This window comes from Eptesicus fuscus, chromosome 15 (assembly GCF_027574615.1).
Source record: "Eptesicus fuscus isolate TK198812 chromosome 15, DD_ASM_mEF_20220401, whole genome shotgun sequence".
NCBI lineage: Eukaryota > Metazoa > Chordata > Mammalia > Chiroptera > Vespertilionidae > Eptesicus > Eptesicus fuscus.
In genome coordinates this window covers 38,383,476-38,455,564 of record NC_072487.1, presented here as the reverse complement: position 1 = coordinate 38,455,564, position 72,089 = coordinate 38,383,476, and positions in this window count along the sequence as shown.

The window sequence follows — 72,089 nt, the reverse complement described above, 5'->3', positions numbered from 1 at the left end:
ATTGTCTTGCAACTTTTTCTTTGTAAAATTTGTGAATATGTAATGCATTTGCATACTTCAAAATTCATCATGATACAAATTTCAACAACTCTCAACCTGCCTAAGAATACAGCATCTTCAGCCCATTGAAAACAACCTTACCCCACTACAGGCAATTTTAAAGTCAGAAAATCATAAGGAATCACAAACTGGCCAGATTCATAGGATATTGCTGTTATAAGCTTGACTACCTGACTGTATGCTCTAAGCAGACAGGCGCTGTTTAGTATTCTATCCTGTACATTCTTTCTTTTAAAACTAAACAGTATCCTGAATGTCACAATGCTAACACCATTTCTTTAATTCTGAATTAAATACATTAGTATCAAACCATAGGTGGATCATTGAACTAAGAAAAGCATGCTTTTCAGAATGCATATCACTTGGTTGCTTGACAAGAGGAAAACTACAGAAAAGTTTATTCATCAAATATTTGCATTCTAATTTTAGCTCTCAAGCAATCCAATGCATAAATGTGGAACAAAGAATTTTCTTTATGTGTAGCTTTGTTTACTTGCATTTAAGTAAGAGAAATCTGCCAGATTTACAGCACCGACAGTGAAGTTGTGCACATAATACATTTTATTAAAGGAAATATAAATATATTTTTAAAATGTAGAATAATTTCAGGGTGGCTAAAATGCATAACAAGTAGGAAAATATGCAATATATTATACATATGTATAAAGGTTATATATACATGCATATGAACTGGTTTCAATAAAAAGTATCCGCATGTGTGTGAATGTATATATAGAAGAATAAATTCCTAGGAGGAGAGCAAATTGGTTCTAAATAAAACAGTTACAAAGTTCAATGAAAGACTCTTCAAAGTAATAAAAATAAAAAATAAAACACAACAATTTATATGGCTAGGCATATAAGATTACCACCAAAGGTAGGGAGGCTGTTCGTACATTACTGTGTCATAAATAAAAATGAAGTTTCAGAACTGAAGTGCAGCTTATTCCAATATTGAAAGCAATGGGCATACTAAAATTCTATTAGCACATGGAAACAATTGCACTACTTTTTATCTGAATATAAGCTCCACTGATTTTTACTTTTTGTTTTTAAAATTATTATTTAAAATGAGGTTTTTAGAATATAAGTTCAGGCATGGGGAATTTTAGTATTAGCTTTTCCTTTACAGTAAAGCATAAGGTCACATATATTAATAATCTGTTTTTGAACAGATTCCTTTTCTTAAGAGTTTTGAGAAGGTACCACTTTTTTTTTTGCAATTTTTTTCTTTTTAAAATTTCTGAATATATAATACATTTGCATGCTTCAAAACTCATCGTGCTATAAAAAGGTATGCACACAACAGCAAGTTCACAACTTTTATTAAACCCATTTGAGTACTTAGGCTGCAAGGCAGCCAATTGATCCAAACATCTAAGAAAAGGCTAGAGCCTGCAGGGAAACACGAGATTTGAGCAGTGGCTTACCTGGGCAGGATGGCGCTGGGTAAGAAGGCTTCAGCCGGAGTTATTAGCAAATGGGTGGAGGTTGAATGTGCACTGGCAAAAAGTGTGAAGGCCCTGAAACTGCAAATACTGGAGAGCCTGCCAACTGAGGACTCGGACAGTTTGGATTTATTTCTGAGAAAGTCTCCCTTGTGTTGCAGGACCAGAATGGGGAAACAGCAGCTGCCGTGGAGGGTCACAGAGTGTATCTGTCTTCCCTACAAAACCGAGAAACCATCACCCTTGGGGGTAGGGTTGGGGGAGCTCAGCACACGGGCGCTTTTAGAGCAATGGTGAGAACCCATTGCCGCCAGGGAAAGGAAGCAAGAAAAAAGAAACTTCAACCCTGAGGGAGGGGCATAACGATGTACTGGACTCAGAACTACAAAACAAGCTGTGGGACTGAGAATGAGGGACATAGTGCCTAAGACAAAGACTTAATCTGAACAATAGGAAACAACCAAACCTGCGACCCCCCTACCCCCACCACTTCCGGAAAGGTAGCATCCAGCAACAAGGAATTTGCAAAAGATAGATCTTCACCGAGGCTCAGTATAAAGGGACAATTAAAAGGTTAGTTGTGGAGTAGGAATTGAAATAGAAAGCCCTTTTACAGCCTCCACCTTAAACACAAGATAGACAACCAGACGACTGAAACCAGTGGTACACTGAGAGTAACCATAGCAACAACAAACCTGAAAACCAGGTTTAATAGGTTAAATAAATTGCTCTCCACAAAGTCCTATAAGAAGAAAAGCATGCCCATTTCCAAGCATAAAAATTATTTACCTTAATTTATTTTGTCTCACACAATATGTTCATCTTTCAAGAATAAATTAGGAAGAAAGCATACAAAAAAAGGCAAGGAAGAAAAAGTGCATTCTTAAGAAACAGGCAATCATTAGAACCAAACTAAAATATAATACCGATGTTGGATGGATCTGAGAGGAAAGTTAAAATAACTATAATATGTTAAAAGCTCTAAAGGAAAAAGTAGACAACATATAAGATAGGTGATTAAATTTAGCAGAAATATAGAAGTTATAAGAAAGATTCCAATGGAAACACCAAAATGCATTGATAGAGATGAAGAGTATCTCCAATGAACTGGGCACAGCCAAGGAAAGAATCCATATATGCAAAGAAAGGTCTAAAGAAATCATCTAAGATAGAATGCAGACTGTGACAAGGAACCAGCAAATGAATGAAAGAAACACACTGAAGTGAGTGAGGAAGAAAAAGCCAACCCAAGAACTGTGGAAAACAAGGTTTTGACTGGATAATATAAGGATTGAGACAAAAATAACTGTAGAAAAACACTAGTCTAGTTGGTAAACTTGTTTTATACATTTGAATAGGACATATTATCATGTTGTTTATTGTGAATACTAGGCTTGAACAGTAAACCAAATTGTAGATAATGTGAGTCAGATTTCATACTTTTGGACAAAGAAGGGGAATCTTTCAAAAGGATAGAGAAGTCAAACCTAAAAAGAGCTCTAAGTAACCAAACTCTCCATAACCAAAATACTTTGTATAACAAAATAAATAATAATAGAATTTGGATTACAACCCAAAAATAAAATAAATATCTATGAATCTCATTACTTTAGGTATTACCAACATGTAAAGTGGTTAGAAACCACTACTTCTATCCTTACAATAAGAAAAAAGCCAAATCAGCTGAAAATCAATGACTTTCTTAAACCCATCAGAAAACTGAGGTCACAGGACAAACTGCATTCCCCAAATGCACAGAATCAGGTACACCCAGAGAGAGAGCGCATCTGATATTTGATTACTTGGAGCAGAAACTGCCAGTGAGGATCACTTATCTAGTGAGGATTGGGAATTGCCAGAGGTCGTGTATAGACTGGGGAAGGTGAGAAGCTCCTAGAGGCAGCTATAAGAGGTCTCCCTCACGGTTTCTGAGGCTTTTCCTTTAGCCACACCACCAGGCTTTCATTGGAAGATCTGAGAAAGCTCCCCAAGTGGCCCTGACAGGGAGAAGGGAAAGGGATTCATTGAGAAACCCTCCTAGACCCTTCTCTCTAATAAAGTCTTAATCTCCAGGGTGAAAGACATCACCCAAGGGCAATTCTGAAACTTTATCTCAGTTTAGGGAAAGGAAATGCTCTCCACTTTAGCCCGATTCTGCCTTCCCATTTCACTTAAGAAGGGAAGAGATAGTCAACAGGGAAGAGAGCTTTAAGAAAATATACTGTAGCCCTGCCCAGTCAGTGGCTGAGCGTCAACCTATGAACCAGGAGGTCACAGTTCAATTCGGGTTCCATCCCCAGTAGGAGGGGTGCAGGAGGCAGCCGATCAATGATTCTCTCATCATTAATATTTCTCTCTCCATGTCCCTTCTCTGAAATCAATAAAAATACTTTAAAGATATATATATATATATATATATATATATATATATATATATATATATATATATCCTAGAAAACTTTTCATTGAGGTCTTCCTGATTCATTCTCATGATTGCATGGAATTCTACTGTTTGGATACATCACAGTTTATTTCAACAGACCTCTATTTTTGGACTCTTAGGTGTCTCTAATCTTTGGTAAATAAAAATAATATGCTGCGAATAGCTTTGTACATTACATATATTATCTCATGTATGGGCAAGTGTTAATTTGGGATAGATTTCTGGAATTAGGACTGTTGGATCAAAGAGCAAATATAGCTTTAATTGTGATAGTTTCACATTCTCTTGCAGAATGGTAGGATCATTTTTCATTCCCACCATCAATATAATAGAGCATCTATGTATCCACAGCCTCACTGTGGGAATCCTAAAGTTTTCAAAATGTTATTATTTTTCTAATAGCATCATGATGTTATCATTCTCTCTACACCTAAGTAAACTGAGTCCTAAAGAGACTGTCTTTCTCATATAAATAACTAGTTATCATTTAGAGATGAGTCCATTAGGAGGTAGTCTTGCTCCTATGGAATAAAGTGAACCAGGAAAGCACATTACATACACAAACTGAGCAAATACTTATGTCAGACTAGAGGCCCAGTGCATGATTGAATCATGCACGTGTAGGGTCCCCTACACGCTTTCGCTTTCGATCACGGGGGAGCTGGGTGCCTGTCCAATGGTGCACCAGGCGCCGGAGGCTTCTGAAAGGCCTGGTGCCTGAGTGGACAGGCACCCAGCTCCCACGCTTTTGCTTTTGATCGCGGGGAGCTGGTTGCCTGTCCGCTGGTGCACCAGGCCATTCAGAAGCCTCCGGCGTGGCGGAGGCTTCTGAAAGGCCTGGGGCCTGTGTGGACAGGCACCCAGCTCCCATGCTTTCCTTTCGATCACTGGTGCCTGAGTGGACAGGCACCCACGGAGGCTTCTGAAAGGCCTGGTGCACCAGCGGACAGGCACCCAGCTCCCACGCTTTCGCTTTCGATCGCTGGTGCACCAGGCCTTTCAGAAGCCTCCGGCATGGCGGAGGCTTCTGAAAGGCCTGCTGCCTGAGTTGACAGGCACCCAGCTCCCACACTTTTGCTTTCGATTGCGGGGGAGCTGGGTGCCTGTCCGCTGGTGCACCAGGCCTTTCAGAAGACTCCGGTGTGGCGGAGGCTTCTGAAAGGCCTGCTGCCTGAGTGGACAGGCACCCAGCTCCCCCGCTTTTGATGGTCCACAGGGTGGGACGTGAGCTCGCTGCCCCAGAGACCCCTTCTGTACCGCAGCACAGCCATGGCGCAGACGCTGAGCTTGCGCCGCTGCTGGCGACGCAGCTCAGTGTCCCGCCGGCCCAATCAGCTACCCCGGCCACCCCAAGTCCTGCCCCCCCGCGCCTCCTGGCCAATCGTGGGCATAGCGAAGGTACGGTCAATTTGCATATTTGTCTTTTATTAGGTAGGATTGCTTGATAGACAGAAACTGTCCCGTTTGATATCAAATAATCATTCTAAATTATTTACTTTCTTGTTCTTTTTATTTATTTCTGTTATTAACAGATCCATTTTTATATTTATGTAGACACTTCAGCTTGAATGTATACTTAGATACATATCATCACAATTTTAGAGTCCATAACTCAAAAGTGGCAAAATTAAATTCCAGTTGAAGTCTAGATAGTGGTTACCCGTGGTGGAGTTGTAATTGGCAGAGTGAACCTGAGAGCTTCTGGGATGCTGGTAATGTCCTTGTTACGTGTTGGTTACGGGTTATATCTATGCATTGTGCACTTCTTCTATGCATATCATATAATTCAACAAAATGTGTAAAAAATATTTTATGCCTTAAGCCTCTACCAGGTAGTTTAATTGAACACCAGTCTGTGTCCATGTTCTTCCTTCTATCTTAGTGAGGAATAAGAGCATGTTCTCATTCTTTTTTCTCTATAGCCAAATCTTGGGACAAGGATAAAACTTATTCTGCATATTATGATGTGAAGTAATGTCATTTTAAAAATGTTTATATTGATTTTAGAGAGAGGAAGGGAGAAAGAAAGAGAGAAACTTTGATGTGAGAGAGAAACATTAATTGGTTCCCTCCCATATGCACCCCAACAGGGGATTGAACCCACAATCTAGGTATGTGCCCTCACCAGGAATCAAATAAGTGACATTTTGCTGCACGAGTTGATGCTCAACCAACTGAGCCACACCAGCGTGTACAGAAATGTCTCTCTCTCTTTTGTTGTTGTCATTTTTAATATCAAGTCAAGTAGAGAAAATTCATCATTGTTGATTTCAGGATGGCATTAGGATACCAATTTGATGCAGGAAAGTGGTGTAAAGGTCTGTGGGCTTTCATCCATCTGGGTAACTGCAGACATGCTCATGGCTCTTTGAAAGTAGGTTCCCAACTGAGCTTGTGCAAAAACTTTTTGTCCAGACTTAGAACTTCAGTTCCAACCTCCCTAAGTGCATCATCTAGCCAATCCTCTCTGAGTTTGGATATTTTCTCAGTGTGTTGCCCAGTGTATTAGTTAGGATTCTCCAGAGAAACAGAACTAATAGGATAGATAGAGACAGAGATAAAGACATGTTTATTGTAAGAATTTGCTGACACAGTTATGGAGGCTGAGAAGTCTCCTGACTTGCTCTTTGCAAGTTGGAGAACCAGGAAAGCCAGTGGTATAGTTCAGCTCAAGTCCAAAGTCCTGAGAACCAGTAGGTACAGAACCAGGAGTACTTATGTCCAAGGGCAGAGAAAATGGATGTTCCAGGTCAAACAGAGAACAAATTTGCCTTCCTTCTACCTTTTTATTTTATTCAGGCCCTGGGAGATTAGATGAGGCCCACCTACATTGGTGAGGGCAATCTCTTCTACTCAGTCCACCAATTAAGTGTGAATCTTCCAGAAACACCTTCACAGACACACCCAGAAACAATGTTTTACCCTCTGTCTGTGCACCCCTTAGCCCAGTCAAGTTGACACATAAAACTAACCATCACACCCAGGTAGTGGTCTGGGCCCTTTATTTTTTTCAGGACTAGGGGACCTTTTTCTCCTTTGCAGTCTTGGAAAATACCACCAGCTCTCTTGCTGAGTTTGTCCCACCCTCACTCCAAAGCCTCATAATTCTCTCCTCATGCTTCCTACCAGCAAGACTACAATGAACTTAAAAAATGAAGAGCTAAATACCAGGAAGGGAACATGTCTTAAAGGGACACTACAAAGCCATCCAACTCCCCATACAAAGACATTTAAAAAAGTGTTTTAGAGAAAGTGAAAAGGAAAAAATACAATTAGAGAATTTGAAAAAAACAACAACAAATATTTCAATAAAATACCCTGCCATATTTTTTCCAAATAATCTAACTCTTATTTCAAGTACTATGTAAGATTCCCCAAAAGGCATGAACTTTAACCATTCTTGAGGTCCTTAAATTATCAAGATGGGGGATATTTTATTTATCAGGAAACCTCTGAAAGGTTGTTTTAGTGATTGGGAAGAACACTTTGATAAGCTTCCTTTGGGGAGAAGGTAGAGAGCAATGATCAAAACCTCAAATGCCATCATATAATAGCAAGAAGCTAACTTCAAGGAAAATCAAATTCAGTTACCTGTAGGGAATGTGTTTTATTAGGAGCCAAAGTAGTGGTTGCCCTTAACTTGATTAAATAATAATCAATGATGCTTCAGGTCACAAGGTAAAAAGCAGTCATATTCATATGTAAAAAAATTGTTTACATATCCTTTTCTGGCAACTAATGATAAAGCCTCCCTTTCTCACAATGCTTTACTAAATTGTCATTTAACATTTTAGAAGTATTGTAATTTAAACTTTTAAAAAATACATTTTATATCATTACGGTAACCTAAGTTGTATCTATAAATAATTTAGTGCAGTCACTATAATTATTTAACCGCATTTAAAGTCATGATTTAAGGCTGGTTTTCTATATATGTATTTGTTTAAGTATTGAAAATACAATAAAAATTCATAATTAGTTTCATAAATGCTGAAGAGAACTATTAGATTTTCTGATAGGGAAATCAGATACTCAAGGTTTTCCTTTATGCTTCCTCACTCTCCCTATTTTGTTTGTTTTTTTCTCCAGGTGTTTTTTTTGTTGTTGTTGTTTTTTAATGGTTGGAGGAGTAGGGAGAGCAGGCATAGTGGAGAGGGCGTAAAGTGTGTGTGTGCGAAGGGAGAGACTTCATTGTACAGAAAGGTCATTAACTGTGATGCAAACGCCAATGTTTCCATGGAAACCTCTGTCCACTACAGAATATACTAGAGCAATTTTTGAACCATTTGTCCATTTGATTAATTATGTCTTTGTGCCGAAGGCAGCTTGGCTTGATTGTCTCATCATGTATTAGAGAAGCTACTGCTCTAACAAATGGGCCTATTGTTTTGGGCCTATTCATCTTGGTGCATCCCTGCAAGCTGACAGACATTTCAACAAAATGACTGTCCCTTAATGAGCTGCAGCCTGTCAGAATTGTTTAGGACTTCATGGGAGGCACAGACCATGGTCATGACAGCCTCAGTTATTATGACAATGAGTGGGATGTCTATAAAAGAGCCTATGCAAATACAATGATCCTCATTTTGATATAATGTAGTTGCTTTCTAATTATCAAACTTACATATATTATAGTCATAAAACACTCCTGAATTTTGTTCCAACATAAGCAATAAAGTTTTCTGACAACTAAGTTACTATGATTACCAAATCAAAAAGAGTAAATCATTCTTCATAATTTGATAGGATTGTTCTTCGTTTCTAATTATCTGAAAAATAGTAGTAATGCATTTATGGGAACTGGTTAATGGAAGCAAAACCAACATTTTTGTTATATTCTGATAATGTTCATGTTGAGTTTTTAGCACTCCAAATGAATGCAAGCTAATTTTACTTGAACTAATGTTCCTAAGAAACACACACACACACACACACACACACACACAAACACAACTCACAAAAAAAAACTTGAGGAAGACCCATAATATTTAAAGAAAATAAATATATTTTTAGTAAATGGTACAAATACAACATTTTTCTGGCACTCTAGTACATATAATATGGTAGAATAATAAACTGCTCTGGTTTGAGACTATGCACCTGTTGATTTCTCTGAAGACTTGGAAGTATTATTACCCCAATGCCCAATCATCTTTTACAGAGATCAGTACTTAATAATGTGTGTTTTCCTATCCATACTAAATTGTAATAATTCTCTTAAAAAGAAAGAACGTATTGGCAATTTTGATTTCATGTTTGCTCAAAGCAAGAGTGGATTCTCCCTCAGAACAGATGAATGTACTTTCTAAGAGGGATGGTGTGCCAGTCACAGCCAGAGTCAATACGCCTGAAACATCCCCTTTGCCAAAAGTTAATTATGACACTTAAGAAATGCCTCCTACACATTTTTAAATTGTATATTTCAGTTTGGCTTCTATAACTCTTCTCTGCAGGGAAGACTCATGGAGCATCACTATATGGGATTTGTGCTTTAACTATTTCTCTTTACAGAATCAATAATTAAGTTGTGTCCATAAATTCACAGATGGAAATCACCACTCTGTAGCTACCAGCAGCCACACTTAATCAGCTAATAACAGGGGATTAAGCTTAATTCAGATTAATTTGTATTAGTATAGAGTTTGTAAATCAATTGCTTTCATATTAATTTACATGTCGTCTAGACATGACATCATGTTGATTCTTTGTGTGGTTCAACTACTGATTACAGACTTTAAGGGTAACAGATGCAAACTTTTTGTTTAAAGCTCTAAACATAAATCAAGGCTGGAGTGGTGATCCAGTTTGTTTCAGGATAATATAAATTTGGTAGAAAACTATATATTAAAATCTGGAATAGAAGAAATTTAACCTGTTTAACACGGAAAATGTCTTCTGATAAAGATGATGAGAGATAGATTTAATTGATGTTGAGATAAAATTTTTAAAAATTAAAGTCCCCAAAACTCCATCGCTGTGTAAGAGACTAAAACACTATTAAAATTATTATTACTTACAGATTTCAGTTGTATTTCTATATGTTCCATTCAGGGTCTATACTTTATATAATAGAGTTAACAGTTCTGTGAAAAGTATTTAATTCTGATAATTCATTTCATTCAAATATCTCTTAACTTCTCAAACTTTAATGGTCTTAATTCTGAAATACAGTAGGGAGTTGTAATAAAAAGTAAACCAACTAAAATAAATATGAAACACCATAAAAATTCACTCACTAGAACCTACTAAAGAAACCCAACCCTTAAAATCTCAGTTTTTCTTATTTGGCTTATATGTGGATTTTAAGATGGGCATATCCAATAGAATTAATCATTATTTTCACTTTTACCTTTTCTGAGTTGGTTTAGAAAATGAGCTTTGCCATTTTCAGGATATATGTTACAGTTACCTGGTTTCTTTAAGTCAATGTCAGTTATATATAATGCATTTTATAAACCCATTTTTATTTATTAGAATATCTATTTTCTCCTACAAAAATAGTATTACTTATGTGCATGCTGGAAAGTAATTGCAAAAAAAATAAAAAGGACTCAATGTTATGTCAAAATATTCTCTATTCCTGGGTGGAGGAGAAAGGGTAAAATGCCAATACAGTGCTACCTTTGTTACATCTACTTTATATTATCCTTAAAGCCTGGCATTATTTTGACTCTGCTAAGTAATCCCATTGTTTTCTGTAATCTATATGGAAGACTGCTCCTACCACTAAACTTTTGGATATTTTAATATTCATGAAACTATCATTACATGTTAATAAGCATGAATAACAAAAGCATTATTCTCTCTATATATCTATACACCACCGGTGATACCCACTATCACCTTTGCCCTGGAGTAACTCTTAATTTGGGAGAGCTTACATGAAATTTCATTTTCAATGTATTGCTTTAAAAATCTGAAAATAATTTTAAACTTAAAGAAAAGTAATTTCCCTTTTAGCACTGCATTAGTTGTGACCCACAACATTTAATATGTTGTATATTCATTCAGTTCAATGCATTTTTATGTCCTTTAAAACTTCTTATTCAACTCATGGATTATTTAAAAATGTGTGATTTAATTTAAAGATTTTGGAGATTTTCTTGTTAATTTTCTGTTTTTGATTTCTAGTCTGATTCCATTGTGATCTGAAAGCACATTCTGTATAATTGTAAGTTTTAAAATTTGTTGAGGTTAATTTTATGGCCTAACATGGTATATCTGTACTTACCATGGCATATGTTCTATGGGCACTTGAAAAGAATGTATTTTCTACTGTCACTGTGTGAAATGTTCTATAAATGTTCATTAGATCCTGTTAATTAATGGTATTGGTAAGCTCTTCTAAAGAATTGCTGGTTTTCTAGGTGTAGTTGAGAAAGGGATGTTGAGGTCTGCAATTATAACTGTGAATTTGTTTATTTTTCCTTTCAGTTCTCTCAAGTTTTGCTTCACATATTTTGAAGCTTAATAAGTTTGGTTCATCTACAATTATGATAGCTATGTCTTCTTGGTGGAATGAATTAACCCTTTTATCATTATATATAACTAGAGGCCCGGTGCACGAAATTCATGCATGGGGGGGTGTCCCTCAGCCCAGCCTGCACCCTCTCCAATCTGGGACCCCTCGAGGTATGTCCGACTGCCTGTTTAGTGGGATCAGGCCTAAACGGGCAGTCGGACATCCCTCTCACAATCCAGGACTGCTGGCTCCCAACTGCACACCTGCCTGCCTTCCTGATTGCCCCTAACTGCTTCTGCCTGCCAGCCTGATCACCCCCTAACCACTTCCCTACCAGCCTGATTGATGCCTAACTGCTGCCCTGCCAGCCTGTTTGCCCCTAACTGCTGTCCCCTGCAAGCCTGGTCACCCCTAACTGCCCTCCCCTGCAGCCTGTTTGCCCCTAACTGCTGTCCCCTGCAAGCCTGGTCACCCCTAACTGGTCACCCCTAACTGCCATCCCCTGCAGGCCTGGTCACCCCTAACTGCTCTCCACTGCAGGCCTGGTCCCCTCCAACTGCTCTCCCCTGCAGACCTTGGTCCCCCCCAACTGCCCTTTCCTGCAGGCCCGGTCACCCCCAACTTCCCTCCTCTGCCAGCCTGGTCCCTCCCAACTGCCCTCTCCTGCTGGCCATCTTGTGGTGGCCATCTTATGTCCACATGGGGGCAGGATCTTTGACCACATGGGGGCAGCAATCTTGTGTGTTGGAGTGATGGTCAATCTGCATATTACTCTTTTATTAGATAGGACAGAGGCCTGGTGCACGGGTGGGGGCCAGCTGGTTTGCCCTGAAGCGTGTCCCGGATCAGGGTGTGGGTTCCCTTGGGGCGTGGGGTGGCCTGGGCAAGGGGCCTGTGGTGGTTTGCAGGCCAGCCATGCCCCCTGGTGACCCAAGCGGAGGCCCTAGCATCTGGGGTTTATGTATCTTCTACAATTGAAACTTTGTAGCCTGGAGCAGAGCCAAGCCTTCTGCTTGCTCCGTGGCTGCAGCCATTTCTGTTGGAATTTATTTACCTTCAATAATTGAAACTTTGTAGCCTGGAGTGAAGGCCTAGGCCGGCAAGGGCAGGCGGAAAGCTTGGCTTCCTCCATTGCCTGGGAAACCCAAGCCTCCCTCCTGCTCTCTGTGGCTGTAGCCATCTTGGTTGGGTTTATTTGCATATCCGATCCTGATTGGCTTGTGGGCATGGCTTGTGGGTATAGCGGAGGTATGGCCAATTTGCATATTACTCTTTTATTAGGCAGGATGTTCTTTGTCTCTCATAATTTTCTTTGCTCTAAAGTATATTTATCTACATTAATATTACCACTTTTGCTTTCCTTTGATAAATGTTTTCACTGAATGATTTTATTCCATCATTTTACTTTCAACCAGTCTATACTATTACATCTGAAGTGACATGCAAGGGCAAGGAGGGTTGTTTTTTACTGATGGCCTGGGCAGGCGTTCCAGGTCCACACGTGGGTCCACTGACATTGTGGTGAGATAGCCTCATTACAACTGGGCAATGATAACCATTTCTATTCTCCTTTAGGCCTCTTTTGACACTATTCTAGTGGAGAAGGCAAGGCGATTTCTTTGTGACTACGCAGCAAGGTTGAAAATCCCAACTTCCTATTTGGCATTCTCTGCATCACCCCAGTGGAGGTGTTGAGGTGCCTCATTACTGCCTTGCAAGTGGGGAAGTCCAGGTTGCTCACTCAGTCTTTGTGGTGTGGTTGGAGCAAAGCCCCAGTTTTTTGTTTTGTTTTGTTTTGTGTTTGGCTGGAGTAAAGTGATTATTTCCATCTTTCAGTCTACTTACGTTTCTTTCATATTTACTATCCAGTTGTACGTAGCAGGAAGAATAGAGAAAAGTTTTTCTACTTCATCTACCAACTGGAAGTCTCTGAGCTCATGTTAAAGAACATATGCCAAAAAACATCATTTGTTGAATTTTTAAATATTCTAACCGTAGATAAATTTGTCAATATAAATTAGATTAGGATGTCTCCAGAATTCCAGTCAATATTTATTATGTCTTAACAAGAAAAGATTTTCTTTGGTAGATATTTAATAATGGACATTTATAATACTAAATTATTTGTGTTAGTTAAGTAATCCCAAATTTGAGTGGTTTACAACAGCACTTATGTGACTCTTACAAACTGATCTTTAGGTAAGCTATGGTTCTACTTAAGGCTGTGTGTCGGACTCAGGTTTTCTGATTTGGGACTGTGGGTCTGTTCCTCATGTTCTCTCATTCTGGAACCAAAGCTCAAGGAGCTACCTCTCTCAGCATCTGTTATTATTTCATGGCAAGGGCAGGAATAAGAAACTCACAGGTATATGTAATGACTATTAAAGCATCTGCCCAGAACTCATACTTTCTCTCTTTTGTTAATATTTTATTGGCCAAAGCAAGTCTCTTGGCCAAACCTGAAGTCAAGTGAGTGCAGAAGTATATTTCTTCCTTAGGAAACAGACATGTTACATGGCAAAGGGCACTGATATATAACCTTCTTTTAAAAGAGGGAGGGAATAGCCCTAACTGGTTTGGCTCAATGGATAGAGCATCGGCCTGCGGACTGAAAGGTCCCAGGTTAAATTCCAGTCAAGGGCATGTACCTTGGTTGCATGCACATCCCCAATGGGAGGTGTGCAGGAGGCAGCTGATTGATGTTTCTAACTCTCTATCCCTCTCCCTTCCTCTCTGTAAAGAATCAATAAAATATATTTTTTTTAAAAAGAGGGAGGGAATATGTGTGAAATTTTTACATTGTACAATAATCAGGAAATACTCAGGCTCTAATATGTTAATTGAGAAGAAACCCAAATATATTAAAAAGTATAGACTGTGTCAAAATATATTTTCTATTAAAGATACAAATATCACCTAGGCAAAAAAATAGCTCTATAGTGCATTGTGAAATTTTTCATATATGCTTTAAAAGAATAACTAGTAATTACTGGCCAGATGGCTCAGTTGGTTGAGCATCATCCAAGAGGTTGTTTAATTCTGGGTCAGGGCACATACCTGGGTTGTGGGATTGATCCCCAGTCGGGGAGCATACGGAAGGTAACTGATCAATGTTTCTCTCTCACATCAATGTTTCTCTCTCTCTGAGCATATCCTCAGGTGAGAATTTTTTTTAAAAAAAAGAACTAGTAATTACTTTAAATTAAGTTTATGTCAAGTAGGTAATCTGAAATCTATATTAGTTATCAACTTAATTTTTAAAATAAATATTATAACAATTATCTTCAGGTCAGTACTTTTCAGCCTACTAATGTTTTACTCTGCATTCCTAAATTTCCATTAGATTATAGGTATATGTATCAAGACAGAGATACATCTAGATATATTTATATATCCCATGGTTTTATGAAGTCTTATATTAAGGCTAGACACAGAATAATTCATAAAATGATAAGAGAAAAAAAGAATTTTTAGGCAGCTGAAGAGAGAAGAAAAATTAGAAAGATAGTGTTCTCTACTGCAAACTATTTTAAGTAAAGAATCTGGGGCAAAATTTTACATGGCTTCTTCTTTCTAAATGAAAGAATTGATTCTTATCCCCACAAATTCAATAGTGAGCTCATATTATTTCCACATAAAGAATTCCAGCATAAAGGAAATACAGTGAATAGAAATTAGTCTGTATTGCTTACCTTTGTTTAGTTACATATCTTGCTATTTTGTGATAATTGCATATGGATTATACTAGTTATCTAGCCTGATACACAATCAACTTAAATAAATGGGACCTAATATCACTTAATACTTTTTGTATACGAAGCCCTCTATACAGTAATTGAAAAGAAACGTGGAAATAATCTGATCCCATTGTTCTTCCTAAAAGACTTCCATCCTTAACATCTTGTTTTTAAAAACTACTGATAGTGAGATACTTTTTAACACCTCTGACTATGTGAAAGAGCTTGCACTGAATTGAAATGTGCCTTGCTCTAATTTATATCTAATAGTGATTATAATTATAATAATTGTTTTTCTAATTTCTAGCAGGAAATCATAAATTGGAATAGTAGACCCTCAAAAAGAGCTAACTAGTTTATGTACTGTTTAAGTAATCTAATAGAGAAGATGAGACAAATGTCCATGTCCAAATAGAAAAAAATCTGAGTTAATACACTGTGTCTACACTGGAGATACAGGAGAAAGTATATAATTTGGGGAGAGGGGAATATAAGGGACAGAGGAAACAAAAATAGAGGGATGGGCAAAAATAGATTTACAGTTATAATACAAATAGTATAATAATTAATAAATAATAATGTATGACTAAACTCGTACATGTACACACAACTGTAAAGCTACTGTTATCCACCCCTGTATTATTTTTAGGGTGGATTTGACATAGGCTTTAAATTTCAGGTGCAATTCTAGCAGTAAAATGTGGAAGATAAGTAAGAAGAAGTAAGAGTATAAGTGAAAGGTATTAAAGTGAATGTGTAATTATGCTAGGAGAAGGAGGAGCTAAGACTTAATAGGGAGACTGGGTCCCTGTATTGGTCTGCTCAGGCTGCATAACAAAATACCACCGATTGGATGGCTTAAACAACAAAACATTTGTTTTCTCATAGTTCTGAAGGCTAGAAATACAAAATCAAGGTGCCATCGGAGTTGGTTTCTGATGAGGCCTCTCTTCCTGGCTTGTTGATGTCTGCCTCTTGCTGTGTCCACATATCACCTTTCCTCTGTATGCACATGGAGGGAGAGGAAAAGAAAGCTGTGGTTCTACCTCTCTATAAGGGCACAGTTTTCTAAGATTTGGGCCCCAATATTATATCATTAACTTAATTACCCCCTTAAAAGTCTTATCTCTAAATATAGCCACATTTAGTTTCGAATTTCAACATAGGAATTTTGAAGGACCACAATTCAGTCCCCAAAGTGGACAACTTTCAAAACAGACTGAAAATGTAAGACTTAATTCAGTTAGAATGAGGAAGCCATTGACGCAAGAACCTAGATTAGGAGAATTACATCTACTAGTAAAGTTTTCATTAAAGTGGGTAGAACTTCTTTTTTTTTTTTTAACATATTTTATTGATTTTTTACAGAGAGGAAGAGAGAGGGATAGAGAGTTAGAAACATCGATGAGAGAGAAACATTGATCAGCTGCCTCTTTCACACCCCCCCACTGGGGATGTGCCCGCAACTAAGGTACATGCCCTTGACCAGAATTGAACCTGGGACCCTTGAGTCTGCAGGCCGACGCTCTATCCACTGAGCCAAACCGGTTTTGGCTAAAGTGGGTAAAACTTCTTGATGACCTCCCTGTAGGTATAGAACCAAGCATGACATAACCTATTGCAAAGATTCAAAAATAATGATAGTACAAATATGTATGGAGGGTCATTTGAGGCCAAGAAGTAAATGGATCCCAAAGAAATCTTTATTTGTTACAATATAAATACAAAGAAACCACATTTATTTAAACTCAATCACTCATTCCAATAAAAACATTTGGTATCCTAATAAAGAGGGAATATGCTAATTGACCATCACACCCTCACAAAGATGGCAGTGCCCACAGCCAATAAGGAAGAAATATGCTAATTGACTGTCATGCCCTCAAAGATGGTGGTGCCCACAGCCACAAGATGGCAGTGCCCAGTCCCCTCAGCCCCAGTGGGGCGGCAGGCACCCAGCTGCTCCGCATGCCTGCCTGCAGAGTCCCCCAGTCCCCTCAGCCCCTCAGACGCCCAGGGCCGGCCCGAGGTGCAGGCCAACCTCGGATGGCAGCTGCCCAGCCGCCCAGGGCCAGCTCAAGGCATAGGCAAGCCTTGGATGGCAGCTGCCCAGCCTCCCAGGGTCACCCGAGGCTCAGGTAACCAGGGCCGGCTAAGGCTTTTGCTGCTGGCAGTGGCAGCAGCAGAGGTGTGATGGGGGTGTCCCCTTCCTCTGATCACCGGGTCACCTCCCGCCCCTGAGGACTCCCAGACTGTGAGAGGGAACAGGCCGGGCTGAGGGACACCCCCCTCCAGTGAATGAATTTCATGCACTGGGCCTCTACTAATAAGATATATCCCTATACAAATCTGAGCTGTAGTTCTACATGTCTGCATGAAACCAGTCTCTTAAAAATATTGAAGCTAAATAGTCCATGTGAACTACACATGTTTTATTTTAACATTACTATTAAAATGTAGATATAAAAGAAATAAAAGTTTCTGCCTTCAATGGGTGAATATAATTTTATTTTTTTATGCTCACCTGAGGGTATATTTATTGAGGGAGGGAGGGAGGAAGTGAGGGAGGGAGGGAGGAAGTGGGAGAGAGAGAGAAACATAGATGTGAGAGAGAAACATCAATTTGTTGCCTCCTCTATGCACCCTGATTAGGAGTGGAACCCACAACCTAGGAATGTGCCCTGATTGGGAATTGAACCCGCAACTTTTGGTGTACGGGATGACATTCCAACCAATTGAGCCAGCCGGCCAGGGTGGGTGAATACAATTTTAGACTGTTTTTTGTTTTTACTACTTTATAAATTACTAAGAGCTTTTGTCATTTTATTTATTTTTAGCTAGAAAAATTTAGACATGATTTATGGAGATTTAAAATAAGGCAATATGAAATAGAAAGCTAAAAACACAATCTCATTAATTCACAACTTAAAAATTATGCCACCAAAAGGGGAAAATATTTTGGGATTTTCCCTCATAATTTCCAATATTGCCTATATAATCTAAATTCATCACATAATTAAATATTTTCTGGCTTTATTTTTGTCAACTCAGTGCTTATGCTTTTTTAACTCTTGTTTAATTGGGTATGTTTTCCTACCTATTGCAACATACAGACTACTAAGACCTGTTTCCATCATTCCTATCAAAGTTTATTAAAGGAAATGCAAAAGTAATTCAAACTAGTCATGATTTTTAAAAACCCTAAAAAGAATTTTTCTATAATTTGTAATTTCATACTGAATGTTAAGATATAGCAAAAGATATCTTGTCATGTGTGAAAATAAGGCATCTGATTTCTGAGTACCACATGCAAGGAACATTAATTATATCAACAAAGATACAAAAGATTCATTTAACTCTCAGGCAAGGGGATAACATAATGTATGCTCACCATGGTTTATCTCTTGTGGTTGGCTTCCAAAAGTCAGTATTACATTGAATAGTAAAGAAGTCTCATTTGAATGAAAATGGGTAACAAGTTTATTATGAAAATATATAGTTGCAGTATCTTCCAAATAATAAATAAGAACATTTGGTGAGAAGGCATGTATCAAGGGAAGATTATATTTTTAACTTAAGCCATCTCTTTATGTTCTCTGAGGTTTTTATACCTTCAATTTGTTTGCATAGCAAGGAAAGGATGATGATAATTCTTTATCAGGCGGAAGAGAACTTGTCACAGAGAGCATAAGTATGCCTAGGCTGAATTATATTGAAAGAGTGTTGAGAATTTGCCTACAGACCTAGGAAGTAACTTGCTTTTTTATTTTGTTTTGGGGGATAACTCATGGGGGAAAGGGAGATGTGCAGAAACAGAAGGGGGAAACATTGACATACCAGCAACTGAAGAAACAGTAAGGGCTGTTCAACATCTCAGTCACTATGTCAAGTAGCGTCACCCGATTGCAGTTTTCTGCTCCATTCTGGAAAGCTAAGGCTAGTAGAAAGATAGAATTTATTTTCTGAAAAAATTAAGGCTAATAGAAAGATAGAATTTATTTTCACCAGAAATTAGATTGGAAAAAGTCAGTAGACTTTTGACCTGATAAAATCCAGGAGAAAGAAAGGGAGTCTTTCTTGAAGGGAATCCAAAGAATTCTGTAATTTCTTATTCTTGGTTTGACTCCTCTTAATTTCCACCAGCAGAAGACCCCCAGGAACACACCTTTGGTTAAAAAAAAAAAAAAAAAAAAAAAAAAAAGGACGTTATTACCCGCGGCAACAAAAGAGACCACACACCCTAGGGAATCATGGGGTACTTTCAAAAGAATGAGGGTAAAATTAGGGAAAGAGTGCTTCTAGGGTTTGGGGGCTGGAGTCACAGGCTGACCAGGGGAGTGACTTATTAGAGTGTATATACCTAGGGAGTTGCTGGAACCCTCAGAGGTCTTTATCTTTACGATTTATGAATTCATGTGGAATCACTGTTGCTCAGGTTGCGTGTGGTCTTATCAAAACCACATGGGTCTAAATAAACTGGTGCTAAAAGAATGAGAGTTTAAATGGTGTATGATAAACAACGTAATTTTCTCTGTCACTATTTTGTGATTCAGGGTACATGTTGCTAGTGGCGATTTCTGTTTTAATTTTCATTTATTCTTTCACGGCCTCTCTGCTAGCAATGTTTATTCCCCCTACGACTGACAAAACTTATAACTGAGGACAAGTCATTAAAATTCCCTTAAGTGAATGTTTTCATTTGTGAAATAAAAATTTGGAGTTGATGTTCAAGAAACTCCTTGTACTTCTATGTTTGAAATACTGAAACACAGAGACTAACTCTTAAACATCTGTCTTTAACATAAAAGAGAGGCTGAATATTGTATCATCTCAGCTTTAACTATCATCATCTAAAATAGTGTAAATGTGATTTTTAATTATAAAGCAATAGAAAATGCCATATTCTTATTTTCCAAATGCTAATTAAATTTTGAAAAGAAATTGCAATATGAAATCATAGTCGCTTTCCAACATGATGAATTTCATATTAAGAGCATTCATTAACTTAGACAAATAATGGTTATAATGAAACTGTTGATTCAAATGAATACCAATCACCTTTGTTAGATATCAAAAGAATCAAGGCAACCACAAATGAAATAGAAAACAGGCAGGCACATTGTTTTACTAGCTGTCTTAGTCTGCTCAGAAAACACCACACACTGGATGGCTTAAACAAAGACTTTTATTTTCTCACAGTTCTGGTGGCTGGAGGTTCTGGCAACATTCCCTTTCTGCTCAGAGCTCTCTTCCTGGCTTGCATGTGGCCATCTTCTCTCTGCATCCTTAAAGGTGGAGAGAGAGAGAGAGAGTCTAGTATCTCTTCCTTTTCTTATAAAGGTACCATTTCTATTGGCTTAGGGTCCAACCTTTATCACCTCCTTATAGGCCCTGTCCTCCAAATGCAGTCACATGGGAAGTTAAGACTTGAACATAGGAATTTGGGGGAACACATTCAGTTGAGCACAAGTAAACTCCAAGTAAATATTTATCTTCAACAAAACGTTACACTCTGTACAAAGAATATAAATGTTGTGTTACTTGTATCATGAAAAAATAAATCGACATAAAATGGAATTCTATTGTCTTGTTAGTGCAATCCTTTCTCCTTCTAATGCTCTTGCTTATGGAATTATTGTCTATTTTATTTTAAGTAGTTCTAATTTTCATGTGATTCCAAGTTCACTTGGAAATAGATATAGGTTTGGAGTTCTTTAAGGCTAACCATGTGGTTATGTTGTACCCTCTGAGGAGAGGGAGAAATTCCTTGAACTGGGCTGGTAAAATGTGCTTCTCTGTGTCATTCCCACCTCTGACCTCCTCAGAGATGATCTTGGTAGGATGCCTGATGGGGTTGCCTTTGAGTGATGTGACCATCAGCACTTCCTTAAACATGGACATAAAAAGAATCAGCTTCCAGTAGTTTAAAGTGCAGTCAAGCAAACTACCAAAAAAAAGAGACAGTTTAACTTTAAAAGCAATTTTACCCACAATTTCAAGTTTTCTTTAGGAAACTTATCACAGCCTAATTTAAATGAACACATTTCTGGACCATTCATTACCAATTAGCTAAGCATTAGCTACAAAGAGTTTCGTGGCTTTCATCCTATTTCAAATAATGTAAAGGCTCCATTATGAGATGATATGAATAGCTAACTTAATTTCCAAAACTATTATTTCATTTATTTTATTCAGTATTGTTGGACTTGTTTATAATGAGCTTTGAAAAAAATCCAGTTTATTGCTTCTGCATACAACTTTATTTTTAAAAATAACCTAAATTATGATGCTGTCTTATTAATTTAATTTTTAGTCCATTTTAACATCATACATAGAAATCCTCTAAATACTAATACACCTTTCTCCGTGATACAAAATAGGCTAAAAAAAGAACTTTTAATTTCCACTGCTATAGAAAAGAGTATATTTTACCTTATGCTTATTTTTCCTTCCTTGTAAGTGGAATTATAAGCATTTTCTTAGCATGGACACGTTTCTCTCATCCCTCCCTCTCTTTTCTCTGATTGTAGGAGCCCATTCTCCTTCCCTCCTTATCCCCCTCTCCCTCAGATAACCCAATATTAACAACTTAGTATGTGTCATATGTATTTTCTCCACATTTTAATAATCTTTTATAGACCATACATATTAATATGAGTGCATACAGAGTTGAGTTTTTGTTACTGTTTTTATTTTTTTCATATTTGCATTGAACAGTTCTACAATAGGTATTTTTATATGTAAGCTCTTACAAATTGCTACATTTGCTTCTACAGATTAGCTTTCTAGGAAAGCTTTTTAAAAATTTTAGTAGATATTAATCAGATTTCATTTTACCTAATAATATACTGAGATCTTGGAAACAGAAGCTAAACAAGATTAAATCACATTAACAGGTGAATTTCTTTTTTCCAAGTATGTTAGTCATTTGGATTTGCTCTTGGTATATTGTGTATTCATCTTTTTGTTGACTTGTATGCTGTATGTTTTGTCTTTTTTGTCAGTTTGTTAAAACTTTTTGTGTGTTACTGAAATAAACTCATTGCCTACTATTTGCATTACCATTTCCCCAGATATATCATATGTCTATTGAACTTATTCCCTATGTTTTTGCCATACGATGGCTTAAATTTTATTTGGTAAACTCTGAGTCTCTAGATCTCTGTTTGTAGTATTGTACATTAACTAGCACAATATACTAGTAATGGACATTCTACTATTGTACATTAATCTAGATTTTCTTGCAGTACTCAATTACTTAATTCAACTAGTATTAATTTTCATAAATACTGTAAGACAGGAATCCTTTTTTTTCCTCCAGGTTGATGCATTGCTGTTTCAGCTCTGCTCATTAATAACCCATTCTTTTCTCATTGAATTCATTTACCATAATAACTTAATTATTTTTATAAAGTATTCAATATAACATAGATACAAAAAAACACAATGTTTAAAAATGTTTTTGAAGTATTTGTTTGAAATTGCTTGTCTTTTAATGTACTAGTGCAAATTGGTGAGTATGGACTTGAGACTCATATTCTATCTTCTTGCTCTATGAATATGGTATGTTTAGTTGAGAACATAGACATGGCCTCAGATATAAACATATGTACCGATTTATTTGTGTTTGGGCAGTATACTTTATATATTGCCATGTCTCCCAAGGGTAGGCAAAAATGAGCTCTGTGACATTTGGGGCTCATGTACGATGTGTGCACTTACTACTAGTATTTCTTTGGGTGTAACAGGAAGAAAGAGCACCCAGGAAGGCTGTGTGTGTCATACATAAAAGCCTGCACTTAGAATTTAGTTAATCTACCTTTGAATCTATGCTGTGCCACTTAACAAGGTGTGTGATGTTATGTTCCTCAACTGCATCACACCTGAATTTTCTCGTCAGGAAAAAAAAGAGAGTGATAGCCATCTCATTTCCATATTGAATAAATGTTCTTGTGTTAAAAATTTAATGTAGTGTCTGGCTCCTATGAGTTATTCAGTATATTTAATTTTTCTCCCATCTGTTCCAGAGTATATTGACTATAGAAATGATATGGAAATGGCCAGAATTACCCCTTCCTTTCCATTTAACCTTAACTAAACATACTAGCTAGGGATAAAACTAGGCTTTATAATGTATATTTTTTAATTACAAATAAATATACTCCCAAATACAAAACCAGGAAACCTGCATTCTTATCTCCCTTCTGTGACTAACCCTTCTTGTATGATTTTGGAAAACCCATCTGACCTTATACATATTTTGCAATTCTGTTTTAAGACGGGGGGAAATATCATGATTCATATTCCAAAGGTAATAGGATTTTCTTTAGGTCCCTTCAAAAATTCAGATGCTTAAAATCAATATAAAGCATCTATCTAAAACTTACACAGATTTCAAAAGAAAGCTTTCTACACATTTATTTCTTACTGTATTTTAAAAAGACTGCATCACCCAAGAAGAGGTATTCTTGTGTTAAATATTCATAAAAACCAGTAATTTCTAAACTGCCTGTGGTACATCAGCCATAAGGAAATACAATATTATTAACAAGAGAAAATTAAAATAAGCAAAAAGCACATTTTAAAATGTAGATTAGTTTATTTGATTGCACAATCTACACTCAGAACACATCAAATCTGCAAACTGTCTGACAAGTGAGTTTGCAAAGTAATATTAGCTGTGTTCCAGTGACATGTAATTTTGATAAAGTAAGCGATTAAGTTTTTCATACTTACTAGAAGGGAAGCCTTTCTGAAAATAATGAGTGGAATCATTGTAATTGTCACACATAAATTATTTTGTTTATAATAAAATGCAGTTGAAGCAAGTTAAGGCTGAATCAGTTACTAACATATGTTCTTGCATCTCTTGGGCAGTCACTTCTGGAGGGTGATTAGCAAACTGGAATGTTGTAATTTGAATTGGCCAAGTTTCTAAAATTGGCTCTTGAACATATGCGGTCAAATGATGAGACAGTCTCCTGAGAATCAGGAATCATGTATTCCAGTTCAGTTTTAGCTAGTGTCTTAAAGTTGCAAATCCTATCTGCAGTTCGCATTTTTCCGGAAGAATTATCTAAACAAGACTGGGGTGAATAAGCACTCTGATCAATGTTCTTTTGTTGGCATTGTAAGAAAAACAATTTGTGGAGAAAAGGTATAGATTGAGAGACATGATATTTGGCCTTATTTTGCTATGTCTAGCTATGTGAATAATTTACACTCTAACTCTCCTATGATTTAATGATTGGACAATCTGTTTGGACCCCTCAGCTCCTCATTTTATCACCTCTAAACTGAGGAAACATATTTTAGGACTATGGAAATCAAATAAAGGTAACATGCTTAGCATAGTACCTAACACATAGTAATTTCTCAAAAAAGGTTAAAAGTTAGTATCAATAGCAGCCACTTAATAAATATCAATGCTCTTTACAACCCCTGTTACCTAATCCCCAAAATTACATGCCTTTTCTTCACATATTATATTTAAAAGTATATCAGTATCCTCTAAACCTACTAGTTACTACATATGGTGGTACTTTATTTTTTGCAATAATATTATTTTTAAAAAATATATTTTTATTGATTTCAGAGAGGAAAGGAGAAGGGGTGGGGAGAGAGAAAAACATCAGTGATGAGAGAAAATCATTAATCGGCTGTCTCCTGCATGCCCCTCACTAGGGATCAAGCCCACAAATCAGGCATGTACCCTGATGGAGAATCGAACTATGACCTCCTGGTTTATAGGTAGATGTTCAACTACTGAGCAACACCAGCTGGGCAGTAATCTCAGTATTTTAAAGAAACCCAAGAATGTCTGAAGGATACCAAAATTCTACAAATTAAATTAGGAGTGAACCATGAACTAAAGAAGAAAGGAATCTATAAAGATTAAAGGAATACATGTTAAACAAAACAAAAACAAAAAAATCAGAGGTGGAAATGAACTGTTTTTCAACCCATAAGATGGCCTTTATTAAAAATTAAGCAGTTGTTAACTATTTTGTCCCATGTATATATTTTTATATCTAAGGGCTCAAAAATATCCCACTTAACAAGTGTAAACGTAGATTTCTGGTAAGTTGTTTTTTAACTTAATTTAGATGAGGTGGAGATTGAAATAGATGACAAAGAAAATTGTGGATTTTTTGGTCTAATTTTATAATTGAGAAGAAAATCTATCAATATAGATACAATGATTTCCCCAAGTATATAGTTAAAAATTGCTGCTTTGACTCTGTCTTAAAAACAAAACTAATAAACTAAAAAACCTAAATAGTCTTGTTGGTCATTGCTATCCTAAATAGTTGTGTTTAAAAAGTTTCTAGGATTTTCTATCTTAAGATGCAGGATGGGAGAATTAGTATATTCAGATCCCTTATTCCACCCAAAGTCTTTTAGAATCACACAAAATATAACCCCTAAAATTATAAGAACAAAACCTTATGTATTTCATAATGAAGAAAGGAAGTAAGCCCTGAAGTAAAATGTTTGAGAAAATGCTGAATACAAATAATACGTTGGACTGATAGAAAACAGAACACAGAGATAAAGAAAATATAAACAATGACGACTCACAACAACATTTGATGATAGCATTTATGTCATCAGAATTAATTTATCAAAATGAAGGTGTGAGGGCCTGAGATTAAGATAAACTAATCTGCATCTGAGTATTCAGATGCTGAGGAACAAGGAAAAAACATCATTCAGATCACTTCATATACCTGTTGCCTCAGTTTCCAGGGAATAATTATAGTATCCACCTCTGGGTTTATACTTATTATAAGTGAGTTAATAAGCATAAAGTATTTATTATTGTTGTTATTATTATCTTAGATAAAGGTCTTTTCCTGCTGTTTTCAAGCAGTTAATATTTTGGCCAACTTATAGGCTTTTTAAAAATTATTTTATTGGAAATGATCAGAAAATTTATCTTAAAATATATTTTTCATTATTTATTTAATTAATTCTTTATTTTGGAAAGTCTTACATATGTCTCCTTTTCCCCCATTAACCTCTCCTCGCCTGCCCCGCCCCCTAGCACAGGCCCTCACCCCCCCACCCCTATTGTCTGTGTCCATTGGTTATGCTTATATGCATGCATATAAGTCCTTTGGTTGATCTCTTACCCCTGCCCCTATCCTCCCCTGCCTTTCCTCTGATGTTTGATGGTCTGTTTGATGCTTTCATGTCACTGTCTTTTTCATTATTTAAGTTTCATTTCTTAATATAGGAATATTATTAAATTTTGTAAATTACCTTGTACTTATTAAAAATTTATGTTATTGGACTAATGGTCAAAATGGTGGCATAGGTAAATGCAGTACTTGGGTCCTCCTACAACACATCAAAATTACAACTACACTACAGAACAACTATCATTCAGAACTGCCTAAAATGTAGCTGAATGGAAGTCTTACAACTGAGTATATAAAGAAGAAGCCACATTGAGACTGGTAGGAGAGGCAGAGACATGGAATGGGGTTAGGCCCATACCCAGGTGGATATAAATCAGGAGGGATATCCCAACTGATGGAGGTCCCCCTTGTGGAGGCAGCCCCACACCAGGCTCTGTAACCCAGGGTCCCAGTGCTGGGAAGAGAAGTCCCCATGACTTCTGTCTATAAAAATCAGTGAGGATTATGGCTATATGAAATGGACACTGCTGGAGTCACAGACAGGTCATCTTAAAGGGCCTGCACACAGACTTACTTGGACTCCCTCCCCTGAGTTTCAGAGCTGGGGCGGCAGCTTGAAAGACACCAGGAATATATGGATGGCATCAGGATGAGAGTTGGAGGAGCAGCTTTCTTCCAGGAAAAAGTGCTGGCTGAGCCATTGTAGCTTTCCTGGGTCCTTTCTCACAGAGCCAGCAGGGTGCACCAGATCTGAGTTTCCATCCATCCGCCTAACACTGTTTTTCCTGCCCTGGTGATTCCCTGAGACCCTCCCCAGAAACTGGCAGATCCACCCAAGCTGTTGCCAGTGGCTTTTCCATATGAATGGCCTGCTTGGCTCAGGCAACATCTGATCTTGGCATGCCATGCACCTCTTGATAAATGGCCCCAGAGCTGGCAGTAGCAGCAGCAGACCTTGGTTTGCAGTTTGGCCTCTCCTAGCCATTTCAAAGCCCAGCACAAGTAACAGCCATCTGCAGATCACTTTGTAGCTCCTGCAGAGTGGCACTGGCTAGAACACAGGTGTTGGCTGACCTTAGCCTGTACTTCCTTGGAAGCCCCAAAGACAGCATACCTGGTGAACAGCTTCAGACCAGGAAAAAGCACCACCCAACCAACTCTACAAGTGACACACTCAGTGGGCACTCACTGAAGTAAGTCTTGCTTTATGGGTGGGCCCCTGCATAGCTGATCCTCCATGGTGGTTGAAGCTGGTCCTTGTGGATGATTGGCCTGAGGGTAAATCCATCCCATTGACTTGCCAACAGCAATCAAGACTCAACTACTGCTGGAAGATGTACGCAGCCCATATTGGGTGGGGGTGGGGGTGTGTTGTACCTGGAATACCAAATTCAGGTGAATCAGGAGTCTGTGCCACTGAACCCTAAAGGACACCTACTACTAGTATATTAGGCCACTCTACCAAACCTGGGAAATATGACAACTCTACCTTATGTACAGAAACAAACACAGGGAGTTTGCCAAAATAAGGAGACAAACATGTCCCAAAGGAAAGGACAGAACAAAACCTCAGAAAAAAAAACCACACAAAACAATCTATTATATGCACTGGTTATAAGGGTGCTCAATGAACTTATGGGAAGAGTAGATGAACTTAGAGAAAACTTCAACAACATAAAAGACATGGAAATCATTTTAAAAAACAGTCAGAAATGAAGGACACACTAACTGAAATGGATAATTTACAGGGAATCAATAGTAGAATAGATAAAATTGAGACTCAAAACAGTTATTTAGAAGGTAAGAAGCAGAAAACACCCAGTTAGTAGCAGCAGGCCTTGGTTTGCAGTTAGAACAGAAAAAAAGAATCCAAAAAAGGTAAGGATAATGTAAGAAGCCTTTGGGACAACTTCAAAAGCATACCAACATTTGTATCATGACGGTGCTAGAAGCAGAAGAGAGAGCAAGAAACTGAAAACCTATTTGAAAAAATGATAGAAAATCCCTTAACTTGGTGAAGGAAATAGAAATACCTAAAACAAAATGGTACAAAACATCTTACAATAAAACTAGAGTCCTGGTGCATGGATTTGTGCACATTGAAAGGAAATTAATTCGAAGAAATATTTTAATATCGCTATTCGCCGCCCTTTCTCTCTAATACAAGTGTCAACCAAATTCACAATCCACAATGACAGATTGAAACACTTGTGCGATTGGTGCCAGTGAGAACTTTATATGAATCGCGCATGTACAAGTCAACTTAACCTTTTATAGATATAGAATAAACTTGCTTAATTAGACCTGCTTTCTGATTTAGCTAAACTTTTTCCAGCCCAGTGAAGCACCCCAATTTCTCTTTTAGGTACTTGTCAGCAACACAGCAGTAAATATCAACACAAAGCAGATTATTATTGTAAATCACACAGGGAGAAAAAAGGGTGAAATATTTAACTATAGCAGTGTTTGACTATATTCTGCGCAGTGAGAAAACCTGAAGTCATTTTCAAGTTCCACCATTTCTTCTTTTCAGTAGGGTCAAGTTCCTAAAATTTCTAAATCTCCATTTTATGGCTAATGAAAATAGGATTCTGCCGAGTCTCCTATCTACCTACTCCAGGACTTCTGTGAGGATCAAATGAGATGAGGCACTGGGGGGAAAAGCTTCACAAACATTTGGTTGAACCGTAAAATGTTTGCACCTGGCTGTAAAGCAAGTCAGGTTCCTGGGCTGAAGAAACTCCAAAGAGGCTAGTCGCTAGGGAGAGGAAGCCGGGAGTTGCTACATGGCATCATTACCTGGTGCTCACAGCCACCACTTCTGAGCTGGGCTAGGCTGTGGGCCGCATTTTGCACCATGGGGTCTCGGCAGCATTGGCTGTGATTTGGTGGGGTGTCGCTCCAGTATGGTGGTGGGCCTGTGTCCCACTTGGGGGAAGCCGATTGTTGGTTTGTCGGTGCCAGGTTTGTTGGTGCTATTTATTTTTAAATGGCCAGTATGCATCATGGCAGCTCCTGCTTTGAGTGTCTGCCCCTGGTGGTCAGTGTGCATCATAGCTACTGGTTGGAGGGAAGGACGGACACTTAGTCTTTTATATATATAGTTGATCAAATAATACATAGAAATATATTAAAATAATGCTAACATAAGACAAGAGTAGAATTTTAGTAAGAAATAATTTATAGGGATAAAGGCTGAAATCATATTAGAATAAAATGGGTAATCATTTAAAAAGATGTAACCATGAATGTCTGAATCTAACAATATATACTAAAATTATATTATAAAAACTAATAAAATGATAAAAACATACAAGAAAATTTTGTTTAGCATATACCTATTAAACATTCAATTTTAATTAGATGGAAATAAAAATACAGGGGTGTTTTATATTATAATAGTGCTATATTCTTAAAGGTCATAATAAGTCTGGTCTCTTTAAATTATTCATAATTAGAGTACGTTTTATCAATAAAGACATTTTTAGATGAATACAGTGTAATAGTATAAAATAATATGTTCTTATTTCTAAAAATGTCCATATTATGTAAAAAACACCACAGGTTATGATATATAGAAAAAATGTTTCTTGCAAGGATAGAAAATGTTTTAGAGGCTAGAGAACCTCACACTCATGCTAATTAAGTTATTTCTCAAGCAGAAATTTCAATTGGATATTTTTTAAATTATAAAGCTTAGAATTGTATGCCAAGAATATTTTACGTATAAAAATGAAAAAAAATAACATTTAAATTTCCTGAGCTAATTTTGGACACTATGTAGATAATGGTCAGATTAAATAAGTTTATTGACCATGTTTATTATATAAAAAGTATGGTAATAAAAGTAAAATAGAAAAATGAAACAAAATACTAAATCAGAACAACCTGCAGCAAATATTTACAGCTACTCAACAATAAATAATGTTGAATGTTTAAGGATATAACTTGTCAGACTGAACAATTGCATGTCATTGTTTTCTATGTGCTACCAATTTTTCTATTGGAAAAAATATGTCAACTCTTTAAAACATTGAAAAATAAACAGCACAAGCTTGTGAGCCCTGAGATATAAGGGAAACAAGCCAACAAGCAAGCTGAGCCCTGCAAATGACTTGATTTTTTCACCTGAAAGAACATGCTGAACCATGGGAATATGAAGAAGATCTCGAGGAGAGGATGAGTGTCTAAATAGTTTGTGGAAATACAGAGCAGAGTTTGCAAATGGCTCTCCAGACTCACAAGGGCTGGGACGTTTTTGAATTCAATGCTGCAGTGGGGTGTTCTCTCTGATGAGTCAAGAGTATTCAGCAAAGACCCAAGAAGAGCCATGAATTTGTATTGGGACTAAATTACACTAGAATAAATGTTATCCAAGAACTTCCCTAAACAAGTTTTAAAACAATTCTAGAAAGAGTCAAAATTATCTTTCTGCCTATGCCACAGTCAATAATAGAAATAAAATAGCATCCTATAAATTACTCAATTAAGCCAAAGGAAGACAGCTAAAAGGGAAAGAAAGAACAGATGGCGAAAATAGAAAACAACTATCAAAATAGTAGGCTTAGATGCAAACATTTCAATAATTGCATTAAAAATAAGCTATTTAACATCCTATTTAAATTAAATACTTCATTGGTAAGAAATAAACTTTAAATATAAGTATACAGATGATAATGTATATTATATTAAAAGCAAACATGGAAAATGCCATTCCATACAAACACTAATCAAAAAAGCTGAATTTAATATATATTGATAATAGGCAATATAAAGTAACAGGAGTAATTACCAGGGAGGAGAAAAATGACAATTCTTAGTGATAAAGAATCAATTTATCTCAGAGGGAAAGGGGGGGGGGGATAACATGGGTGGGTGGGAAGAGATCAACCAAAGAACTTGTATGCATATATGCATAACCCATGGACACAGACAATAGGGTGGTGAAGGTCTCGGGGGAGGTTGTAGGCTAGAAGGGGGTCAATGGGGGTAAAAAGGGGACTTATGTAATACTTTCAACAATAAAGAATAAAAATAAAAAGAAGACATGGCAATTCTAAAGGTGTCTGCATCTGATTAGAGAGCTTCAGAATACATGAAGCAAAAACATATTGAAAAAAGAAATAGAAGCATTCACAGTTATACTTTGAGAATTCAACACTCATCTCTCAATAATTAATGGAACAAGCAGAAAAGCTGGAATAGACCAAAAATTCATTCAACCTACTCGACCTAATTGGCATTCATTGAATACAATGCCCAATAACAGAAGAATACACAAGTGCACAAGAAATAGTCATTGAGATAAACCGTGTGGGGTCCATAAAACAAGTCTCAGTAAATTTTAAAAAATGGCTCCTGTGGAGTATTTCCTTTGAATAAAACAGTAATTGAAAAATATTAAGTATCTGGAATGTAAACAGCATAATTCTAAATAAATTATGTGTCTTTTCAACAAATTGACCTGAAGCAATTAGATATCCATAAGGAGGAAAATGAACCTCAACTCTTGTTTCTCTCTCTTCTCCATCTCTCTTATACACACACACACACACACACACACACACACACAATCAAGCAAAGAGGAAAATCTGTTAGGCTAAAATTTCTTAAAATAACACAAAAGCATGTAAAATAAAGGAGAAAATAATGTTTAATTGAGTTTATCATTTAGGAAATTAAAATTAAAAAGTGTTCACCCAAAGACTTAACACAAATGTTCATATCAGCTCTGTTCATGATAGCCAAAATTTGAAAGTAATACAGTTATCTGTCGATAGTGCATCCATACATTTGACCACTATCAGCAAAAAGAAAGTGTAAACTACCATTATATACAATAACATGGATGAATCTCAAAAATATTATGCTGCGCAAATGAAACTTCCAGAAAAGAGTACACATTGTATGAATCTATTTATATGGAACTCTAGTTAATGCCAAATTAATTCACAATGACAGCAAGTAGATTTTGTATTGTCTGGGGCTGGTGCTGGGATAGAGATTGCCTGCATAGGAGAAATAAGGAACTTTTGGAGAAATGAAGGTGTTCAATATCATATGTATGAGGACAGTTGAATAGCTATATACCTTTATTAAAATTCAGATAAGTGCTGTCTTTCTGAAGCAATTTTGGGGGTATTTTACCTACATTAGTTCTCAGTAATAATTACCTATGTCTGTTCTCTGTGTTGTTAAGGTTCTTGTGTTTTATGAATGGGCTCTATACTCTATAAAATTATATGCTAAATTTTCTTTTTATAACTATACAGACACTTCATTTCTTTAAGAAGCCTCTGACCTCCACGAAGTTTAAAAACCCACCTATAGTGATAAATGGAACACATTCCTCATATTTAAAAAAAAAAAATTGACATCTTTATATTTTATGTTCACCCGTATACTCTCAGGTAAGCTATTGCCCTGCTATAGCGGTTACTTACCTATCCCAGACTAGCGGTTACTTACCTATCTTTCGTTTACTTAACCTAACAAATACCTGTTATTAACACTTCTCATATTTTCTTTTTTTAATCCTCACCGGAGGATATTTTTCCATTGATTTTTAGGAGAGTGGAAGAGAGAGGAAAAGACAGAAATATCGATGTGAGAAAATACACATCAATTGGTTGCCTCCTGCAGGAGCCCTAACCAGGGCCGAGGCTTGGGAGGAGCCTGCAACCAAGGTATATGTCTTTGACCAGAATCCAACCCGGGACCCTTTGCTCCACAGGCTGACGCTCTGTCCACTGAGCCAAACTTCTCGTATTTTCTATGTATAAATAATAATGCTGAACAAGTTAGGAAAAAGTCATGACTTTTTTGTTCCAGAATAGTTGTGTAATAAGCTACAATGTATTTTTCCTCTCTGAACCCCCCTTTTTCTCATTTGCCTAACTCCAAAGTATCTTCAGGTTTCTATGAATCTGTCTTTTCTTTTTCATTTAAATGACACATAAAGTAAAACATTAACAGAATAGAATATACATACTGGCTCCTATATTGACTATCATTCTATTTTTTTTTTCATTCTATTTAGTGTAGTGACTGTTACTCTTTCTTCTTTTAATGAACCATCTTGATCTCAGTATTCACAAATCACAAGATGTTTTATCTTTTATTACCTCATTACTGGTAACTATATAGTGGGTACTCTAGGTCATCTGTCTGTAAAATGATCATAAACTTTCCACATGAAAGTCACAGTAAAATGTATATGTGCAATGATGAAAAAAATAAATACATTTTAGTTTCTGTTCTGATTTTTCTCTGTTTTTCTCCCATGTTCCTAATGAATTAGTTAATTTCCTCATTAATGATTATTAAAAAAACACACAACAAAAGATTTGGAGAACATGCCTTATTCTATAAAAGTAAGATATTACTCAACATTTTGAAAAAAAATCAAGAAATGCACTTGCATTTATTTAACTCTTATCTAACAATGTAAGATGTCCCTATCATGAATGAAAAGAATCACTTTTATTTTGGGAGGGGGTAGATGGGCATGCATTTTCATTATCTGGATATACTTTCCTTTAGATTTTTTTAAAAGAAAAATGACATTTATATTTCATTCTAAATTCTTCAGAGGATTATTTAGTTCCCCAGGATATCAGGTGTTCATCAAGTCTGTGACATTTGGAGAAATTGCAGCATCTCTTGAAAAAAATAAAAATACTAAAGAATTTTACCAAATAAAATGAAAGGATGAGTATAGTGATTCAAAAATTACTAATAACTTTTTACTTTCTATACTTTGAAGAGGTTCAGTCTAAGTCGTAAGTTTTCCAAATGTATACCTTCTGAGGACTAGTGGCTTGGAACATAGCAAATTAAAGGTCAATTCTGGAATACTTCCCCAAGAAAATACTCTGTATCCAAAATTCCAGTAACTTTCAGTAACAGAAGAAGGGTACCCTCTCATGCAAGGAACGAAAGCATTGAGCCTTCAGCACATTCGATACGAAATTCTCAACCCTCTCCTTCTGTTTGATCCAGTTCAACACTTATAGGGAACATTTTTATTAGCACCTCAGGAATGCTGTTATCAGAAAGGTATTATATCAGATGAATTCATTACAGCTCCTAGATTTAATATACATCTTGTATATTAATGTATTAGCACAGTGTCTTATAATCTTTTGTCTCTTGTGAACTTGATCCATGTGAGTTAGCCTCTTTCAGGCTTTGGGATATTTGTCACCTTTAAGACATTCATAAGACTGAAATGTCTTATTATAAGCAACTATGCAGTGTTTTGGCTACCTCTCCTTGTTCCCACTTTCTAACTGTCCTTTACTCAATCCTCTTTAGAAAGTTAACAGAATATATCCTAAGGAAATACTTAGTTGAAGTTTGGAATATATGTGTGTGTGTGTGTGTGTGTGTGTGTGTGTGTGTGTATGTATATATATATATATGTATATATGTGTATATATATATGTATATATGTGTATGTATATGTGTGTATCTAATCTAATAATAGACAAATATGCAAATTGACCGCACCTTTGCTACATCTAAGCCACGCCCACCAGCCAAGCCATGCCCACCAACCAATCAGGACGAGTATGCAAATTACCCCAACAAAGATGGCGGCTAATTTGCACATCAAGACAGCATCAAAAGAAGCCAAGAGCTGCAGGAGGGAGTAAAGCTTCGAAGAAGCAAGCAAGCGGAGGTGGGGGAGAGGGGGGGAGGAGAAGGGAGGAGCGAAGTCAGGGCCAGGGGCAAAGGGAAAATCAGGCGGGCTGGCGGAGAAGGCGGGGCGGGTGACAAGGGCGGGATGGGGGCGAAGGGAAACGCAGGCAGGCTGGCCAAGAAGGCGGAGTGGGTGACAAGGGCGGGGCGGAGGCGGGGTAGAGTGCAGCAGGAAATCCTATTGCAGGATTTTTCCTGCAACGGGAACGCTAGTGTGTGTGTGTGTGTGTGTGTGTGTGTGTGTGTGTGTGTATCTAATCTAATAATAGACAAATATGCAAATTGACCGCACCTTTGCTACAACTAAGCCACGCCCACCAGCCAAGCCACGCCCACCAACCAATCAGGATGCGTATGCAAATTACCCCAACAAAGATGGCGGCTAATTTGCATATCAAGACAGCGTCGAAAGAAGCCAAGAGCTGCAGAAGGGAGTAAAGCTTCCAAGAAGCAAGCAAGCCAGGGGGGCGGGGAGGAGAAGGGAGGAGCGAAGTCAGGGCCAGGGGTGAAGGGAAACTCGGGCGGGCTGGAGGAGAAGGCGGGGCGGGTGACAAGGGCGGGGCAGAGGCGGGGCGGGGCTTAAGGGAAACGCAGGCGGGCTGGAGGAGAAGGTGAGGCGGGCCAAAGGGAGGAACGGAGGCGGGGTAGAGTGCAGCAGGAAATCCTATTGCAGGATTTTTCCTGCAACGGGAAAGCTAGTATATGTGTGTGTGTATATATATATATATATATATATATATATATATATTTATAACATTTCCGAACTCTGTTTTAGCTTGTTCTACTTACAAAGGGGAATGATCTTTTATAAATGGTTCTAAAGTGTGTAAGTGACTAGAAATTACATGAGCCATTCTTGCTGTTGAGACAGGTGAAATCATATTTATTCCTTAAAATGTATATTATTTTTCCAGCTGTCCAGAAAAATATATGACTTAAAGACATTTAATTGGCATTTATTCTTTTGGTCAACTCACTAGGAGGACAGGGACCCAATTTTTGAGATAAAAATAATCTATTGAAGAAATATAGTTTTTTCAATAAGATTTTTAGGGCAGTGTTTAACAGAACATAGATTTTTTTTTTTTAATGTCTGAGTTAGAGACTCTTGGAAAAGGAATTTATAGTGGAAATGCTGACACAACTTTAGCTCCTGTGTGGTAGTGTGAACGGGCTGCTATAATAATTAAGCAATTAGGCATGACAGAGAGTACGAGTTTCTGGAGATAATCATACCCCCGGGGCATTGCAAGTCATGATCCAAAGATAAGTGTTTTTAAACTCCCAAGGGTGTGATTATCAGATGATAACCACACCCTCTGGAGAAAACTTATGACTCATAAAAAATCTTTACTATAAAAGAAAAAATGATTATGCTGCTGTATGCAGATGAAGCTGGCCATGGAGACCGCTATGTGTTTGCCACAAATTAATTAAGAATTGCAAAAAAAGTACACCACCCTAATGATTTCGGGCATTGATCTCAGAGACTGGGTTTTTTTCTCATTATTGTTGAAATATAGAGATGAAGAAAACACTTTCTACTTCTCAACTTCAGGAAGAAATGAGTGATTGATTAACGGAACCACAAAGATCATATTGCCAAGCCTTTGTATTGACTGGGTCTTATCAAGTGTATACTAAAACAGAATCTTTCATTACCTAAATTACTCACTTTGAAGTAATTTGGTTTCTTTAAAATAATGAGCATCTTTATATAAGAGTTGTTTTTATCTTAGCATTCATTTATTCATTTATTCATCTCATTCCAATTCCTAATAAGCACACACAAAGCAACTATGCTGAAGCTATAAAGAAGTTAAAGACCCATGTTCTGATTATGGAATACAGGCACAATAAATAAGTATTATAATACAGTGAGGAAAGTGCCATCTTGGTGGTAACTAAAATGTGCTAAAGAAGCAAAGAGGAAAGTGAGCTTCATAGAGGGGAGAATGTTTGATCTGGATAATAATTATAATAGCTATAACTTGCTGAGCATTTACTAAGTGTTGGCCATTGTGCTGAGCATTTTACTTTCATAATATCATTTTAACCCTCACAATCATGTTAAAGTAGATGGTATTTTTCTCGTGTACAGATACAGAAATAATATTCAGGGTGGTTATGTGCCAAGATTCAAGGTCAGATAGCTAGTCAAAGACATGCTAGTTCATGAACCAGGAGGTCATGGTCCATACAGGTTGTGGGCTCTATCCCTAGTAAGGGGCATGCAGGAGGCAGCCAATCAGTGATTCTCTCTCATCATTGATGTTTCTATCTGTCTTTCCTCTCCCTCCCTCTCTCTGAAATCAATAAAAACATATATTTTACTTTTTTTAAAGACATGCTAGAACTAGTAAAATTGGGTTGCTTCCAGAACATGTACTCTTAACCAATAGGCTCTATTGCAAAATATAGTTTAAGTTTCATCCTTTTTTATGTCAGAGTCCCACATAAGATGAAGCATTGCAGGAAGAAGAAGCAGCAGTGCAAAATGGGGTGAGACTCATAAAGGCATAGCATATTTGTTGACCATTCTCTGCAGCGGGAGTCTTGATTCATAGTTGGAGAGAGTGATAGGAGAGGCTGGAATATTCTTGCATTAAGTTTGGTCCAAGTCACAGAGAAGCTTCAATTCTTTGCTTAGGAATTTGCAAGTCTGTCCTGAACAAATCTGTTATTGAGGTCAGTCACTCTGGTCAGCAGGCAGTAAGGACTCTTAGATACCAAAGTCAGAAACATTTTCTATAGGAATCCATATGATAATCACAGTCATTATAATAAGACTAGAAGCCTGATGCATGAAGACTAGTGCCAGAATGGGCCTTCCTTTCCCTGGCTGCCGGGACCGCTTTCACTCTGGCCAGAGCCACCTTTCTGCCTTCCTCTGCTGCTCAGAGGCCCAGAGCAGCCGGGGTTGGGGTGGAGTGCCTGCATCGTCACCATAGTGATGACACAAGTGTCCCGCCCCTGGCAGCTGTGTATGCAAATTAACCCACCATCTTTGTTGGGTTAATTTGCATACTCATTCCTGATTGGCTGGTGGGCATCACGAAGGTATGGCCAATTAGCATGTTTGTCTATTATTAGGTAAGATAAGAATCAGAAAGGCCCAGTATTTGACCTCTTTAAAAATAATTTCTGATTGTAATTTTGCAAAGCCCACGTTTGAAATCTTTACAATTTTCAAAGGAGGGAAAAGCAGTGGAAAAACAAAATTAATTTTCATTTGAAACTAAACATAAATTGCATCACACATTGGGAACATGGAAATTTCTGCACTATGACCCTGTGAAAACTAGGCTTGTAGCCATGTTGAGAACTACAGAAATCAGCATAGAAAGAATGTGAGTATAAATAAGCAAGGACTGGTATGTATTTGCAAAGTATCAGAATCTCTCAGATATAAAGCTGTGTAACCCAAGGAATCTGCCATTGAGTTTGTGATGTAGGTGAGAAACAAAACATGAAGAAATTGTCTGGCAAAATACCAGGATAATTGAAAGAATCATATATTATTAACTATCCTCTAGTGTAGATAGATAGAAAGCTGGTTTTTGGGTTTTGGGAGTAATAATAGTAAACACAGTAGCAATCATTTACTTGATGTCTAAAATGGGCCTTCACATACTATAAGTTAAACTACACAGTATTTTATGTCAATCTTGCCCACCCCTGTATTTAGTGCAAAGCACATAATAAGAAAACTGTTCTTTTTTTTTTTTTTTAGGTATGATATTAGGAAACCTTGAGAAATAGTGCATATTCAAAGGAAATTCAAATTCCTTCAAATTGTTCAATTAAAATAAGATTTTTCTTATCTACTTTTCTAACTGGAAGTTGTTGGGGTTCTTTTCCCAGCCTTACAAAGAATTCAGCATTCTGGAGAAAGGGGCTGCGCGCAGATGATTAAAGAGTCCGGAGACGAAAGATAATTTTGAAAGGCAATGGGGGTCAGAGGATCTTCAGCTGAAGGAGCTAAGGACTCCTACCTTGACCAAGGACCTGTGCTTTTATTAAACACAATTTTCCCTAAGGCAAGGTGGAAATAATACACTTCAAAGGGTAGGGTTACAGAAGCATTGTCAGTTTGGGGAATAGCCTACAGCTGTTCAGGTGTTTGGCCAACAGGAGGCAATAAAATGCCCTGAGCTGTCTGGCAATTAACAATCCTATTCAGGTTTGGGGGAAGTGCTGTTTAGCCATTTCCAACAGGTAAACTACATTTGACTCAACCCTGTTGAGCTCCCCAAGCTTCACCAACCTTTTGGTGAAACTCTTGTAATTATTACATGCTGGAATTGGTTCCCGGCAGAAAGTTAGAAAAAGATAAATGTTTACGGAATCTGACCTTGCATATCTTTTTAATTTGTCCAGGTCCAGATAAAATGTAAGCATGATATTATATAATTTCTGAGACTCAGAAATAAATAGTTTTAAAAAGAGAATTCAGGAAGCCTGAAAAAATTGTGCATTGAATGTTTTGTAACTATTTCTCTCAATAACTACTAGGATACAAATACATTTGTTTTCTTTGTAGTTTAAAGTCAGTGGATAGAAGTAGAGGATGTCAAACACGTAATATAGGTTGGGTAAATAAAAGAAAAATCCTCTTCTAGAAGGAGTACTTTTAGGACATTTAAACCATGTAAGTGAATTGAATGTAAATGAGTGGTTTCTGGAGGCTAGGGGGGAAGGAGCCTGGGAAGTGGCTGCTGATGAGAAGAGGGTTTCTTTATGGAGTGATGGAATTATTTTGGAATTAGATAATGGTGATGATTGTATGACCTTATAAATAAACTAAGAAAACACTTAATTGTATACTTTAAAATGGTACACTTTATGTGAAGGTATGTTAAATATATATCAATTTGCTAAATAATATGAAAAAGTCAACTATTATAAAAAACTCAGATATGAAAGGCAGGACAAGTCCCAGGGACAGAATTTTGGAGCTGGAATCAATAAAGATAACTTACCCAAAAAAATTTAATTCAGTTCATGAACCTAATGCATTGAATAAATACAATTAATATTTATGGCTACTCATGATTAAAGGACAACTACTCAAAGTGACCACATTTTCCAAAACAACATTAGAAAAAGAGGGTAGTCTATCAAAGTACAATTCAATGATTGCCCTGGTTCTATATGTACAATATGATATCATACTACAATTTAGATATACAGCTGTTAACACTGGGATATCCAGATGTCAAGTACTTAGGAACACAGCAAGACAGAATATTTAGACCACAACTATTCTGGGTTATTCAAAGTTAGGGATTCATATGTCTCAGTTAGAATTCTTCTTTGGCTGAAAGTAACTGTAACTAAATACAGCAAAAACAAGCAACCAAAGGAAGAAAATACTAGTAAAAATATGAAAGAGCAAGCAACCAAAGGAAGAAAATACTAGTAAAAATATGAAAGAGCAATCTTAAAGGGGAAGCTGAAAAATCCAGACTCCAGAAAGAGGCATTGACCATCTCTTAGTCTTGGAGAAGGTGAAAAATTATTGGGATTGATAATAACCACCTTGAATGTTTGTAATGGAAGTGTTATTTGCCAAGGAACTCTTACCAAATGACTGGGAACAGGAAACAAATCATCCAAAACAACCCATGTCTAACAGAGCCACCCGTCTTCAAATAGCTCACCCTAACCTGTTAGCAAAGAAGTAAAGAGCTAACCTCCTTGAATTCAAATTCTGGCTTTTTCTTGCATAAGCTATGTCACCTTGGATAAGTTATTTAACTTCTTTGTACTTAATTTTTTCTCATTTGTGAAATTGGGGTAATAATATTACCCAACTCTTAGAGTTGAAATTTAGTCCAATATGAGATACACAGTAAAGAATTTAAATTTGTTAGTTGTTATTATCATTTATATGACTAATATATATAATACATATGTTATATATATATATATATATATATATGTGCATTACAAAGTATGTAGATGAAAGTTTAGAACATTGTGGGATAGGTATTTCTTATAAGTAGATGATAATAAAACAGTGATGTAATTATATTCTTTTAAAAAAGAACAATAATTTTTTCCTAAATCAAATTGATCTCCTCAATTTATGCAAATTAGCCAGCTATTCTTGTAGTTCTATAGAGAAGAAATATTTGAAGTTATTCTTTTTTTTTTAGAAGGCCTTAATTGAAAGTATTTACCTTATTATTTTTGAGTTATGTTGATTTAGTTCAGTAAATAAGCTTCATAGCATCAGCATTTACACAGTAATTTATATCTCAAAGAATGCCACACATATCTGTATCATACATTACAAGATTTAGTTGGGGCTTATGTTAGCCTAGTAACAATAGGAATCCATAATTTCACTAGAGTCATTAATCATTACTACTCTTTTAGCAATAAACTTGACAGAATGGATTGTCATATAGGAGTCAGTTTCATTAAATAAACAACACAATAAGTAAGAATAACACAGTAGACCACCTGTATTTTTCAGTAAATTTATTTTGTTGACTTGTCCTTTGTACTAGTAAGTGCAGTGGAATCCTTATTTCTGTTCTTAAAAAAAATAGTCCCCTTTGGTGGCTTCCAAATTCTTAGCCACAGCTGAAGATTTTAAGTGTCCTTTCAGAAACAAAATCAAAACCTGTCTCTAGATTTAGAAGACTAATAAAAATATGGCCATATCCTCAGTCTCCCACTGTATACACAGAAAGCACCTCTAGCTGCTGTCTCTTGTCCATTCAGAGAGGCAGCATTTGGAGGTGATTTTCATTGAGTTACTTGCACCACTTAGGGTGCAGTCATGCAAGCAGAACCACCATGAATATTCTAGAATAAGGAATTTATTATAAAAAATTGTACACTAGCTGGTTTGGCTCAGTGAATAGAGTGTTAGCCCTGGAACTGAAGGACCCGGGGTTTGATTCCAGTTCAGGGCACGTACCTTAGTTGCAGCCTTGATTCCCCAGCCCTGGTCGGGGTGCCTATGGAAGGCAACCAGTTGATGTGTCTCTCAGCATCAGTGTTTCTCTCTCTCTGTCTCTCTCTCTACCTTCCATTCTCTCTAATAATCAATGGAAAATATCCTTGGGTGAAAAAAAATCATGTCTTACACAAACAAAAATCAAAGGAAATCCACTCACCAGCCCCAGCACAGGAGAATGAAATGAATCAGAATAAATCCTGGGGGAAATGGATTTACCCAAACACTTATACAAAAATTAAACTTCAGTAGTTGAAAAATGCTACATTTATTCCAGAAGTAAAGCTTGATTTTAAAATAAATGCCAGAAGCTCTAAAAAAGCAATAATAACCAAAAATTCTTTAAATATTGGTTATTAATGGGTGGTGACTAAAATTCAAATCTGAATATATCGTCTAAATTTTGACACCAGATATAAATCTGAGGAATGAATTCTTTTCTAATCTTCACTAGTTTACAGACAAAAATAGAGAGATATAATGGTAATATGACTCTGGCTCTTGAAAACATCTGGAGTCACCCCAATGGCCCCACACAAAGTTGGACGTTCTTCTGTTGGCTCTCACGTGTGTTTATAAAGTCAGCTTCCACCAGGGGCTGCTGAACCTTGCCGGTTATACACTGGACTTTATTGTGTCTCACTAGCATTGGCCATCTTCCTGTAGGCATCTGGGGAGACTGCCACATCCAATGGACTCCCACAGTTGCTGAACAGAAGACCTAAAAGAAGCCACTGAGATGTTCAGTTGCTATAAAGCGAGGTGAAAAAAATGTCCCTCACTCCCATTTTGTCTATTGTGTTATGTTCTCTGAGAGTGGCTCCCAAGCAGAGACAACTGTGTTCTCACAGTTTCTTATGAAAACATGTCTTTCTGCTCTATCTGTAGTTCTCCTCCGTAGCCCTCAGATGCCAAAATAAGGGGGTGGATTTGGAAACAGACCACATAGTGTACTCTTCACTCTATGCTCATCTTTCTCTTGGCAACCCCTCTGCTAACAATGTTTAATTCTGTCAAGCAGCACAATCCAGTAGAAATGGAATATAAAGTATAGATATGGTTTTAAATTTAAGTTTTTGAATTGTTAACTTTTCCCTAGAAATGTAAAGAGAAACAGATGAAATAAATTCAATAATACCTTATTTAACACATTCTATTCAAAGTATTATTTTAGCTTTTAAAATATAAAAATTACCAATGCTCTATTTCAAACTTTTTGTACTAAATTTTTGAAATCCAGTGTCTGTTTTATACTTACAGCACACCACAATTTGGACTAGCCACATTTCAAGTGATCAGTAGTGACACATACTGGTGCCATACTGGATAGTGCAGCTCTAAAGAGCCAGGAACCCCATGCTCAAACAATTTTACTTTCTCATCAAAACTATTCTTTATGTAGGTTGAAATAGCTGAATTTCTTGGGAAATATCAGTAAATGATTATCATTTAATGTAACTTTTATTCTTCAGATACATGATATTTCACTTTCTCGCTCTTATATACCTTTGATATACATATTAACATTAAATTCCAGAGTCATAGGGTAGAGAAATCTTTAGCTATAAGAAGTAGCTGGGTGCCTGTGTGGTTTTGTTTGAAGGATAAGAATCTAAAGTTCTTCCTACTCAATTTTCTTATCCACAAATAAGGTCCAAGTGATGATGTCTACTGGTGCTAAAACATTACTTCAAAACCAGAAAATGGCCCCACTAACCCATCTCACAATGTGAATGCCTAAACTTGGTGGACACCTAAGCTTCATTGTTAGACATTTATATCTTACTCTGTATAGTATTTAACCACTCATTTAAATTCCCAGTCTTGTGGTGAGAACTATTTTCTTCTATAAAGAGTGTTCAAAGATGAGAAAGAATTATAAATTAACCCTTTGCACTCGCTTGCTTTTTTCTCGATTCCTTTATTTTACTCGGGATTTAATTTTTTAAATACCCCAGATTTTACAAAGCACGGCAGTAGAATAAAAAACTGGAGTTTCTTTTCAAACAAACTTATTTATTTGGATTTTTTTATATTTCAAATTATTGATACAAAGAGTAATTTGCACTCAACATCCAAGTGCAAAAGGTTAAACTAGAGGCCTGTTGCACGAAGATTCATGCAAGGCCTTCCTTCCCCTGGTTGCCAGCACCGGTTTTCCTCTGGCACCCGGGACCCAGGACTTAACTCCAGCCGCCACCTTCCACCTTTGCTCCAGCGGGAGCCTTCAGTGTTCACTCTGGCCAGAGCACCGCTCCTGTAGCTCCCTCTGCCCTCATAGCAGGCATCCTGCCCCACCTGGCTGCTCAGCGCCTGCAAATTAACCAGCTATCTTTGTTGGGTTAATTTGCATACTCCTGATTGGTTGGTGGGCATCACAGAGGTATGGTCAATTTGCATGTTTCTCTTTTATTAGTGTAGATGATAAAGTGAGGCCTTTAAAATCACACTTTTAACACCACGTTACAACTATGCCTATCGCCATGCTGAATATTAACGATTTATTGTCTCAAAAGTAATGACCATCCCCTTGTGTGTACGTTGCAGATGGTGGAATGAGGGGAAGGTATGAATTCAAAGACAGAACTATAGACTTTACAATTAGTGATTCTTACAGTGACATATATTTGGCTTTTTATCCTTCATACTTTTTTAAAGGAAGATGAAATCCCTGCCTTTGGCCATTTAACACTTGCTTGAAGCACTATGTGGAAGAATTTATGGAAAGAGGCTCAGATGCCTTCCCTGGCCATATGATCTGGACCTTTAAATTCAATCTAGAGAAATAAACATCCAGAGAAGTTGAATTCATTTCCTACTCATTGGTTTTACTTGCCTCATGCAAAAGTAAAGAATAAATAAGACTTACACTTCCAGCTCTTTCTAAACTGAGGAGCAGTGTATATTGCTATTTGCATCTTTGCAGGGTGACTTAAGGGTCACTAAGCAGCAGGAAAGAGTGCCCACCTCAGCAGAAGGGAACGCAGATGCTAGGTAGCCTTGTAGAAGTGCAGCTGGGTGGTCAGGACATTGGCCAGTAATTACTAGCCAGTGCAAAAGAATGAATTCTAAATGCGGGGATGAAAAGACCAAGGCCTTGGGGATTGAGTTTTCAGACACAATTATCATAAATTGAGAGACAGGTTTGGTTTGGCTAAAATACAAGAGGAGACATATTTCTAAGCTTTTGCTGTGTGAACCTTAAAATGTCTGCAAAAACACTTGGATGCATTTTCTCCCAGTTTCTTCACAGCTGCAGTGTGCTATTATTGTTATTGTTAATAATAACAACAGTACTGTTTCCCACAGTGCCTTTCTCCTGGAGTCTTAAGAACATCAGGGAAAAGCATCCAAATTCTATGAATAACATTTACCTAATAAGCATTACAAAATGTCAAATTAGTGAAAAAGAATTAAGGTGTTAGCTTGTGATAGGAAACAAGGGAGAAATAGATGATTTTTAACAAAGCAAAATGAAAATAGCAAAAGGATAAATTATTTGTTAATAGCTAATAAACATAGAAGACAAATCCACACTCCTTTGGCCAAGCTTTTCTGGAAAAACTTGACCATGTTACCAGGTAGTTATATTTGAAAGCATCACATATGACCTTTTCAAATTAAAATATGTAACTTTTAATTTCCTCCTAATTTAAGCTGTAAATTCAGACTAAATGTTAAAGGCACTATAACCCTAAGGTAAACTGAGAGGAAATTGAATGCTATAACTACAGACATGCAGATGAAACAGATCTAAAACAAGATAAAACAGAATGAAAGATAATAGTTCTTTGAAGAAAGTCATTCCCTGGCCATCTGAGATTGACTATTGGGGTACTACCTGCTTTTGTCCTTGTCTTAATTTTTAGAGTTATGAGGTTGTACTGGATAATAATAGATGACATTTATTGGATGGCTACTCTATGATAGGCACTTTTCTAAGCATTTTACATGGGTTTTTAAATCACTATCACTGCCTCATGAGATAAGTGACATTATTATCCTCCATTTTTTCAGATGAGAAAAGACAGGCACTAAAATTTTAAATGACTTAAAACATGACATCACATGGCTAGTAAGCTGAACAGCTAGAATTTAAATCTAAACAGTCTGACTCCAGGCCCTATTTTTTAACCATTACATTATATGATGAAAGTTTAACAGGAAGTTGCCAGGAACTGAAGAAACAGAGATAGTTTGCTGTAACTTTTTACAAATGTTGTAATAGAGAAAACAAGTTAAAATAGTCTATCCTAATTTCTATCTCAAAGAAGTAAAACTCTATACACTATCAGGATCAAGTGACATTCCATTTTCCTTCCTCTGTACACACCCTTTAACAGTGTTTGCTCCTTCTTTTCCATCTACCTTGAATCCTACTTCACATCACATTCTGACTACATTCAAATGAACTCTTGGCATCATCCAATTATGTTGAGTCACAGTAAGTCCTTAGGGTAAAGTGAACATATCATACTTCTTTTAAAAATTAAAACAATGTTTTCCAAAACCAAGTAGAAACTAATAATGTGAAAATCTTGCAGAAATATCTACATTAAGAGGATTTATACTCTGATTTCAAATGAGAGCACAGCTCAAATGAGGTTTGCCCAAGTATCAGACAGTTTGATGCAGCCTGCATCAATTTATTTTCACAATTCTAAATCGTCTTATTGTTGGGCTGAAATAATTATCAACTAAGAAATAAGAAGAGTCTAATAGAAGTTTGGAACTCTCACAATCAATACTGGTTGGCATAAAGTCCCACTGGGGAACAATGAAAAATGTACTTGCTGGGTTTCTAACAATAGGTCAGGTTACTGCCATGGCATTTCTGACTAATGCAGGTGCTTCTGAATTGTGCATTGAAATATACGCTGTTCTTCCTGTAGGGCAGTTGTTTTTGTTTCTGTTTTCTCAACATTATTTGGAAAGAAGAATAGGAATTAAAATTAACAGCTTGCAGCCTATGTTTTGACTTTCTTCTCCTAGGTAAGCTTCTTCATTTACAATAATTAAAATGAATGGGCTGCTTTCTTATTGAACCACGATTTTCTGGTTGGTCCTACAACATAGAAATATAATACAAGAAATCAAGATAGAAAGAGTTGGAAGTAACTAAATATCTTTCCAAGTTTACTCAATAGTACCTAGAAGTTATGGTTAAATATTAATATAGACAATGTTAGAATCCGCCTGGCTACATCATGTGAATATTAACTACTCCAAAGTCTTGGGCGTTAACTCTTGTCTGTTTCAGAAATATTCACAGGCTGAAAGAAAATGGGTCAGTAAGGCAATAAATGGCTTGAAAGCGTTCTTACTTTTTCTTCAGGCAATGTGGAGTTGCTGAAGGATTTTTAACAGGGGAGTTTTAGTCCTAAGTTAGTTTTGGAAAATTCCCTTTGGTGGAAGATGAATTGGAGAAATTTAAGGCTAACAACATGGGAACAAGTTAGGATCCAGTTGTAGTATTGGTCCAGTCATTCTCGGGGCAAAGCGGCCTGATGTCAAGATCTAGAGACATTTGTGGTTTTCACAATTGGGGCAGGGACACTAATGGCATCTGCTGGGTAGATGCCAGAGATGCTTCTAAGCATACTAAACATGGACAGGACAGCTGCCACCACAGGGAATTATTTGGCCCTAAATCTCCATGGTTGAGGTTGAGAAATCCTTCATTAGTCCATGCAAAAGAAAAGGGCTGACATAAAGAAGTAAACATAGAAACAAATATTTTTATATAAAATCAATCAAACTCAGTATCTAAATGATGTCAGTGAGAGAAATCAATAGGTCTTATAATAGGTATTAGGCATGGTTATTGCAATATTTGTGTGGATAAACAGTACTTACGTGCAAAAGAGCAAGAAAGTATGGAAATGTTTCAAAAAAATGATAGGCTTGGAACAGGACATTGAATTTGAGGTGCCTGTGAGACATCTCATCTGCTTCCCATTGAATTTTAGAAGTCTGAAAATCTGAATAAAAGTCTGTTTTGAAGATACAGACTAGGAAGAAATTAACAGATGGCAGTTGGGGTTGTGGGAATAGATAAGGAACCAATGAGAAAAGGTGTGGGAGTGGAAAGATTAAAAGTATTACGGAAGGGTGTATGGAAAGGCATGGCTAGAGACTGAGGAGACATCTTTGGAAATCTAGAATGGTCATGTATTCAGTTTGCACAACTCTGCAAGCCATGAATAGCCTCGACTTTGAGCATGGATGGACTTCCTAAATCCTTGCATTTTTAATAATTATTAACCACATTATTTCCCCTTTATATGAAAAGGGGAAACAGGGATGTATGTAGAATTGCTATCACATAGACATTTAAAAATCTATACTAATAAAAGGGTAATATGCTAATTAGACCAGGAGACCTTCCGGACAAAGCCATGGTGGCAGGGCCAAAGCAGAGGCAGTTAGGGGCAATCAGGCTAGGAGGGGAGGGCAGTTAGGGGTGACCAGGCTGGCGGGGGAGGGGGGCAGTTGGGGGCAAGCAGGCTGGTGTGGGGGCAGTTGAGGGTGAGCAGGCTGGCAGGGGGGGGCACTTGAGGATGAGCAGGCTGCCAGGCAGAAGGCAGTTGGGGGCAAGAAGGCCAGTGGGGGGGGGGGGGAGTTGGGGTGCACAGGCAGGCAGGCAAAGTGGTTAGGGGCGATCAGGCAGGCAGGCAGGTAAGTGGTTAGGAGCCAGCGGTCCCAGATTGCGAGAGGGATGTCCCAGATTAGAGAGGGTGCAGGCCAGGCTGAGGGACACCGCCCCCGTGCACGAATTTCATGCACTAGGCCACTAGTAAATAAATAACTATCCAAGAGAGATGAATGTGAACATCCTTTAATAAATGAAAACACTTGCTACAAGAAACCTCAGCAACAACTTCTAGCTGACAATAAAAATTGTTTGATTAATTATAATTTGTGACATAACACTTTACAAAGTTTCATGATTGAATGTTAGGTTTTGGTAACTTTTTTTAAAAAAAATCCAGCACTGTTTTTGAGAATGCTCACTTGCTGTAAGAGAAATCTCTCTACATTATTGCAGAAAAGATAAGTCTGGTAGAGTACTCAGATACATATTTCCGATGGTCTTAGGCTCTACAGCAGTCGCGACCCACAGGTTGAGAACTGCTAGCAGGGTCACCTAAGACCATCGGAAAACACACATATTTACATTACGATTCATAACAGTAGCAAAATTACAGTTATGAAGTAGCAAGGAAAATAATTTTATGGTTGGGGGTCACCACAACATGAGGAACTGTCTTAAAGGGTCGTGGCATTAGAAAGGTTGAGAACCACGGATAGGGCTACTTTAATCCTACAGGATTACTTTTCAGGAGTCTGTACTGAATGCCCTGAGCTCAGTAAGTTCTCTCCAGTCTGCTTTGCTGTGACCTGTGTGTCACCATGGCCTTTGGAGGCTCTGGTATTGTTCAGCAACTACATGTTCGGCGATTCTCTTCCAACCGGGTGGAATTTTTGTCATGCTTATGTAGATCACTGTTCCTACGCAGATTCCTAGAGGAGCTACTACCTCTCAGTCTCTCTTCTCTTTTCATACTCTGCCCCACAAATTCCAGCCACCTCAGCCCCTCTAAGCTCCGACTTCTATGACCTCATTTCAGCAAGAATGATATTCTCTGCCCGGGAGCCCCTTCTTGGGTCATGATCCAAAATATGCCTCCCAGCAGAAAGCTGGGAAAATCATGGTGCCGGTCTTGTTAATATCCTTTTCATGTGGATAACATCCCTGGGCTGCCCGGTTCCAGTGTCTGAGAACAACTCCTTCCTATATTTTAAGCAGTTTTCTAGTTGTTTGTGGTAGGAGGGGATGTCCAGGATCGGTTACTCCTCACAGTGAGAAACAGAATTTAGAAATACTTTTTAAGAACTTACTATTGAACAGAAGTAAAATAAAAATAAAATGGAAAATTTCTGGATACAATTGAAAAGAATAGCAGCTATAAAATACCATTTAATAGTTTTATGAATGATCTTATGAAAAATAAAATATACAATGATACGTTCAGCTTTACCTGCGTCACTACAATTTTCCAGCGAATGACATGCTCTGCTGACAGGGAGAAAGGATAGCACTGTTTTGCTTTCACTCTAAATAGCCTTACATGGCCGAGACCGGTTTGGCTCAGTGGATAGAGCGTCGGCCTGCGGACTCAAGGGTCCCAGGTTCGATTCCGGTCAAGGGCATGTACCTTGGTTGCGGGCACATCCCCAGTAGGGGGTGTGCAAGAGGCAGCTGATCAATGTTTCTAGCTCTCTATCCCTCTCTCTTCCTCTCTGTAAAAAATCAATAAAATATATATTTTAAAAAAATAAATAAATAAATAGCCTTACATGATGTCTTGATTGTTCTCGCTCTCTGTCTTCTTCTTTTTGGGTATTTTCAAGAAGACATTCAATATAATCATTTTTCACTTCATATGTAGCTGGGAGAGGGGTGTGGAGAAAGATTCATTAAGGTAAGGAAGGCTTTGACAACCACTAACACTTAAATTTGAGAAAAACAGTTAAGTCATAGTAGCAGGACCATGGGTAGCAACTCTAATCTTTGTAACTAGCCTGTTCCCTGAAAACTGTAGTCGCATAAAAAAAAGCTTGAATGTCTTCCTACTAGATGTCAGCTCCATTGCTCACCTACCAACAACATGTGAAAGGGGGACCATGGTAATAATCATAGTTTCATGTTTGTAGTTTTTCATTAAAAAATAATAATAAGGCAGATGCCTAGATACTGGAATCTGAATTTAAAATAGAGAAGAATCAGCAGAAATTCTTCCTTGATAGAATATCTATTCAGGCAGCTTAAGTTTTCTTTACCTACCACTGGGGTTTTAGTAGTATAAGTTCTATAAGTTTGATTACTACAAAAGGGAAATGTTATTTTCTCTTTCACTTGCATTTTCATTTAGGGCAGTTGTTTTGAACCCTGGCTACACATTAGAATCACGTGTGGGTCTTTTTAACTATACTTATACCCTGACCTTTCTCTCTTGGTGATTCTCATTTAATTTAACTAGGTAAGGTTCAGGTATAGTTTCTGTTTTTGTCCTTGTTTTAATCCTCAGGTGATTCTAAAAATAACATAGAGTTGAGAGCCACCAAGATTGTGTTCCATGAATCAGTAACACTAGTATCAACTGGGAGCTTTTCTGAAATTCAAAATCCCAGGCCCCACCCAAGATCTACTGAATCAGCATATGTATTTTAACACTATTCCCAGATGATTCACATACACATTTAAGTTTTATAACATCCTTTAGTTGATAAAGACATATTTCTTAGCTTCAAAGAATTCTGGATGTAAATGGTAGAGCATATTTAGACCTATGATAATCCCAAATTAGGCCTAACATTAGAATCACATACTCTTTTTTAAAAAAAAGTAAATTCCTATACAAAATGCAGTATTCCAATACAATCCTGGTCAATCAGCTCCTCCACGCATAAAGCTTGAGTATCTATATGTTTATTTTATGTACCAGGCTCTGAAAATAAGAGAAATTTGGGAAATAAAGTAAAACTGTCAAACATTTTGCCTCTATCAAAAGTCCTAACCAGGCAAAGAAACAAGTTTTGTCACAAAAGTAATAAATGGTAGGTAGATGTATTTTCTTACACAGAAATCGAGGCTATTGTGACTAAAACAATTTGATATAAATTTCACATTTTTTTGTTAAAATAAGTGTAATGCTTTAGGTTTTTTGTTTTTGTTTTGTTTGTTTGTTTGTTTTGTGGGGTTTTTTTTGTGTGTGTTTTTTGTTTTGTTTTGTTTTTTTGCTGTGCCAACAATGAGGAAAAATAGATGTACCTGGCCCTTTAAAGGTTCTGTCAGTCTGGAATTTTAGGCCACATCTCTGAAATGCAGGGGCCAGTCTAATAGAGGCCATGGAGTGACATGGAAGCCAGACAGGAAACTGAAAGAAAGTTGACAGATGTAGCAAGTGTGCAAATGGCGTAGCGCTGAATAGGCTGTTTTGTATTAAAAAAAAAGAGAGAACATTTCAAAACTAGTTAAGTTAGTTATGAGACTTGAAGTAGGTCAAAAAGTTCTGAGTATTTATGAGTACTTTTAACACTTTGAGACTATCAAAAATGTATCCCATGGTTAAATCTCAGGTATCTGAATCATGGAGTTTGAGAAAATGCCTGGCTGACTAGATTGGGGTAGATGAAAATATACCAAAATGGACAGATTTTTCCCCCATAGAAATAAAAGTTTTTATAAACATTTTTAATATTTCTTTCTAAACTATACATTTACAAATGGCGAGAGGCCATGAAAATACTGCTTTGTTATATTTCCATATTCGATGTCCCCTGGCAGAAATCATGACGTTGGAATTAAGGAAACCTGGAATTGAGTTCATATGCCATTTGTCAGATCACTTAACCTTTCTAAGACTCACTCTTCTCATCGATAAAATGGAAATAACTGTACCTCTCTTTTTAGGACAACCATATGTCTGATACTTTCACTTGCAAACAACTGAGGATTATAGTAAAACCTTTAGCTAAAATAACTGTAAGGGCTTCAAAATTTAACGGAGTTACACATCACAGATAAATGTTACTAAATTGGTTCCTAAGGTAATAAAAAATTAGATACTACAGTCTGGTGAGATGACACTCTAGTAAGGTCACAAGCACATTAACCCCATGATACTGGCAGACTGTGAAAGAAATACAATTGGGGCATATTATGGTAATGTATAAAAAGAGACAGATTAGCACCTTGTTGGATTTTTAAGCTGCTGAGCCTGTATATATAGTCTCCACAGTAGCATATTTTGTTTGATATGAATTGATTCACTCAATCATCAGTTCAACAAATGCTTTTTGAGGCCATATATATCAGACACTATCCAGGATGTGAAAGATTCAGCCAGAATGACATTTAGGTACAAAGAACAAGCAGCAACTGAACAAACATGATCTATAATAATAAAAGCATAATATGCTAATTACACTGGACATCCTTTTGGACGACCTTCTAGACTAAGCTGGGCCTGCGAGGGAAGCCCAGGTTCCAGGTGCCAGAGGGAAGCTGGTGCCAGCAGCCTGGGGAAGGAAGGCCTACTTTTGCACAAATTTCATGCATCGGGCCTCTAGTGTTGTATAATAATAACATCATATGATGTATCATATATCACTGTAGATTGTGTTAGGAAATAAACAAGGTGAAGGAAACAAACAAGGTGACTAGCTAGTGAGTAACTAGTAGTGTCATCATAGGTAAGACTCTTCAGGGAGATATTTTTGAGCCGGTAGCATTTGAACTTCCCTAATCTGAAGGTTGACACTATGTCAGCCATGAAGATGGGTGCCAAGAAAGTATTCTTAGGTGAGAGTTGAAGAATAGTGAAGTGAGAATATGGGGAAGAATAAGGTTGGATAATTAAAATAGAGACCCATTATGCAGCAGGATCTTGTAGGCTATGGTAAGTAGTTTATATTTTTATCGAAAATCAATGGGAAGCCACTGAAGTGTTCTAAGTGGAAGAAAAGCAATATGTATAAAGTAAAAGACTGGACACAATCCAAAGGTCCATAACTAGGTGACTGTTACAATAAACTATGGTAAATCCCCATGTAGCTCCAAAAAAGGAGGAGAAACATCTCTATCATGGCTATGGTGTAATATCTAGCCTATGACACAGTGAGGCGGAGAAAAATGTGTATGGTATGCTATCATTCGTCTTCAAGAAGGGGGGAAAACACAAACACAAACATGAAACCAATGTGCCTATGTTGAAAACTAATTTAAAAAATAGATTACCTACAAAGGGAAGAGGAGACGACTAGGGTGAAGGAGATTGGGTCGGAAGTGAGACTTCTCGGAACTGCACTTATTCTGTAGTTTTGATTTTGGACTGAGGTAAATGTTTTTATAATAATACGACAAAACAAATGTAGGCAGAAAGAAATCCTTAATTCAAAGCAAAATAAAATGAACTGCATATTGGGGGGCTAAACTTCATAAACAGATAATACATCAAGTGATTTTATACTCAATCTTTGTCAAAAGGCCAAGAAGCAGTTATGTGGGGTGATTGTAAAGCATGGTAATTTGTACATCTCCAGTGGAAGATAGTCTAAGGACAACAATACTGCAAAGATCTTAAACCATTTCTAATAATCATATTGTTATTCTAGTTGTGTTTCTGTATGTCTATACTTGACAAATTAATTAATACACATGCATACCCACACTTATTAGGATGAGCAAAAAGTACAGTTATTAGGATCCAAGATTTTCATCTCAAGAGAAAAGATATGCCAATATAAAACTAATGAAGTCAAATTAATATTGGAGTTGGAAACCTGAATATGAACTCATGGTGTATTTTTATCTTTAGTATATTTCTAAGATCTATTCAATGAGAAAGTCTAGAACTATTGAGTAACACAATAGCTATAGGCATCACTAGCACTTAAATTAAGGTCTTTAAATAACATTTTCCACTTAAAGGAACCATAGTTTTTACAAAACTTGCCGCTTCCAGATGTGGACAAAATGTTCAAGCAAAGCATAGAGGACCTTACTTATTATAACAGAAAGAGTGAAAGCATTTGGTTATGTCATCAAAGCTCAGGATTCCATTTGAAGTGGGTCAACTGTCCATAAAAGGGGCAATTTGAACAACCGCGATAATAATAATTGCAAAGGATACATATTTAAAGTAGTTTAAATATGTTAAAAATTCTTTATTTTCATAAAAATACCCAATAAGAAAGAAAACATATCAATCACTTTGAAAGATGCTAACAACATTTTTCTACAAACTCACCTCAATATTAACAGCTAGGTAAGGAGAGAAAGTTTTTCGTTCTAGACATATACTAGTAATAGCAAATGAATGAAAAATAAGGTAGAAGGTATTCTGATAACTGGACTCATTAATAAGCAGATGAGCCCTGCTACTTTAAAACCCACCTTCAATAGACAGGTGTCTATTAAATGATGCAAATGTAAAGCTCTTGATTATAAATGAAAACAAACCAAAGTCAAAACAGTCTCTTGGAATGTGACTGGGCAGTCACCCTGCCTTGATAACTTCATGGAACACCTGAACATTATCAAACTAACTAGTACCCATTGGGGAACATATTTATATCTAATTTTACCTAAAGTCTAAGCCAACAAATCTGAAGACATTTAGCATTGAGTTTTCCTTATATTTTCCTGAATTCAGCGAGAACTGATTAACCCATTTAGAAAGAACTAAACCTATCTTTATATGTAGCTAATTATGTTCTAATGCATACATTCAGCAATGCCATGAGGCTGTCCATCTGCAAACTGCCAGAAATAAGCTGTCCAAATTCAGAGAACAGCTTATTTTAAGGCTTCAAAATGACACTGATTTAAAGATGACTTTTGCTGACTTGATCAACTGTAAGTTGAAACAATTACGTTAATGTAGCATATCTTAATGCCAGTGATTTTTTTTTTCTAAAAAGATAAAGAAAAGACAAAAGGAATTGCCTTTAACTCGTATGTGTTAACAGAATAAAGGGAGATTTCTCAAGTCAGTTCTGACCACTTTAAAAGTGCTACACTAGAATAAAGTGGGTGGAAAGGAAACGTCTTAACTGTTAACCTCACCTGGACAATATATAAGGGTAAGAGGTTCCGGGCATTGGGGAAAAAAAGCCATTTTCAGGGATCTGCTAGAGTCATCTTTTTACCAACAGTTGGTAAAAATAGCAAAGGACTAGGGGAACAGTTCAAAGGTTAGTAGGATAGTCAATTCATACAAATGACCCAAGTGGGAGGCAAGACTGCACTGAAGACTGAGGAATCATCAATGAAGAGCTTGGGAAACGGAGAAGCACAGGCCATGAGTGAGGCAGCAGAGAACTAATTTGGAGAATTCTGGGCCTTTTCCAGGGAGCCCTTTGACAGGAGGCCCAGCTTGGTCCCTCAAGGGGCTGAGGAGGATGAGATCCTGACGGCAAGTCCATTCCCCTTTCAGGGCAGCCAGCAGATCGGACCAATCCATTCTCCTAGTGGCCTTCCTTTTTCTTCCCCCCAACCCACCAACATCAAGATTGGCACTTTTGTATTTTCCTAGTGTTTCCAGAACGGAGAAGTAAATATACAGCTGGTTTTATTCTTTCTCAGCCTATGCCACAGTTTCCTTTGAGTAGCCTCTATTTGTCACCATCACAAACAGCAAAAAGGAGAAAAACATAGTCTGTTGATAATTCATACAATAGTAAATCCTTACTTAATGGGTTTTTATTTTAAAATAGGCTTGAAGCTTTTTAAATTTTATTTTAAACAAAAGTTGTTTTGTAATAGGGAGCTCTAACCTTGAGTCTGTATTTGGGTTCTGCAATTTTAAACATTTCTGACACATTTTCTTTGTTTCTTTTTATAACAATGCTGAATGGGAGTGGATCAGGGCCTGTCCTAAAATATAGGATTAGGAAGCTCTTGGGATTTCAGAAGTAGTACAGTCATAGCAAGGTTTCTAATAGGATGAACATAAACCAAGAAAATTATTTGTTTATTATTTTAAAGTTTTATTTGAAGAAAGAGTATTCTATACGATAAAAGCCTAATGTGCTAAGTTCAACCAGTCGCTATGATGTGCACTGACCACCAGGCGGCAGACGCTCTGACCAGTAGGTTAGCTTGCTGCTGGGGTCCGGCCTATCAGGACTGGGTGAGACAGACTGGACATACCCTGGAACCCTCCCACAGTCCCTCCCCGGCCCCGATTGTGCACCGGTGGGGTCCCTTGGCCTGGCCTGCACCCTCTCGCAATCCGAGACCCCTCAGGGGATGTTGGAGAGCTGGTTTTGTCCCCATCCCCGCAGGCCAGGCCGAGGGACCCCACTGGTGCACGAATCCGTGCACTGGGCCTCTAGTTTAAAATCCTACCTAATGATAGACAAATATGCAAATTGACCATACCTTCGCTATGCCCATGATTGGCCAGGAGGTGTGGAGGGGTGGGACTCGGGGTGGCCGGGGTGGCCTATTGGGCCGGCGGGACGCTGAGCTCGCATCTCCAGTAGCAGTGCGAGCTCAGCGTCTGCGCCATGGCTGTGTTGCGGCACAGAAGGGGCCTCTGGGGCAGCGAGCCCATGTCCCACCGCGGACCATCAAAAGCGGGGGAGCTGGGTGCCTGTCCACTCCGGCACCAGGCCTTTCAGCAGCCTCCGCCGTGCAGGAGGCTTCTGAAAGGCCCGGTGCACCAGAGGACAGACACCCAGCTCCTCTGTGACCGAAAGTGGGGAGCTGTGTGTCTACTCCAGCACCAGCGGATCCCCTGCCATCAAAAGCGGGAGCAGGCTGCTAGCAGTGTCTGCGGAGCGTGCGAGGCTTTGCGGGGCAGTGGATATGGCCTGGATGGCAGGTTAGGCCTAGGGGACCCTACATGTGCATGATTTAATCATGCACTGGGCCTCTAGTAAATGTACATAAATAAAAATAGAAGATTACATTACAAACATTGCAGTGTAAAATGAACAAAAAAGTTTTCAACTTATATAAAACAATTCCCCCTAAAAGTTCCCCAAAGATAACTCAATAATCAACAATAATTGTTCTTTGAGAAAACTCATGAGTTATAACAGTTTACAGTACAAAATAAATAGTAGGTTCAAGGTATAACATAGCTTTCCTTTTAATTTCCTAACTGTAGTCAACTTTTTCTTTATGTTTAATTAAATTTGAATCATTAAAGCTCAGAATATGTTTTAAATAGTGAAATATATGATAGCCAATGTTCTTCAGTGATATCTGGCAAGAAAACATGTGCCAAATATTCATAGATCAGAGCCATGGCACTTTTTAAAAAGTTGGACAGGGAACTTTTGTTGTTTTTAAGCACATTAATGTTGTTGGTGGGTGCTTGAGTGGCTGCAGCAGGGGTAATGCATTTCTAGAACTTTCGGCCTTGCAAAGCAGACCTTTGGGTTACCTGGGCTGACAAACTAATGCTAAAACAATTCTGTTAAACAAGTCATCATGAACCTCACATAAAAGCTAAAAACCCATCAGAGTGCAGTTCCACAGACAGCCTGGTGTTGGCAAATTGGAGGTAACCTGGGCAAGGTTTTTAGTCCTCTAATGCTTTCACTTCCACACACACAACTGTCAAAATAGGAGCTCCTGGATGCATTAGAGGAGACCTTTCTCCTCTCACTGAATAATGCTTTATTTTGCTTCATTCAGTGATCCAAGCATTGCCACTTTACTCTCATCGCAGCTTTATCTATTTTTTTTTTTTCAGATGCATCCATCTAAACAGTCCAACTCTGTACATATTAACATTTCTGAGCAGCAACTCGGGGGGATTTTCAGCCTGACCTTTAGTATCCCTGACACAGTCTCAGTCACAGTTTCTCCCATTCCCAGGTTTATATTTTTTATATTGTAGATGTCACTGTGTCAGCCAACTGCTTTGCTTTGGGTTTCTCCTCTCAGCTCTGGAAATCATTGCTCCTCTCACAATTGATGGAGCAGAAAGCCTGTGAGAATGCAGGCTTCCGTGTACTGAAATGTCCCTCTCCTTATTGTATTGTACAAGTACTGAAAGATCAAAATACCAGTTTATGAGCAAAACTATGTTGGCTAAAACCCTGCATTTTCTACATAGAGATTTTTGAAAAAATCAGGCAAAGCATCTTTGCTAATTCTAATCACTGAAGTCACATCATGTTTTCATGATTTAAGTGGGCCGAGTGCAGTTAAATTCATGACCTTAGTACCTTAAAATGTCTTTCAAAACCTTGAAGAACACCACACTGATAAAAATGGTATAAAGAGGTAAGTTAGGACTAATATTTAATAAATCTAACTATTATGTTTATGTCCTTAGATAAAATTAACAGATAATTTTGTTCAGATATTGCTGGGATTATAATTTTTGTGAATTCATTTATATTTACATAGTATATATTACTTATTAATATATATTATTTCTATTTTGAGTGTGGGTTTTTCACAGTAAATTCTTAATTTCAGAAATGCCTAAAGATTCAAATATTACAGATATTATGTCAGCAAACACTTCCATCCTTAGACAGGTAGAAAAATATCTGTCAGAAAGAGTTTCCAAATGGTCAGGATCTGATGGCATATTTACAAGTGGCTACTTATTTTAGTGACTCTTGAAATATCAACATTCCTTATGTCTACAAACAATAAAGACCATCACTGTATTATCAGAGACACAAATTCCTTTCACCTTTCTAAATCCCCATAGCATCTGAAGTTTTCTGTTCAAGGTTTCTATTTAAAGTCTTTTCTTTATTATGTTCCTCCATGGATTTTAAGGGTTGCTTCTAGATATCTTTCTCCCTACTTCAGTTTTGAAAAAAATCCTACTGTGGTTTCTATTTTTGTGTTACTTCACCAGATGTCCAAACCATTTAAGACATGGCCTCTAAATCCTTGACAACTATTTGAGGGTGTCAGTATGTTCTCAACTCATTTTGGTTTTTTTGTCTGAGCTTGTATTGCATTTTTCTGTGGAAAAAATAAAGCAAACATCAAAGGCATGTCCACTAGGTGCCAGGCACTGTGCTAAGCATTAAGGGAAGATAATAATGACTTGCTTCTTGCTTTGGAAGAACTCAGATAAATAGAGGAGGGTATAATTTATTAGCATTTCTTATAGAGTCTAAGAAAGTGACCTATTCAGTTTGGATTAACTCTCTTTTCTCTGAATTTTTGCTTGTCTATGCAGTACCAATGACTTAACTTTATAGTTGTACAGTTATTATTTTTATCTGCGAGTGAATAAGACCTTTTGACTCCTCTTTACTTACTTGCATTAACCAGTGCCTCTGGCAAACACAGTGCCGTGTCTTGTAGACAGTATTGAAGCTAAACTACCATCAAGGCTATCTAATCTGATACTTAACCAAGAAGCTGATAAGCTACTCAAAACCATTTTTCTACCAAATTTAATGTCACCAGTAAATATGTATACTCTTCTGGTGGAATTTATTCAGTCTAATAAACACAAAACTGTAAAAATATTTTTATTGGTGAAACTCGATTGTCTTTTCACAAGGAGGGAGAGCAACTGAGTTCATGTATACCTTAAAGTTTAGGCTAAATGTCACAAAAAAGAACACAGTTGTCTTAGATTGGGTTGTGAAGTAGGTTTATACATAATAGTACTTTGAGAACTTTGGGTGTTGAAATAATTGATAATAGTAGAATAGCTGTAGACATAAGATATGAGAAAAAGTGCTGTGTAATAAGAGTACTTAATACAATTATTAATAATAATAACTATAGATATTATTGAGTTTTTATTATATGTCATACTATAATGTAGATGCTTTTTCTAGCCTAAGGCTTTTAACTGGGTTTGGCAGAGGACCCCAAATATCAGAGCCTTAAACAAGAGTCTGAAACACAAAAGCAGAGCAGGGTCAGGGCCAGGTTCATGGGCATGTAACTTATGCAGTCACTCAAGGCCCACACCCACTTCCCTAGATTTAATGATCTTCAGGAGCCATGTTGAAATTTTTAATATATTATTTTATTTTTGAACTGATATTTGGTCAGTCCAATAGGAAAATGGGGTATGTGTATGAGCAGAAGAGAGATACACACTATCATTTCTTTTGGCCCATTTGCATGTAACCTTCATGTAACCTTCAAGATGCCCAATGAGTACAGAATCCAAGTGAATCCATGATGTGTTTGAGTTTTGTGAGATTCATAGTACAATATAAGTATGTTATTTCTAAGACCAGGAATGCTGATAGCCTAATAGCCCATGCTTTTTTGTCAAACCAGAACTTGCTTCAAATTTAAAAAAAAAAGGCAATTGGGGAGAGGGGTAGGGAAAGGGGGACATTTATAATATTGTCAACAATAATTTTTTTAAAAGGCAATGGCATTTCTTAAGAAACTCAAACTGCCAAGGAACCCTATTGTATCCCTTCTTACTCATAGTACTTCCCTGTATTTGCCCATCAGTTACTCTGATAAGGATAAAAAAGGAAAAAAAGGAAAAGATAGGGCAACCATTGTTCCTTTTTCTTTCAGTTTTTCCTTCCTCATCAGTAAGCCAAAGGCAAATAACATGATAGAATGTGTGCTTATCAACAAATGAAGTAAAAACAGTGCAGTTAGTTTTGTTCATGAGAAATGAAATACAAATTGTGTAATTTCATTTATTATTCACACAAGTTCAGTGTTGTGTTATATTCATTTAAAACTGGCATTATAAACAATACAAGATGAATGTTAAATTCATGCTAATATTGCCCAGCCTGTGTGGCCCTGTGGTTGAGCATCGACCTATGAATCAGGACATCACAGTTCAGTTCCTGGTCAGGGCACATGCTTTAGTTGTGGGCTTGATCCCCAGTGAGGGGTGTGCAGGAGGCAGTGATCAATGATTCTCTCTCCCTCTCCCACCTCTTTCAAATTATATATATACATATATATATATATATATATATTTAAAATCATGCTAATATTTTAATATTTATATATATGTTTTTTTAAATCATGCTAATATTTTAATATTTTTCTTTACTTAAGTGATATTAAGTAGCAAATAAAACATCATAAGTCTAGAGACAGAAACATCAATGCATTATTATAAATTATTAAGACATTCTAATAGATATTGATACATTAAAAATTGCAAATATAATATCTATATAAAGCACATAAATTTTAAAACAAAGCATTTCATTTGTAACTCAGCTAATCTTAAACTATAATAAAGAGAGACTAATAGTATTGAGCTAATTATTTTACATTCAAATGATTACATCTAGCAGCTTTGAATAACCTCTTTATTTTATTAAATAAAATATACCTCTGCTGTTAGCTTGTTACTATTCAGATATTTATATTCATTTTATTTTTATACTCTATATTCAGTGTAGTCCATGTATAATTGGGAAGTCATATTATACAAAATCATATAAGTATGCTTAGGAATAGACTTAACTTGAAGTACCTTTCATATAATTAACTTTAATACATCATCTTAGCATTCTGAAGAACTAAATAATTAAATAGGTCTGTATTATTATCCCCATTTTATAGAAGGAATCATAGGTACAAAGGTATTAAATCATTTGCAGGAGAACATAGCTTTAGTCAATAGCAGGGATAAATTGGGAGTAATACTCAGAATTTGCATTAGGAGAAAAAGTTCAGCAGAAATTTCTGCTACATCTGTATTCTACATAGAAAACTAAATTGAAATTATTACTGCTCTCATTATTAATATTCATTCAATATCAAAAATATGCTAGGTACTATAATATACATGAAATTAGATAAACCCCCTAATCCCAGTGCAACTATATATCCAATCCTCCCAACTTATTACTAGTACATCCAAATGGGTTTTTTATCACCTTAATTATGTTCAAAAAATGACACCAATAGCAAAGAATCTTATGAGTTTAATTGCTAAGGATAACACATCTCACATTCATCCGAGTAGTGCTAACCTCTTCTCTTATTATAATAATGAAGACAGTATTTGAAAATGCATTTGACTGGAAAAAAAAACACCTAAGAACACCACCCGAAAATTGGACAACCCTATTAGTTGTCATTAATTTGTGTTCATACACCAGGAGCAAATTTCAGTCATAATTAAAAAACTTATTTCATATAGATGAGATACTGTGCTAACCATAGTTCACTTACTATAAACAATTATCACAAACACCTGTGAAATATATATTATTCCCAGTGCACAGGTGAGGATGAGCAGGCCACCAAAGGTGAAGAAATATGCCTGAAGACACATAGTTGGATAGTAAAAGGCATGGCCAATCTTTAATTCCAGTAATTCCAGTTCTTTCTATTCCAACACAATTACTCTCATATTGTGTAATTTTTTACTTGTCTTAAAATGAAATATGTTTAAAATCCAAAAATATCTGTACCTTGTCCATTGCTAGTTTAACTGTTAACGTTATTAAAATTACTGATATAGTCGAATGTATTTTAGCAATACTATTTTGTGCTCTTAATTGACACTTCTTTGTTTACCCTGCCTTTTGTGAAATTGTGTGTGTTTTTTTAAATTATAGTTTTATTGATTTCAGAGAGGAAGGGAGAGAGATAGAGAGGTAGAAACATCAATGGTGAGAGAGAATCATTAATTGGCTGACTCCTCTACACCCCTGACTGGGGATTGAGCCCACAAACCAGGCATGTGCCCTGACTGGGAATCCTGGTTCATAGGTGGATGCTCAACCACTAAACCACACTGGCTGGGCAAGAGTCAGGATTTTATATGCGAGAGAATGGGGAATACACGCAGGATTTTAAGAAGAGTGAAAGAGAGGGGCTGGGAGACCACTGGAAACCACTTCCACAAGGGGTATCGAAGAATGAAATGATCATTTATGCTCAAAGATATCAGTAGATATCTTAAAGGCTCAGTAGAACTTAGTGGACCGTTAGATGGAGGGGTAAGGAGAGGAATGAAAGGTAGACATCAAAGGGCTTTAATGTTCCAAATGGAATAAGGATAATGGTAGCATCACTCTTATGATTCTCTACAGGCTTCTTGATCTACCTCTGTATCTAATAACTAACTTCATTCTCAAAATGGAAAAAAAAAAGGTTCCTTTGGCTAGGTCAGTGTCTTAGTCCATTCAGGCTGCTATAACAAAGTACTATAAAGTGGGTGGCTTGTAAACAACAGAAATGTACTTCTCACAGTTGTGGAGGCTGGAAAGTGCGAAATCAAATGAGCGAGGGGGCTCACTGGGGACTGTTTCATAAGGGCACTGCCTTCCTGAGGGCTCTGCCCTCCTGACCTATTCACCTCCCAGAGTCCTCACCTCCAAATGTCATCACATCGGAAATTAAGTTTCAACATACGAATTTGGGGGGGATTACAAACATTCATATAGGAGTCAGACAGGACAAACTCTACAAATCACACCAGTATTCAGCAACAATGACTATTTCTATCTACACAAGCCTACGTTTGAGACCCAAACAAAAATTTCAGTACATCCAATAGGAATATAATATTTTCCTTTTCTCTTACTCTTGAATGAATTGCCGAAGGGATTTATCTTGTGAGAATGAACTTCTGAGATAACCTTCACAGCAAACAACCACTTGATTGGTTTTAAAATTAAGGATCAGATTTAAACAAGTAAACAAAAACATGATCAAACAGAACTATATTATAAATGCCACCATGTATGGTGGTCTGCACACATTAATGAATCCCCCTTGGGCAGCATTTAGAAAATTCATGCCTGGACATTATTTTTTTAGGGAGCTTTAAATTGAAAAATGGTGAAGGATAACAACAGTGTCATCTAGTTAGTTATTTTGTATGGGTGCCATCTGAGCTATATATGTAAATAGTAAGGTAATGTCTTACCTGTTTCCAAATACAATACTTAGTTAAAGGAGATGGTTCATTGGAAGATAAATATGGACTAAAAAATGGAAATCATTGGGAGAGAGAAAATATTCCTTAGGCCTCAAAACTGAACCAATCCAGAAGATAGTTCTACAAAATGGATCATGAAATGAGGCTGAAGGAAGTAGATGAGTGAGGTTATTGCCTTTCAAAGTATAGAATGAAGCAGCAATCTGAAATTTAAAAAGTGGTAACCGATGGTTCTAGATATAGAAGAAAAAAAAAAATCCCAATCTAGCGGGGCATAAATTCCTTAAAGATGACAAAGAAAAATGTTGGAATAAGTAACATTTGTTTTTTCATCTCATAATGTCATTCTGTTCATTTTTGTTACTAATGTAAAGTATGGTGATATTTGAGTAAAGCAATATACAGCATGTGAAATGTATGCTTCCAGCATTTTTTTCTTGATTTTTGTTACTGGAGAGGTAGCAGGCATCCCCTAAATAAATAAATAAATAAATAAATAACTTCTGTACCAGCAATCATTACCTAATGGTGGGTAAATCTGCTGTCTAGATATACAATTTATTGGATGTACAGAAAAACGCAATAGGTTTACTCACAGGTGTAATCATGAATATCGACACTGATCTATGATGTGCATCTGGCATGATTCTCACAGGCCTCTCCTTCTGGAATGACAAATCATGAGTTTGTCCTGTAATTTATAACAGGCCAATTACTTCTAGTCCTGTCAGTACCATTAGCTCCATGTGTGATACATGCCTTGTCCATTGACTATCAACTTTCTGAACACAGGGGTACTGTGAAACATGCTTTGCAAAGAAAGCTGATTTTCAGGCTCTGTCAACCTTTAACCCATGACCTATGCTCAATTTCTTTTTCATTAAATACGTAACTTTTTCACAAGAAGTTATACATCTGGATTCATGACTAAGGCCAAACCTTACTTATCTGATCACTATGACGAAGAAAAGAGAACAATCTGTACTGAGTCTGTCTTCCTCCCCCACCCTAGTCTTTGTTGGTGGAATGGTTGTAACTACCTGCTCTGACTTAAAAGGAATGAAGGTGTTTTTCCTTCAGAAATTTACTCCACAACAATTCAGCTCTTTGTTGCAATTCTGATGCCTCTTGTTTTTGCATGGATGTTTGAATGCAGACACTAAAATTATTTTAACTCCAACTCTGTGTTTTTAAATTGCCCTTGGTCTGCTTATCAACTATGTGAACTTGAAAATAGTAATCAATCATTTTTAACTCTCAATTTCTTCATCACTGAACTGATAATACTGGAAAATAAATTTTTAGAAACTCAACTATAAACCCAAGCTTAAATGAGATATTTACATATAAAAAGGGAATAATTGGAAATTAGGAGGGAAAGATGAATTATTTAATAAATGAAATTGACATAATTGGCATTTGATAGGAAGAAGATATGCCTTACAACAATAATTATTAAAACAATAATAATATGATAGGCACTTCTGGAGCAGAATAAATAGCTGGGGTGGAGGGGTAATAAGGCGTCAATGGGAGAAAAAAGGGGACATATATAATACTTTAAACAATAAAGATTTTAAAAAACATTTGAAGCTTGGTGTTATAATCTTTATATATAAAAGATCAATAGTAATTTAAGGAATAATCATGAAGGAAAAATAAGACAGCAGAAAGACTAGTATAGGATTAATATTACTTATATTTCTTTATTATTGCTTACTACTGTGGGAAAATTAATTCCACTTTCACTGAAGTGAAATAACATTTGAGCAAAACTAAGTATCTTATTATGAAAGATTTTTACTTCTGGAGTTTTTACATATATTCTGAATTCACATGAATGTGTTCCTTGGAGAGAAATATTGAGATATATACTAGTAGTCTCCTAGAATCTCACACAAAAAAATAAATTCACATAGTGCAATAAATATTAAACAGATTACTTAAACACTTATTTTTCTTTTTTAGTCAAGAAGGTTTCAGGTCAAAGACTGTAAAAATGAACTGCTTATTACAAAAGTGGAATGTGTGTCATATTTTAAAAATCCATGGATCAAGGTGCAATACTTGTAAATATAAGATTAAAACTCTAATAAGTGCTCACATAACTTCAAAGAATATTTTAATAACTTAATAATAGCATGAATTAGATCATATTTTTTAAACTCTAACTTGAATGAAATATGACTGGGTCTAAAAAGCTGGCAACCCTGGCCTATTGATGGACAATATAGCAGATAGCTGACATTTCACTTCCACCATGAAGCTAGTAACCTTCTCCATTCCATATCATATCCATCTTTCATAAGACCAAAACCCAATCTATTGCTGCCCATAAATACTGTCATTATGACATTTACATGTCAAGAAGTATTCAAGGTGGCTAAATTCCACTGATCATACTAAATTTGTTGGACACTGTTTATCTATTTTAAGTTCTAATTTAAGCAACTCTTTGCTAGAGAAAAAAATATGAAATAATTCCAAGATATAAAGCCCACTGGTAAAATTCAAAGACACTGTACATATATATATCATTAGAAAATTTATAGTAGATGTGACTGCTATTTGTGAAGTATTCCAAATTCTGTATCTAATAACATGTGTTTTATTTTATTGGCCTCATGGGTTAATAGTCTTCCTTAATTATTTTGTGGCAGTTTCAGGCATGCATACTTGATTGTGGCTCACAAAGTCATAGCAGTGAGAGACAATTTAGAAATCATCTACATTAATTAGAATGGTATAGGTAATGCTATGGTAACAAGTTACAGGAGAATCTCATTGCTTAACACAGTGAAAGTTAACCATTCAAGCAAAGCCAAGACAATTCCCCATCACAGCTACCCCCATAAGGTGGTTTAGTATTTCATGTGCCTTCAATATTGGGGCACTTCTACCTCAGTATGTGCTATGCAAGGGGAGAATAGCATGGACCAAAATTGATATATGTCCTTTTAGCTCTCGTGTCATTACTCCAAAAAGTCGGAGATAGGGCCACTAAACTTCAAAGGGACATAATTGTATTTTAGAATGGGGCTACAGGCAGAAATATTAGCAGCACTAGGAATGTTAACTACATCATCTAATCCAACACTCTCATTTTCCAGCCAACCATCCCAGACTAAGGTCACAAGATTAGTAAATAATAGAAATGGAATCATAACATTGTTTACTCTTAATTCAATCAAATTAGAGAATCATGAAAATATGGCTCTGATAGTGGCAGAGACTATTTTTAGTTTTTCTTCTTCTTCTTCTTCTTCTTCTTCTTCTTCTTCTTCTTCTTCTTCTTCTACTACTACTACTTCTTCTTTTTACTGAAATACTAAAGTAAGAATCCAAAATGAATTTTTTGGAAATGACAATCTTCCAAGATGATGATATTCTCCAGGTAATCCCCAAATTACCATCACAAACACAAGTAATAGTAATTACATTTGAATAAATTAATAAATCTCCAATGGGTTATATAAAGACTATGCCCCTGTTTCTATTATAAAATATCTCCTCTGTATCCTAGAGCCAGACGTGGTCTTAGATGACTGAGTAGCCCTCAGGCAACATTCTCAATGCTTACCAATTAGTCTCCTGAGAATAAATAAATACTAGTTTCCAGACGTAATTTAGGCTTTCGGGTCTTTAGAAGATTATAGATGTTTTATTTAATCTGAAAGGAAAATCAGGTGATTGTGGTAGTACTTCTATTTGCATTAACAATATAAAACTACTTAGATTTAAAATTAGTCTGAATAAGTCAAGCTAATGAAATCTAAACTGGGTACACCTTACAGACAACCAAATATTATCATCAGTGGCTAGAACTAACATTTTGCACTTGAATTCTACTCTCTAACAAGAACAGTTGGATTAAGAACTAAGAGATCCTATTAAAAATTAAGTGCACTATTTGAAACTGCTACCATAATGCTGTCCTCTGTAGAAACAAAGAAAGCCATAAAAAAAAAAATGCTGCTCACCCACTTATATTTGTTTGGACAATTTTACCAGTGTCCATTAATTTTCATTCTGAAAATCAAAACACACATAAAAGTGCACAAGTGGTGAGTACCAGAAAGGTATCTGTTTCTTGGGAATAAGACCTCTCGTTCTCCAAAGTCAGTTTTGAAATCCCAAAGTCGTTTTAGCATAGTGACAATAGATGTGCTTATATCAGAATGTGCTTGTTAGTAAAATACCATTTTCCTATCCTAGTCCCAGGCCCTGATGTTTCATATAAGTCTGATGGGCTAAAATCATATAATAGGCGTTAGCAAAGGTACAGAAATAAACAAGCTGTAACACCAAATCTTAGATAAAATCCAGAAACATTCTTTCCTAACTCATGGTCAAAATGAGAAAAACAAAGTAAACATCTGCTTAATTCCTACCCAACCATTTATGTGTGTGTGTGTGTGTGTGTGTGTGTGTGTGTGTGTGTGTGTGTGTGTGTCTTAGCCAGAATAATAAACACTTTCCTCTCTCTAAAAAGTGAAGATGGCCATCAGCTAAAAATTGAATTCAGGAATTACAAATCGGCTGCCGAAACAACGTTCAACTCTTTGGGCAGCAAAAGGGAGTTGCTCTTTGATTCTAGGATGTATCTCTTTCTTATTCTTGGCCACCCAAAGAGGCACGAAGTAGCGGAGACAGAAAAAATAGGAAAATAATTAACAGTGGTATACATGATAATGCAACGATATGACTTTTTTGTGAAAGTGGCAGTTTTCTAAATTATGGAGGTTATTAAGAATATAGTGTTTCTCTTCCTCCTTGTGGGTTTAGAATATACTGTCTCTGAGAATAAATGCTTGTCACTTGGGAAATGTGTTTGGTTGTAAGATTCAGCAGTTACCTCGTACTTACTTGGGGAATAAATAAGCATGCCGGAAACTCAGAAGGGTGGTGAAAACTCAAAGAGGAGTTGACTTGTGGTGTCCCCCCTGGACTGTTTCATATGTGCTTCTGTTCCCAGGCTACCCATAGAGTGCCAGAGCATGACCAACTGAACATTCCAACTTGGAGAAATATACCATATGCTAATGGTGGGTGTGGGAAGGGAGCTGGGTAGCATACTAAAGGAAGAACAATTCTTTATTTTTTCTTCCTTCCTTCCTTCCTTCCTTCCTTCCTTCCTTCCTTCCTTCCTTCCTTCCTTCCTTTCTTCTTTCTTTCTTTCTTTCTTTCTTTCTTTCTTTCTTTCTTTCTTTCTTTTTTCTTTTTTGATTAAGGTATTACATGTGTCCATATCCCCCTGGAAGAACAATTCTTGAAGCTAAATGGTGAAGTCTCCCAAAAGGAAGAAAATAAAAACAACCATTAACCTCAAATCAATGCATGGAGAGGTTTTTGTTGTTTGTTGTTGTTATTTCATTTATTTTTGTTTGTTCTGTCTTGTTAATCTGCACCTGGGGGTATTTTTTTCCCTTTTTATTTTAAACTTTATTGTTTAAAGTATTACACGTGTCCTCCTTTTTTCCCCACTAACACCCTCTACCCTGCTTCTGCCCCCTCCATGGGCCTTCCCCACACTGTTGTTTGTCCATTAATTTTTTTTAGAGAGAGTGAAGGAAGGGAAGGAGGGAGGGAGAGAAGAGAGAGAGAAACATCATTGTAAGAGAGACACATTGATTGGTTGCTTCCCCCAGGCGCCTCAACCAGGTGGGGATCAAACCTGCAACCTAAGTACATGCCCTTAACTGGGAATCAATCCCAAAACCCTTCTGTGCATGGGCTGACACTCTAATCACTGAGAAACACTGGCTAGGGCTCATTTTTGTTTCTTAATGCATACCTGGACACAGGAGAGTAAAGTTGTAAAGTGAAGTGATCACTTCTGTGGGATTATGAAGATGACTTTCTCTTAAATTATTAAGAAAGTCCTATTTAGGGATAGTTTTTACTTTTCTTGTATATATTGTGTTTCTTTTGTTTGTTGACAGTTGGATTATCCTTAAACTAAAATTGCTTTAGTTGTGTTTTTGTAGAGAAAAGGAGGAGAGTGTAAAAGAAAAATTGCACTGGACTGGTTAAACAGGCAAGAAAGATTTATTCAAGACTCTTGCAATATGGGAGAAAGAGTATTGGAGAAGGAAGAGAGATTAAATTGAAACAAAAGGCAGGGGAGTTTTGAAGCACTGGGGTGAGCTAGTGGATAAGTGCTGGGAGACATTAGCTGGGAGGTTGGTCAACCTGATTAGGGCATCCGTGTTTGCTGATAGGTGCTTATTAAAGTCAGGTTCCTACCCTCCCACAAGAGTTCTTTCTTTTTTTTCTTTTTTAAATATATCTTTATTGATTTCAGAGAGGAAGTGAGAAGGAGCGAGTGATAGAAACATCAATGATGAGAGAGAATCATTGATCTACCTTCTCCTGCATGCCCCACACTGGGGATGGAGCCCACAACCCGGACATGTGCCCTGACCGGGAATCGAACCGTGACCTCTTGGTTCATAGCTCAACACTGACCCACTGAGCCATGACTGCCAGGCAGTTCTATCTTTCTTGATGATTACATTTCAAAGAAATGGCTTCCAGGTCCTTCAAAAAAACATTCCTGGGTTATAGAAGATGTACACTTCAAAGAGGCAGAAGAAGAATTTACAATTGCAAACTTTTTTGTTTTTATTTAAGTAAATGCTCTAAGAAAAGGGAGGTCAGGTGCCTAGAATCAAGAAGTCATTCTAACGTTTAGTCATGCTGAGGGAAACCTTAAGGCCATCTTGGTCAGAAGTAAAGGGAGATGTGACACACCTTCATATACGTCCCCTTTTCTGAGGTGATTAAGTCCAGGAGCTTCAGGAAGTAACTAGCAGCAATGTGAGCTTGTCATAGGCTGAAAACAGAGAGGGAGCACCAGAAGACGGTGGAGTAATATTTCCTTTTAAAAACAAAACATGTTCTTATTGATTTTTACAGAGAGAGGATGGGAGAGAGAGAAACATCAATGAGAAAGAAACATCAATCAGCTGCCTCCTGCAAGCCTGCTGCTGGGGATCGAGCCCACAACCCAGGCATTTGACCTGACTGGGAATTGAACTAGTGACCTCTGGGTGCATAGGACAACACTCAACCAACACTGGCCAGGGCTGAAGTAATATTTCATGTGTACCCTAGAATAATATAAAATAAAGTGTCTTTTTAAAAAATATTTCCTAGAAGAAAATGACTCTTGGAAAGGAGATGGCAGAAGGCTGAGAGTTAGGCTATCCCAAAATGTATCTCTTTTTCTGCCTATGGAAATAAAGCAGTGCACCCCAGAGAAAAAGACATCAGCCCCAAAAGAGAGAAGTGCTTTATCATGACGTTATTTACAAATATTGACATATGGCAATAATAAAGAGTAGACAGACTTTAGGTTGGGTTTTCTTATTGTATTGAAATTATCTGCAGATATGCATCCCTTATTCTCTACCAGAGATAGACTGCCCTATTCTTGGTTCCTCCTTGAGAAATAATACAGGTATTCACTCAAGAAATAGGTATTGAGGGTCTAATAGCTGTTGATCCCTGTGTTGAACAGAAAGGATGAAAGAATGTCCATGAGAAACTCTCCTCAAAGCTAACTGTGTGAAGGAGATTACAGAGAAGTTAAAAGGTGGTTACAGAACAGTATGATAAGCACTGTGATGAATGCTCTAGGCATACACAAGAATAAGAGAGAGAAGGCATCTTTTTCAGATACAAAAGATGAGTAGAAGGTAGGTGGTTAGAAGAGAT